Raw genomic sequence first — 72,089 nt, 5'->3', positions numbered from 1 at the left:
AGGACTCCATAGAACCAAAGACCTGCGGGGGCAGTCGCAGTGAGGCTCCTACTGCTGACTTTTCCTTAAGCTTCGGCATCACGGACACTGAGAACAACCAGGACAGGCTCAGCATGCATCAGGTGTATGTCGCCATCTTGGATCTAAATCACTCCTATGATGGGTCTCATGCCTACTATCCTTTATAGAATACTAATGCAGCAGTGCAAATACATGCATATAATTTAGGAAGAACTACTTACAACAGTTATAACGCTGCCGTAAACACTCACACACAGATTTCTAAAAAAATAAATGTAACTTAAAGTTTTCTATAAGTTATGCATGTAACAGTACACTCCATTCATACTCCCCTGGATTCTATAAAGGTCATCAAAATCTGTGTGCCAAATTTTAGTTGCGCTCCTAAAATGCACACACAACATAATTACTTAATGAGCCAATTAGCACCAATTACTGGCATTAATTGGCAATTATTTGAATGCATGCATGCTTCTGCCTATGGGCTATTCTACATAGTTATGTGCTGAAATTGTCTTGTGCAAACACAAAATGGGGCATGGTTGGGTCAGGGGTACTCCCATAATTTAGTCACAATGTTATAGAATTCAGGAATTGTGCACTCAACTTGTGTGCCAGGATTTACACCAGTTTTCACTTGGTTTTATATCATGTGCCTAAAGTTGGTGGTTGCAGGAATCGGTACTAAATGCTATTCTATAAAGGGTACTTGGCATGGAGCATCCTTCATTAAATGCAATTTCAGTGCAGATCTTTCCGGCGCCTAAATTTCAGCACCATTTACTAAATCCGGCCACTATGCCTAGACTATGCCCTTGTGTACACCCACCTTCAACTATACACCACTGTGTTTAGGTGCCATCTTATAGAAAAATGCATAGGTAGAATATAGATTTTATACACATATGTACACAAATATACAGTTATTTGACAGCATTCTTTTTATTTATGTGTGTTCTTGGTGCCTAAATGCTGGCACTGTCTTCATAGAATTACTTACATAGGAGACAACTTTCAAAGCCATAAGAATAAGTAATAAAGCATTTCACTTATTGAAATCAGAAACTTTTAATATTGCCCAACCCATCTATGGGTGAAGGTATGCATATTGCTCAACAAATCAAGTACTTCTGTTGTGCATTACTCATTGGCGAGTTATTTGTATAACTTTCAAAAGTTGGCATTATTTGATTTCCTGAGTCCTTGAGGTATTACTTTAAAGACATTTTTAATTATCTGTTTGCCTTTCAAGCTGCTAAATTTTGGAAACTTATACCAGTTAATTTACAATTTATAACTAACTATATTATGTTTAAGAAAGGCTTAAAGACATTGTTGTTTCAGATATATGTGACTAAGAAATAATTGATTGCAGTTGCCTTTATTATCTATTTTTCTTTTAAGAAACTATTTAGGTGCAAGTACGTCTTGTAATCAAACCATGTTACCCCCTAGTCTATTGTGCTCTATAATCTTGCTGTAATCTGCTTTCAACTATTTATATGGGAACAGCAGGCTATAAGTGAATTAACTATAACTGTAAGAGGTGGTCCTGGGTGCAAAGTGAGACTGAATTTGGAACATGTTTAAATTTGCCAGTTTTCAACAGAAAAACTAACCACAGAGAAAGTAAGCATGCATTTCAAGATCATTTTTTCTTTTGATAATAATGAAAACAAAACTATCCACATAGTTTGTATTCATTATTGCTGCAAACCCTGCTGGTTAAAATTACCCACAGGGATTCCACACACTGATTTTTGGCCCCAAATTGTTGCTGTCATTATTCATTTTCTCTCTGGATCTCTTTATCTGACACTTTCCCTCATTTTCTCATCTCACTTTAATACAGCTCTATGGGAAGTGGCTAATCTAATACATCAACACTTTCATTATCTCATTTTCTCTTTCTCTTACATGAAATTATCAAGGGGAATGAACGGAACATTCTATGCCATCAGGACAGAGGATATAATTGAGATTCTCATGGGAAAAGGCTACTGGGCATATGAGTTGGCCAATGAGAGAGAATACTTTGGTGGCATGGATGCATGAAAACATGTAGGGCCTAATTTAATATGGTTTTGCAGTTACCATATAGTAATTGCCAAAATTAACCTGTAGAAAACTTTGTGTTAATTGTTGGGGACATTCCCATCATTTTGCTATGCAGTTAATGGAGAGAAACATTTTTTACTATATGCTAACTGCAGGGCAGGTAATACAGGGGCTCTTTTACTAAGCCGCGTAAGCATTTATGCATGCTCAATGTACGCCAAAATGGAGTTACCGCATGGCTACCACGTGGCTCTTGTGGTAATTTCATTTTTGCCATGTGTCCGATACATGCAGTTGAAAAATAATTTTTATTTTCTGCCACGCGTATCGGACACACGCCAAGTGGCCCGGTTACCACGTGAGACTTTACCGCTAGGTCAATGGCTGGCGGTAAGGTCTCAGACACACAACTAATTTTATTTTGATGCATACAGTATCTATTTTCGGCAAAAATTTTGAAAAGGCCTTTTTTACAGGTGCGCTGAAAAATGATTCTGCATGTGCACAAAACCCATGCCTACACTACTGCAGGTCATTATTTAGCGCACCTTAGTAAAAGGACCGCACAGTACAGTTAGTTACACCTGTTGAGATGCCATAATGCGATATAGTTAACTGCAGACTTAGTTCTGTTTCTGTGAGCCTGACGTCCTGCACATACAACTTGCAAGACGTCAGACTAGAACGAAGCCTTGCGCGAGATTGGGAAGAAGAGGACCTTGGCTCGGCTGTCGGGGGTTGGTCTCTGCCAGCAAAGGTAGGCGACGGCGGGTTGACGACGGGAGGGGGTCGAGAGGGTCATCGGCAGGGGGGTCCAGGGGCAAATCTACGGGCGTCCAGGCCCCTGTGGCTACGCCACTGCCTGGAACTACTGCTAGCCCAACACCTCAAGTGTTCACCATCGCTGGTGCTATGGAAAATAATTCTGTAATTTCTAGTATGGGAAAGGAGAAATGAGACTTGATATACTGCCTTTCTGATGTTTTTGCAACTACATTCAAAGCGATTTACATATATTCAGGTACTTATTTTGTACCAGGGGCAATGGAGGGTTAAGTGACTTGCCCAGAGTCACAAGGAGCTGCAGTGGGAATTGGAACTCAGTTCCCCAGGATCAAAGTCCACTGCACTAACCACTAGGCAACTCCTCCACTAGGCACTAACCTGGTGGTAATCAGGCAGCTCCGTAAGTTCACCGGTTACCGCCAGGTTACCACAGAAGCCCTTACCGCCACCTCAATGGCTGGTGGTAAGTGCTCCCCCTGCAAGGTATACAGTAAAAATAATCTTACCATATGGCCATGTCTTTAGATGCTTTTTATCCACTGTGGTAAAAGAAGCCCTGATGTGTGGCAAAAACTGCCCCACTGCTACTACAAGATCCTTTTCACCGCAGCATGGTAAAAAGACCCCTTAGATGGTTAAGTGCTGAATTTTGGTACTTAACTGAATAAGTGTCAACTCTGCTCCCAGACCTCTCACAAAATAGCCGGATTTCACTTTAGTGGTCATATTCAGTGGTACTAGCTGGTTAAATGCCACTGAATATCAGCAGATAACCCCACATATGCCATTTAACTAGCCAGGAGCCATTTCTGGTCACTTAAATCACTTTGAATATCAACCCCAAAATGTTTTAAATAGTTTTAAGGTTAATATAGCAATCTAAACTTGACTGACACATTATGATGAAATTATGTCATTTTCTGAGCAAATACAGTTTCACAACTACTTCTACCTTTAATACACTGTGAAATTATAAAAATTAACTGGACAAATGGATAAAACAAATCAGGGTTAAAATATATTGTTGAGAGTAAATGATAGAGAACATATGATAAATGGTTCTTCTTTCACAAAGTGATTACAGGCATATGATCTATAATATTTTTCAGAAAAATAATAGCTACTTGACAGCATGTCTGCTGATAGAAAAATAATTATAGTTGTTATTGACAGTGATTATAATAGCTTTGCCAAGCTACATTCATACTATGTCTTCTGTTAAAGCAAAAATGTATTTATTTTTGAGCTAGTTTGCCTCTGGCTTCTCACTGACATTTTGCATGTATTAGACGCAGTAAAAATAAACATTAACAGCCATAGGTATGGATTGTTACATTAGATAAAGAACAGTATGTACTAAAATAGGTCATATATATTTAAGCATAGGGAAAATTTTATAACTTGGTACCTCAATTTAAGTGCCCCAATGTTGAACACTGAGCACCAATTCTGTAACACCATCTGGGTGTCAAGATGCCATTATAAAATACTAGCGTAAGTCGACATTGGTGCACAAAATGTAGGCTCCAGTACCATGTCTATGGCAAACATAACTGTTGGTGTCTATGGGTTCCTTTTACCAAGCTTAGGTAGGAAAGCCAGTGCTAGGCAGACTTCTATGGTCTGTGCCCTGATTGAGGCTGAATAGATTGGATGGGCTGTAGTGAAGCTATTCTTATTCTGGGGCTTTGACAACAACTTCAGAAATTTCAGAACAAGGCCAGTGCCGGGCAGACTTTTACAGTCTGTGCATTAAAAATGGTAAGGATAAATCAAGATCAGGTATACATATGATGTATCACTTCATACCATATGAATGAGTTTATCTTATTGGGCAGGCTGGATGGACCATACAGGTCTTTATCTGCTGTCATCTACTATATTACTATGTTACAGTACAGTCTATGATTTTGCCATGTACTGCCCCATCCTCCTATGTATCTGAAACCTTCTTCTTTACACCAAACTTTGAGCCACTTACTGAATTCCTCTGTTTTACGTAGTTTTCTCTCCCACACGTAGGAATAACTTCAGAAAAAACTGCAGTCTGAACCAAATACTTCAGTCCCTCCCTAAGCTTACGGAATGCTCTCTATGCTCTAAACTTGTTATTGTTGGCCAGGTCATTTGTTCCCATGTGGATTACAATATCAGAATTAGAATTTTTATTCTCCTTTCAGATCAAGTTCAGTATTTGGTCAGTACTTCTTGTAGTTGAGGAACCAGGAAGGCACTTCACTAGGTTGGGTCCTTTGAACTGTGTTCCTAAATTAATGCCTCTGATAATGGAGTCTGTCATTGTTTTGGGGATGTCTCTTGGATTGTATTACGTTCTTTGTCTCTGGTTCCACATCAGCACTTCTTTTCTGAGTATCATAATGTTCCAGTGCAGCAAAGGAATTATATAAGGGCAATGGTTGGGAAGGTAAATGCCTCTGTGTTACAGGTTGTAATCTACCAGAATCTATTATGACCCATCTATTTCTCTGATGCTTTAATCTCTTTGGCAGTGCTGGTGGTAAATTGGCTCAGAATTGAGTAATCCTGGATGCTTCCTTCTTGAGGTTGTTGGTTTCATCTTTCATAGCAGATATTTGAAGACAGATGGGGCAAGCTCTAAGGTTCCAGATTGTTTGCCTTAAGACTAAAGTCCATCAGGTATTCCATTGAATGAAGGTCATGTTGATGTGATTCACAAGTGTGAAAATGTGAACTGTGTTAAGGGATTCAAATGAGGAGGATTAACCCATATATGGTTTATTGCAGACAAATGTCTCTGGATGTTGCTATATAGAGAGAGTTAACCTAGGGGTGGGTAGGAGAAAGGTGGGTAGGGTGGAACTGTAAATTCAGGATGAAGACAGAGATGTAGTAACTTAGAGACCAGCATCCCTGGGGTATAAGCGAAATAAATTAATTTTTGGTCTTTTTTTAGATAAAGATAAATCCAGTAGATAGGAGATATTAAGAGAAGAAAACACAGGTAAAAGTATATTGCAATCTGAATCAAACCAGACAATTTGAAAATTCTCTGCTAGCTTTCTAGTATGCACAAATCCAAGTAAAGGTTTTCTTTTGGTAAATCCTGAACAAGGCTCTACAGACACGCTCTTAATGGCACAAAGACTATGAGTCACCAGATACAACTGAACCAAATTGATTAGCTGAAATCACAGGTAGCTGTACAATGGAATGAATACAAAACAGTTCTGATAAAAATAGCATCTTTAAAACAAATTGCAGCATAAAAAGCAAAAGAGCAATTATAAGTTATCAGAACTTAGTCAGGAAGGAAGTAAGGAAGCAGTTAGTCAGTCAGGAAACCCATCCATATCCCACCTATGCTCCTCCAATGGGCAAGGGGGGAAGCTGCCATGGGCCCCTTCACAGAGCCCCAGCCACCCCCTTGCCCATTGGTCATTTTATCCTCAAGTCTGTTATCTCTCTGCCTCCTGAGTGAGTCTTGCATCTTTCCCTCTCCCCTTTGCCCGTTCTCTCCTGTCCACATGGCCCTCAGTACTGCCCTGAAAAGTCTTCCCTGTCACCAGAGATGAATATAGTGAGCCTTCTACTGGCATCAAGGCCTCTTCTCAAGTGTGTCCCACCTACTCTGGTGCAAATTCCTGTTTTCCACATAGGTGGAACATGTCTGAGGAAAGGCTCCAATGCTGACGCTGGCTGACTGTGGTAATTGCCAGTGCAGAGAAGACTTCAGAGCAATACTGAGGACCATGTGCATGGAAAAGAGGGGGCAGAAGGGAAAGGGAAAGATGTAAGACTTGAGTGCAGGGAGAGGGTGGAGAAGAGAGAATGAGGCTGGATTTGAGAAGGAAGAGATACTGGACCATGGGAGAAATCCATGGAGGTAATATTTTTTTTGTTACATTTGTACCCCGCGCTTTCCCACTCATGGCAGGCTCAATGCTGCTTACATGGGGCAATGGAGGGTTAAGTGACTTGCCCAGAGTCACAAGGAGCTGCCTGTGCCTGAAGTGGGAATCAAACTCAGTTCCTCAGTTCCCCAGGACCAATGTCCACCACCCTAACCACTAGGCCACTCCTCCACTAAATGCTGAATAAGAGAGGAGATGGGGACACAGATGGGATAATTCTGGAAAAGGGAGATATTGGGGGCACAGAGGTAATGCTGAAGAAGAACAGAAATTGGGACACAGAGTGATGTTGGGAAAAGGGAAAGATGGGGACATTAGGAGGGCAGATGCCAGAAAAATGGGAGATGGGAAGACTGGGAAGGCAGGTGCTGGAAAAGGGGGGAGATGGGAACACAGAAAAGGCAGATGCTGAACTTGGGATAGGATAGGGACAGAGACACAGAAGAGAGACGGTGGACAGGACAAATAGGGGTGCAGAGGGAAGAAGAATGGTGCATGTGGAGAGATAATAAATGTCAAATGGCCAGGAGACCCTGCAAAGACATAAGAAACAGAGCAAAACAGAAAAAAGACAGCAGGACCAAACAAATGGAAAAATATATTGTTTAAACAACAAAGGTAGAAAAAGGTATTTTATTTTGAATGTCATATTAATTGAAATATGACAGTTTGTGAAAATGCACATCTCTGATATCTTGCATTTGAGTTACTATTTCTCTATTTTCTGTATATGCAGAGTCTGACTTCTTGAGGTTCCAGTTCAATTTCTTGCCTTCATCCCTCTATTACTGATGTGTACTCCCTTGTTTCATATTTGTTGAAGGTCTGTCTGTATTTTGTGCTTGTGACCAAGGTACAGTATTTTTCTAGCATGTAGGTGGTCTACTGGAGTTCCAAGGCCTGGTGTTGCCTATTCATTGATTAGTTTGTTCTTCTTTGAGTCCTGGGAGTTAGTACTGTTATTGGTAACTGAGTGTATATCTGCACAACTTTGTGCATAGTGTTTTGTGGTGGAGGGTTTGTGTGTTGGTCTTATTGAGATTACATAAAAACATTAATATAATTTTAGTTTGTTATAATATCAGATGAGATTTTAGAACATGTTGCAGGATCTGTGTTCAGGTGGTTGTGTTATATAGCAGACTTTTGTCTGATCAGGTTTAAATTATGAGACACTGCTTCTTGAGAGGTTTTTAAATATTTTTGAATTGTTTCCATAGATGTGTATGTGATTTAGTGTTGGTAAGTGCTTGAAATAAAATGCATATCATGTCATGATACAGAAATACATTTACTTGTCAATAAAAAAGCCTGCAACCCTTTCTTAGGCCTCAGTCCCATTACCACTGTGCCAAATGTATACCCCAAATGTGCCAAGAGTAAAATCTCACTTATTGGCCTTCAATATCGCTTTTTGGGATGGGTCACCCTTGGCACCTCTGTGCTCTGGTCCAGTATGTTTCCTCCCCTATCTTTTCCTGCTCCAGCAATTTTCATTCTCTCATCCACCCCATATCCCCCCCTTTCAAGCATTACTTCCGTTTCCCCATCTTCCCCCTTTTTCAGCATTACCCCCTCTGTTTCACATCTCCCTTCTTTTCCCAGCATTACCTCTGTGTCCCAACTTCTCCCTTTTCCAGCATTACCCCCTCACCGTATTACCATCTCCACCCTTTTCCAGTATTACCTCAATGTTCCCATCTTCACCTTTTTCCAGCATTACCTCCATGTTCCCTTCTCCACCTTTTCCCAGTATTATCCTCATCAATCCCACTGTTTCCAGCCAGGGGCGTAGCTATGTGGGGCCACGGGGGCATGGGCCCCCCAGATTTGGCCCTGGCCCCCGCCGCCGACCCTTTTGACCCCCCCTTCCCGCCGCCATCAACCCTCCCCCGCCGCTGGTCATGGCCAGGAGTGTGGTAGTGGCATTCCAAAATACTGTGTGAGGAGTTATAGAATACCGCTATTCCCGTGACTAAATGACAAGAGTTGGGTGACGGAATTTATACCAGGTTTCAGCTGGTACAAATACCGGTGCCTGAATTTTGGCGAGGGAATGGGCATTAAGCAGTATTCTATAATGAACGCTCAACTCAGAATGCTCTTTATAGAATAGCACTCTGCGACGTATTTTTTCTCATGCCCAAATCTGGGTGCCATTTACTGAATTTGATCCATAATGTGCAGTTACATGTATAAATGCTAGGTGCTTAGCTCATAAATGTTAGGATGGCATACACGTGAGCAGGACTGCTGTAACCACCTATAAGGCCCTGGGTATAATTTTATTGCTGCCCTCCCCCCCCCCAGGGCTAGTGGCACAACTTCCTTAGCTCCCTGCCAGCCAAGCTGCTTCCTGCTGAAACAAATGTGGCATCAACATGCGGAACCACTGTCTAGGTCATGCTACTGATGACTCTGCTGGTTCTGCATCTTAATGTCGGGAAGTTTACGTTAGAAGAGACAGGATTGGCAGAGACATCAGCTATGCAGCCTAGGCAGCAGCTACAACCCATTAATGCTTATTTATTTCTTTGCTGGAAGCATGGGCGTAGTCAGACTTCGGCGGGAGGGGGATCCAGAGCCAGAGGTGAGGGGGCACATTTTAGCCCCCCCCCCCCCCGCGCCGCCACCACCACTTTTGACCCTCCCCACCGGTGCAGCCGACCCTCCCCTTTAGACATACTTAACTGGCAGAAATCCCAAGGCCTGGCCAGCTAAAGAAATTTGGAGCTGAACTCATTCATTTTGAGCATATCCAGTTCTCATATGTGAAGTGAGCATAAATGAGAACCAAGCATGTTTACAATGCCAGCATTATAGACTCAATTTGCTGCTGCTGAATAGCATGGTTAAATGACAGCACTGCTCCAAATTTCTTCAGTTGGTGGGGCTTTTGGAGATCCCACCAGCTAGTTGTCTGATTTGCCTGGCTGTTGGGTGAGCCTAAGGGCAAAGTGGATGGACCTAGGCCAGACCATGCATTTTCATTATGCATGCCTTTAAGCAACCAAATGGACAAACGGCAGGTTTGAGCCTACCTAATATGTGGAGAAGAGGGAAGGCAAACAAACCAGATTCACTTTGAAAGGAAGAGAAAGCAGAGGTGCATGGCTCCTTTAAATTGCTAGGGGTCTGGCATCACCATTTTGAAAGATTTGATTTGAGGCTGAGAAGTCAGAGAAGTGTTTGGGGGAGTCAAGGGGATGTTTGGAGGTGGGGGATCAGTGGAATGTGGTGGAAATGACAGCGGTGGCTGGAGGAGCATTCAGGGAGAAAAGATGACCATCCTGGGGGAGTCAATGGGGGCCACCCTAGAAGTCTGCTGGGTCCTATATTGGCTTGCAGGCCTCACATTGAAAAACAATGGGTTAGGGCAGAGACGCGTTGCAGTGTGGTGCTCAAGCATTGTTACAGCAAAGTGAGACTCATAAAAATCTCTAAGGCTATCTGTATGGGTGTCAGTTACACAAACTGAGCAGTAAGTAGTGCCCTGCAGAAAAAGGGTGGGAGAATAAAATATACAAAGCAGGACAAAAAGGTACAGGGCAGGCTGGTGATCCATCATTGTCATTGAAAAATTAGTTGAAAACCTTCTTAGACTCTGTGGCTTCAGAGAGCCTGCTAGTGCAGTGTTCTTCAATGCAAGGCTCAGAGGCCAATGGCAGCCCCTAGAGACCTCTAGGGCAGCTCCATCCTCATTCTGATTTTTTCCTTTTTTTAATTTTTTTATTTATAACTTTTCAATAGTTATATCATGATATTATACATCAAAATGTATGAGAATTTTAAAATAAATTTAAGCATTCTAATACAATGAAACACTCCTTATTATTTTGTCCACAATGGGAGGGTCCAGGAATAGGAAACAAAATTTTTAAAGAACTTAACAATTTCTTATCACATATAGACTGGAAGGATGTCAGGGTCTTGCAGCCTAGACAGTACAATTAACTGGGAGATGCCACCTCAGGGACATCCTGCATACTCTCCTTAGCTATAATGAAATCACGTAGTTTCATAGGACAGAAAAAAAGGTAATTCACTCCATTTAAAGAAATCATACATCTGCATGGGTATCGAAGAATAAAAGTACCTCCCAGGGAAAGGATTCTTGGTTTAAATACCAATAATTCCCTTCTCCTGGCCTGAGTTTACTTGGCTAAATCTGGAAAGATTCGAATTTTCCCACCCATGAAAATAGCATTCATTTTTCTGAAATAAGAACGCAAAATTAAATTTTTGTCCATCTCCAATGCAAACGTGACAAGTAAAGTTGCTCGATCTGAAATTTCAGATCGTTCTAGAAAATCAGTTAAATTGTCTCGTGGAGTTTCTGGAACTGTTGTCACAGGTGTAGGCTTTTTAAGATATTGCATTCTAGTCACTAAAGGGTGACTTTCTACAGGAATGTCCAGAACGTCCAGAAAATATTTTTTTAAGAGTTCTGTTGGTAATATGAATGGTGAAATCGGAAAACTCAATATCCTGAGATTAGCCCTCTTATACTGATTTTCTATATATTCCATCTTTCGTGCTTGGATTTTATTTTCTTTTATGACCGTCACCACTGTAGTTTGCATTGATTTAAGGTTAAAATCAAAAGTTTGCATTTCAACTTGGTGAGTTTCAACTCTAGTGGCTAACTGATCAGTTTTTTTTTCATTTAATTGTCTTAATTCAGTCTGGGTATAATTAAATATGCATTGGAAGGATGCATTTACCCCTTGTATGGCTTCCCAGATCGTGTCCATTGTGACAATTGCTGGTTTTTTCCACACCACCTCCTAACCCATAGAACATCTCTTTTGGGTTAAGGCTAGGGGCAAATATCCCCTTTCCACTGTAACAATACCTGGAGTTAAAGCAAAGGCTGGACCTCCTATCGCCGACGACAGGTCCACCCACTTCGGACGCCTGTTCAGTCGACCCATGTCTCAGCTCCCGCTTTCCTACCGGGTTGTGGCGGGGTCAGAACCTGTCGGAGGGCTCAGAGTTACTCCCTCTGCACTGTGTTCCGTTGGTGGTAGTACGGAAGCTCTAGAGGCAAGATCCCTCGATCCCAGTGGTCGGATACCAAAGTTTTCTAACGTGGGTTGCTGACATGGCGGGACCCAAAACTGTGCTCGAGGAGGTAGGAGCCACAGTTTTTCCTTTTCTCTTCCCCATTTCTTAGGGGAGCGCTCCGTGGCACAAATCCAAGTCAGAAAATCTCCGGAGCTCACGCACACACGTCCAGTCTGGAAGCCATCTTGAATCCCTCATTCTGATTTTTTCATGCTATTTTCTGCCTCTCTACCCAAGCTCATGAAAGAAAGGGGAAATGGATGGTAGGAACAGCCTCATTCTTGAAGGACAAGGTAATTCTCAATAGATGAGGTAATACATTTGGGAATGCACACTTCCTTGAGGATGCCACCAATGAAAAGCTTGAAGATGGTCTGAAGGGATGGAAGTCATGGCACACACTGGTCAGCAGTGTTGTGGTACCATATAGGAAGTTATTTGGTGGCTGTCTTTCAGCTCATTTGGATTCAGGGTGACCTTGACTTAAAAATTAAAGAAGACCACTGTGCTAGTAAATACTCAGTGAGAAAGAAAAGAAACTCAAAGATGATGGGACAGGCAAATTATGTGCCTGCCTTTGCTTGTCATCTACTAATGCTTATCATTTCTAAAGCACTGCCAGAAATATGCAGCACTGGGCAGAGGTAATTTCTGTTCTGCCGAACTTAACTTCTTGAATAATCAAATTACAAATAGCTAGGAGGAATATACATGTAAATGATAAAGCAAACAGAGGAAGAAACTCAACTAATAGCCATGATAGGTCTAGAGAGGATGGACTCCAGTCTCCAGAAGTCTATTAGTCAAGCTGAAGAGAAATATCTTTAAGAGATGAGCACCAATAGCTGCAGCTGGCAGTTAAACTGAAAGAGCAGCTGTCTGCTTCCATCCCCATAGAGGACAAAGGAAGGCAGTGGGAACAGGAGAGGAGCAGCAGGTAAAGCCAACAGAATAGAGTAGGAGGTGTACATCCCATTCCCTCTAATGGAATATATTAATCAGTTTTTGGCAGATACTGATTATGAACAATCCTCATGTTAGCAATTTCAAGCAGAAGCATTAAGGATTAGATTTTATACATCACACCTAAAAAATTGGTGCTGCAACCAAAAAAAAAACCAACTAGGCATAATCTATAAAGTATGCCTAAAGTTAGGCGTACTTTATAGAATATACCTAAATTTCCATATGGTTTATAGTATATGCCGAGCACCCATCCGTGTGACTACACTTAGTTGCGGGCAGTTACACCAAGTAAAACTTGGTATAAATGCCAACGCCTAAATTAGGCATGGACCGTGTGTATTCTATAACAGTATGCATAGATTTTAGAAATGTCCATGACCCGCCCATGACCATGCCTACGCATCACGTTACAGAATACGCTTATACAGTTATGCATGTAAATTCTAATTAATACCAATTAGGGTTAATAATTGCTTGTTAATTGGCAACTATCAGCACTGATTGGCTTGTTAAAAGTAATTAAGTAGCACATGGAAATCCAGAATATGACCGGATTTGTGTGCGCAACTTAAGTGGTCCTATATAGAATCCAGGGGTAAATACTGAAAGTGACTTACCTGAAGACAGTTTGGAAAATGTATTGCTGAGCAGATAGGAAGTAACACTGCTAGGGCCAAGAGCACCTCATAGGTAAAGCAGATAGTAGAGAATGCGAAGGATTCTCTTGGCCTTTCATCTTCTGCTCTGCCTTCAGCTTATATTTCAGCAACAATTGTAGCAGCAGTAGCAGAAGCCCCTGAGGAAGCATTGAAAAGTCTCTAAAACACCAGAGATGGGGAGGCATTATGAAGTGCATCAGGATCCATTGAATGCAGAGTAAATGTACTGTAGAAACACAATTAGTGTAGGAAAGCTAATAGGAAAACTTTCAAAAAGTGTCTTAAACAACACTTTTTTGACCTACATTCAAGGGGGATGGGGGTGCTGATAGCAGCTGGGGACTCTATTTAGCAGTGAAAGTAGCAGTGGCAAGAAAGACAGAAAAAGGGACATCCATTTCCCCAGTGTCTTCTCCCTTTGAGGTAGTAGAAAAGCAGCCCTGATGTCCATCTAAACAAGTCACTATGAAGGAAATGTTGCAGAGTTCAGCACCATTGTCCTGGGGCAAAAATCAGGCAGTATCGAAGGTAGTGACCCGATGCATCAGGAAAATGATTGCCCTGAATGACCAAGCCCTGAAGGTAGTTGAGAACATAGGGCTCAAGAGATTACTACATCTTTTAGCACCAGTTGCCAAGTAAGTTTAAGTTTAACAATAGTTGATATACTGCCTTTACTGGCACACAGACTAAAGCAGTCTACAGTAAAATTTAAAACAGTAAAATAGAAAAGGAACTACAAATTCAACAGAGATAATAAGGAAAGGAAATGGACTGAAAATACATAAGAGAGAAATCTAGGAACTAGTGCAACCTACAGTCTTCAACCAGTCCTCAAAGGCCCATTGAAATAAATACATTTCAAAGTGACCTTAAAAGTCTTAATAAACATTTCAGTATGCAGCACTAACAGATTATTCCACAATGATAGTGCTAAGAAAAAGAAAGCCCTGTGCCATGTTGATTCTGAATGAGCAACAGATGGAGAAGGCAGTACTAAACGATCACAAAGCACATGATGGAACATAAAGAATTACTGCAGGCGCCAAGTAATCAGGAGTACCTTCATGAAGAGCTTTAAAATGCTAATAAATAATCTTAAATTGCCAATGGCAGGAGACAATAAGCCATGTAGATGTATCAGTGAAGGCCGAATACAATCAAACTTACATGCCTGAGAAAAAAAAAAGCATGCCACTATATTTGCAAAGTTTGGAGGTTTTCAGTGAGTGAGTGAGAGAGGGATACCAGATTAAACCATATTACAATAATCCATTTGGAAAACAAAAATGCATGCAGTACAGTATGCATAGTGCCATCTTCAAAATAGCTATTAATAGCCCAAAGCTTACATAGCACAAAAGTAACCTGACTTAATCACATTAGAGATTTGGGCTCAGAAAGAGAGCTCCGAGTCAATGATGACTCATAAGTATATGAAATAATCAACAGACTGAATAAAAGAGTTTAATAGGAAAGGGCACAAAGAAGGATAATTCATTTGTCCTGTGATCCACAAGGGTTAGAAGATAAGGTTTGCCTTTTTGTGGATGGTACCAAGATTTGTAATAGAGAGGACGTCCCAAAGGGAATGGAAAACATGAAAAAGGATCTGCAAAAGTTAGAAGAATGGTCTAATGTTTAGTAATTAAAATTCAATTCCATAAATTATATGAATAATAAAGAAACAAAATTATAGTAAATATTTAGTGCAATGTGGTCAATTCACCAGTGTAATCACCTATAATGTGAAGAAAATTAAACCTGAATTTGGAACCATTGTAGCACTCAGTCTGTCTTTGCCTGAGGAGTTGGAAGGAGTTGGGAGCTCATAGATAAGACTTTTTCTAATTTATTTCTGGTTATCCCTACCTTAGAGCGGTGGTTTTGGGCAACCCTCCCCCCAATCCTAGTCTGTCACTGCATTTATATTATACCAAAAAAAAACACCCCTGTTTTTATCTGCTCAGCTTGTGATCTGATAACTGTGTTTCCTAACTGCTTATTGGCTATTTCTAATTTCTAATTGATATCTGTAATCTAAGTACTAGATTTTAAAACTGCTTATTCACTATTTGTATTTGATATCTGATAATCTGAGAACTAGATTTAAAAACTGGTTTAAATCTGTATTAGATCTTTTTTTTCCTGTTTCCATAGTGTGTAGAGCCCCCCCCCTCCCCCACCTGGTTTTGTTGTAAGCAATTTGTAAAGCATAGGTGTGGATAAGCTTCTGCTGGTGAGAGCGGAAGATTCCACTCAGTCTGTCTCTGCCTGAGGAGTTGGAAGGAACTCACAGATAAGACTTTTTCTAATTTATTTCTGATTATCCCTACCTTAGAGCTGTGGTTTTGGGCATTTCTGGTGTATTTCAATACAGCTCTAGAGATAGGTTACAGCAAACACATTTCACAGGTCTTAAGCTTAAGCCCACCCACCCTGCCCCTCAACCCACCCACTCCAAGACTGTCACTTCCTAAATAGCTTTCCTTTTTTTTTAATTTGTTATTTATCATTCTCAAAATAATACATTCACATACAGTAAATGTGGAAAAATAGGCAAATATTCCAAAAGACAATTTAAATCTCCATTACATATTCATGGATTTAAGAAAAATTAAACAAGATTATTTAGTCCACTAAACGTTGATCAAGATACAAGGAAATGTTATGAAATATTCAAATATTCAAAATGCATATTTGGAGGACAGGGTCTCAAGCTCAGTCAGCGGTTTCGGCTCCCTACTGCTGGTTCCAAGACTTGAACGTCCCCGCTTTCTTTAGCCATTACTAAATGCTTCAATTTTTCTGGGTCAAAGAATACATAATGAACATTATTAAATGAAACTAAGCATCGGCATGCAAATTTCAATTTAAAAGTACCACCCAATGAAAGTATCCGAGACCTAAGTCCCAGAAACTCTCTCCTGTTTCTGGGTTGCCTAGCTAATGTCCGGAAAAACCTGTATCTTTGCTCCATAGAATTGAGCTGCAATGTATCTGAAGTACAGTCTTAATACATTGTTTCTACCGGTTTCAAATGTGAAAGAAACCAGGAGAGTAGTGCGTTCTGTAATATTCTCTAAAGATGATTCAAGAAATTGAGTCAAGTTTACTTCTGGAGCTGCCCCTACAATTGGTTTAGCTCCTGTTATATAGTATGCTCTCACAATCAGAGGAAAAGCTTCTTTGGGAATCCCCAATATATCAAAAAAGTACTTTCGGAGCATTTCCATGGGTGGCAGCAAAGGATTTTTTGGAAAGTTTAAAAACCTTAATGTTGTTATGCCTAAGTTGATTGTCTTGGAATTCTACCTTCCTTTGCAGCTGTCCTTTATCCATAGCTATATTACCAACAAGAGTTTGTAGCTTTTTTATTTCAAGGGAATTTAACTCACTTTTCTCTTCTTGTTCCTTTGCCTTCGATTCCGTTGAATGTTGTCGTGCTTTAATATCCTTTACCTCAGTGTTCAGTGAAAGCGAAACTTGTTGCAGGGACAAGTTCATCGTCTGGATCGCATCCCAGAGGACCTCAAGGGTAACTGTTCCCTTCTCCACTACTGCCAACTCTAGACTTCTGTCTCGCTGCACCCTACGCCTGGAATAAACTTCCTGAGCCCCTACGTCTTGCCCCATCCTTGGCCACCTTTAAATCTAGACTGAAAGCCCACCTCTTTAACATTGCTTTTGACTCGTAACCACTTGTAACCACTCGCCTCCACCTACCCTCCTCTCCTCCTTCCTGTACACATTAATTGATTTGATTTGCTTACTTTATTTCTTGTCTATTAGATTGTAAGCTGTTTGAGCAGGGACTGTCTTTCTTCTGTGTTTGTGCAGTGCTGCGTACGCCTTGTAGCGCTATGGAAATGCTAGATGGTAGTAGTAGTGGTAGTAAGAAGGAGGAGCCATCCTTTTTTTTTTATCATGGTCCTTTTAGCAGATGACGTTTAATATGAGCAAGTGCAAAGTGATGCATATGGGAAAGAGGAACCCGAACTATAGCTACGTGATACAAGGTTCCACATATTGGAGTCACCAATCAGGAAAAGGATCTAAGTGTCATCGTTTTCAAATCCAAACTTAAAGCCCACCTCTTTACCACTGCTTTTGACTCCTAACCACTGCTCACTTGCCCTGTCCTTTTATCCTTACCTCTTTATTCCCCCTTAATTGTTCTGTCTGTCTGCCTGTCTTATCTAGATTGTAAGCTCTTTGAGCAGGGACTGTCTTTTTTGTGTATGGTGTACAGCGCTGCGTATGCCTTGTAGCGCTATAGAAATGATAAGTAGTAGTAGTAGTAGTAACTGTTGGGGGTCTAATAATCTCGCCGGGACTCACAGGTAAAGACGACAGAATTGGTGAGGGCGCTGGATCCATTCTCCCCGCCCCCGACTCTAATGTTTTTCCGTCCGGCGTGGAAGAACCTGCAGGGCCGCTACCTGCCTCTAAACCTTCCACTTGAGGCTTACTTGCAGGCTCTCTTTCTTCACCTGGTCTCGGTGGCGCTAACATGGGGGCAGACTCAAAGATGCCTCTTCCACGCCAAGGTCCCCAGCAAGTTGTTGGCCTGGGGACCCAACCAGGACCGAAGCCGGAGATCCCAGCGCACGAAGCCCGAAGGCTTCTAACGTCGGCTGCCGAGAAGTTGAAGCATTCACAGGGCTAGGAATGGCTTTAGCCCCTATCTTTCCCTTCTGCTTAACCATTTTGCAGGCAAGCTAAAGGGAGACGCTACGGAAGATCAGTTGAAGACTCAGAGCTTCATGCTGCAGCTCCTTCTACGGATGCCATCTTGATCCCTCCTCTAAATAGCTTTCCTAAATACACTACTTGTCACAAATTAACTCCATCCTAATTACAACTGTCTCTGAAAAGTAAACCCTTTATTATCACAGTAATCCCCAGTCTTCTGCTCACCATCACGGGCTTACTGTTCTAGATTAAAAAAAAGCTCTGAGTCTTCAACTGATCTTCCGTAGCGTCTCCCTTTAGCTTGCCTGCAAAATGGTTAAGCAGAAGAGAAAGATAGGGGCTAAAGCCATTCCTAGCCCTGTGAATGCTTCAACATCTCGGCAACCGACGTTAGAAGCCTTCGGGCTTCGTGCACTGGGATCTCCGGCTTCGGTCCTGGTTGGGTCCCCAGGCCAACAACTTGCTGGGGACCTTGGCGTGGAAGAGGTGTCTTTGAGTCCGCCCCCCATGTTAGCGCCGCCAAGACCAGGTGAAGAAAGAGAGCCTGCAAGTAAGCCTCAAGTGGAAGGTTTAGAGGCAGGTAGCGGCCCTGCAGGTTCTTCCACGCCAGACGGAACAACATTAGAGTCGGGGGCGGGGAAAATGGATCCGGCGCCCTCACCAATTCTGGCTTCTTTACCTGTGAGTCCCGGCGAGATTATTAGACCCCCAACAGTTACTACTACTACGGAAGATCAGTTGAAGACTCAGAGCTTCATGCTGCAGCTCCTTCTACGGATGCCATCTTGATCCCTCCTCTAAATAGCTTTCCTAAATACACTACTTGTCACAAATTAACTCCATCCTAATTACAACTGTCTCTGAAAAGTAAACCCTTCATTATCACAGTAATCCCCAGTCTTCTGCTCACCATCACGGGCTTACTGTTCTAGATTAAAAAAAAAAAAAAGACTCTGTTAACATATCCATTGGTTGCTATTTTCATTATTTCATATATTCATATAGGATACCATTTTACCTTCTCTTCCTTAAACTTGTTCATCAAGCTTCTCTAACTGTTGGCAGTACCATATTGGCAGAATAATCAAAAATCATTATTAATCAGCTATACCCATAGATCTACCCTCTTTCCTTTCCTGCCTAGCTCTGATAGAGGATAGTCTTTTCTAACTGCTTCTAGTCCTGTAGCATTCTAACTTTGTGGAAAGGTTCTGCCAGTCCTAGTTATATTCTAGTGGAAATTGAAAGTTAAATCAACTGAAAATTCTTTGATCAGACTGTATCAGTTCTGGTCATACCTAGAGAACTTTTTTGATACTGCACTTGGATGACTCACTGGGACTTATAGTCCCACCCACCCCAGGGTTTTCCAGTCATATATAGACAAGCCAAAGCTCATTAACTCTACTCCTCAGTCACACACAGACAATTTTGCAGACTGTTAACCCCATCATAGTACAACAACAAATCGAGATGACTTTTATTCTCTGTAAAACTTGTGGTGCTTTAGTTTCAAGGCCAATCATCTAGAGACTTAAGGCTTGTCCTATCTGTCTGCAGCTTGCTAGTTTAAAACAGGAGCTCAGTAAAGTAAAGCAGGAATTGGATGCACTTAAAGCAGCTTCTAGGACTGCACAAAATCATACTGCACAGAATCATACCAAATTCTCACTACTGCCTCAAAGGATAAAACCACCTAAGACTACATGGTTCACGGTAGGCTCAGGCAGACTTCTTTATGTGACACAGAAGCATCCGCCCTCACAAGTGTTGCACCTACAGAATTCTTTTGCTCCATTACAGCACTGTGATGTTCCTGAAAATAGAACTGAGGTGGAAGAAAAAGCAATGAAGGTGGAACAAAAAGATATGAAGGTACCCAAAGAGAAAAGACACCCCTAAATCACTAATGTTGAAACTCATACCAGGAAACTGTTGCTACTAGGGGATTCCATTATCAGAGGCATTAACATTGAAACACAGCTCAAGGGGCCATGCAAAGTGAAATGCCTTCCAGGCTCTTCAGCTTCCAGGAGTACCAAGCAAATAATCTCTATAATTAGAGAAGAAACTAGGGAGTCAAACACTGATGTTGTTATCCACCTGGGAACAAATGGCTTGTCCAGTAATTCCCCACTTGCCACGCAGAGAGCCTTCCAAAACCCACCCAAAACCCAGTGTACCCACATGTAGGTGCCCCCTTTCATCCCTAAGGGCTATGGTAGTGGTGTAGAGTTGTGGGTAGTGGGGGGTTTTTTTTTTTGGGGGGGGGGGGTTTTGGGGGGGGGCTCAACACACAAGGTAAGGCAGCTATGCAGCTGGGAACAATTTGTGATGTCCACTGCAGTGCTCCCTAGGATGCCCGGTTGGTGTCCTGGCATGTGAGGGGGACCAGTGCCCTATGAATGCTGGCTCCTCCCATGACCAAAAGCCTTGAATTTGGTCGTTTTTGAGATGGGCATCCTCGGTTTGCATTATAGGCGAAAACCAAGGCCGCCCATCTCTAAGATTGGCGATCTCAACATTTCGGTCGACCTAAATGCTGAGATTTGGTCGGCCCTGACCGTATTATCAAAACGAAAGATGGACGCCCATCTTGTTTCGATAATACGGGATGCCTCGCTCTTTCGCCGGGGCGCCCGTAAAGATGGGCACCCTTAAAGTTGGGTGCCCAGTTCGATTATGCCCCTCCACGTTACTCATGTTAACCATAAAATCAACTAAATAAATTAGCCAAATATTGACATTTCATCAATCACCAATGCATTCATGTAAAAATGAATAAATACACTACAAAGTGCAACTGTACATACATATATACAATTATGTGTGATAGTAAATTATGTCCCAGTGATCTCAGTTATCTTGCAGTAAACCCAATTCTCAATCAAAAAAAATTGTGAAATGTCTATATATGTCCACACCATCAAACCCGACATGGGTAACAAATGAACACCAGTTAACTTATCTGATGCAGGCTAGCATGATTGATAGAATTGTAGCAACGTGCAAACTGTCCCAATCTAGTAAAGCAATAAAGTATTCACAAATGAGAAAATCATAAATTTATAAATGCCTTGACTCAAACTCAGATTGATGGTTCTGACTCTATTACATTGGTTACAATAGATGTTAAGGATTTATATACACCAATGCCACAGGATTAGGCAGTTGTGGTTTCTCATCAATGTTTGTCTCAAGCATCTTTATCAGGGGACAAGTTATCATTTTTGACACATATAATTGAACTAGTGGTGTCTCAAAATTACTTTACCTTTGAACAGCGATTTGTTTTCTACAGGTAAAAGGAGTGTCCATGGGTGCTACTATATCACCCTCCTAAGCCAGTGGTTCTCAACCAGGTCCTCAAGACGCACCTAGCCTGTCAGGTTTTTAGTATAGCTGCAATGAATATACATGAGATAGATTTGCATAAATGGAGGCAATATATGCAAATTTATCCCCTGCTTATTCATTGTGGATATCCTAAAAAAAACTACCAATGTTTAAGCACCAAGAACACACAGAAAATAGCAGAATATTGGAATATATACACATATATGTGCACGTACATACATAAATGGCAATATTCTGGTCATGTGCTATTCTATAAAATGGTGTATTGGTAGTTGAGAGAAAGATATACAAGAATAAATTTAAATCCCTCAAATATGCTTCTGCTGTTCAACCTTGCAATTTTTTGAATATTGAGAAGGATGGTTATGTTTATAACTGCAAAATCTCTGCAATAATAACATATTTTTTCTTCATGCCAAGGAGATAACATGCATTTTGAAACAAATGAAAATACATTTTTATATCCTGGTACAGTTTAGTGCAACTGCTTTCTGAAAGGAGTGATAATTAAGAAAATGGTTACATTTATATCCTTAACAAGTTACAGCAATTAAACAATAGGCTTTACAAGTAAGCAGTCAGATCCATTGCCATTTAGACTTTACCAATATACTCAAAGGTCCTACATAAGCATTATTAATCAATGTCTACATGTGTGTTTATAGGTTGGTTAATTTACATTAATCATAACTCTTAAACTAGCCTAATACCTAAAATCTAATACCTTGTACTACAAATTAATATCTCTGCTCCCTCAAGCGTGTCCTAATATTAAACTCTGGCAGTCTTACTCTCCAACATACAATGTTTCTGGATTTTTTTTTTTAAATCCACCACTAAGCCAATCTCCTGCATCCACAATATTCAGAGTGGTTCAGTTTCTCTACCATCTCTACCATATTTTCTCCACTGGAACCACTGTTTAAATATTATCCGCATATAAAAGGGTATCAAATCCAAAGGAGCAGTTCACCTCAGCACGTCCTCTCCCAGAAAAATACCTGCAAAACACATAGACATAATACTTTTAGATATAATAAAGACAATGTCTACAAGTTAATTACCTAGGTAAGTGGAGGAGTGGCCTAGTGTTTAGGGCAGTGGACCTTGATCCTGGAGAACAGGGTTCAATTTTCCCCATTGCCCCAGGTACAAATAAGTACCTGTATATACTATCAGGCTTATTTTCAAAAGGGATCGCCGGCCATCTTCCGACACAAATCGGGAGATCGCCGGCGATCTCCTGATCCCGGCCAAATCAGTATTATCGAAAACCGATTTTGGCCAGCTTCAACTGATGTTTCGTCGCGGCGCCGGCCAACCTTCAAGGGGGCGTGTTGGTAGGGTAGCGAAGGCAGAACGGGGGGCGGGATGGGGGCGTGGGTATGAGATAGCCGGCTTCGCCTTATAATGGAAAAAAGAGGCCGGCTCGAACGAGCATTTCGCCAGCCGGACTTGGTCCATTTATTTTTAGGACCAAATCTGGAAAAAGTGCCCCAACTGACCAGATGACCACTGGAGGGAAGCGGGGATCACCTCCACTTACTTCCCCAGTGGTCACAAACCCCCTCCCACCCAAAAAAAATCTTTTTTTGCCAGCCTGAAATGTCATGCCCAGCTCCTTGACAGCAGTATGCAGGTCCCTGGGGCAGTTTTTAGTGGGTGCAGTGCACTTCAGGCAGGTGGACCCAGGCCCATCCCCCCTACCTGTTACACTTGTGGTGGTTAATGTAGAGCCCTCCAACCCCCCCCCCCCCAAAAAAAAACCCACTATACCCATATGTAGGTGCCCATTCACCTCTTAGGGCTATGGTAATGGTGGCATGTGAGGGGGGCCAGTGCACTACAAATGCTGGCTCCTTCCATGCCCAAATGCCTTGCGTTTCACCGGGTTTGAGATGGCTGGGCCCGGTTTCCATTATGGCTGAAAACCGAAGCCGGCCATCTCATATAAACACGGCGATTCGCCGACGATCCTGTTGTAAACCTGGTGAGCGATTTGGCCGGCGCCAAGCATATTTTAAAAATACGCTTGGTTCCGCCTGCTTACAGCGCTGGCCCTGAAGATGGTCGGCCATCGATTTCGCCGGCGCCGTTCGATTATGTCCCTCTATGTAAACCACTTTGAATTTAGATGCAAAAAACACAGAAAAGTGGTATATCAAATCCCTTTCCCCCTTCTTATAATGCTGCAGTAGAGCATTGTAATGCGTTAATCCGGCACTATAGCTGGCCTACCGCTGGAGCTGGAAGTAGTGCCACCCCCAGTGTGCACCATTTCTGGCATGACATAAAGTTGTTGGGTTTTTTTGCACTGGGGGCTTACCTGGGAGTAATCGGGCAGTGACACACCTATATAGGTGGCAGTAAGGGCTTCCCCCTGAAAATGGATGTGCAGCAAGTGTGCACTTACCAGCCATTTCCTTTTTTCAGCCTTTTACCCACTGCAGTAAGAGATGCTGTGGTGCACAGCAAATCCATATTCCGACACTGCTGCAGAGCTCCTTTTACCGCAGCTTGGTAAAAGGGGTCCTAAATTAGTTATTTGAAAATTGTTTACTCTCCTTGCATGCCATAGCATGTACTAATGGTTCTTTTAATTTATATTGCTGTCAGGTCCTATTGTTTGCATTAATTTTTCTTTGTCGTGTCCTCCCCCATCAGACTCTGCCACTCTAGATGAATAGCTAATCTGCTAAATGGTTGAACCAGCCCTTCACATAAATATTAGACTACTGTTTCTTATGGCCTTCATTAACCCAATGTTGGGTTAGAAAACCTTACAGTTTACTTATTCTGCAGCAGAGTCCAAAGCCAAACTCTTTGCAGGATTGGAGGAGTAGCATAATGGTTAGTGTAGTGGGCTGAGAACCTGAAGAACTTGGTTTGATTTCCAGTGCAGCTCCTTGTGACTGTCATGGATACGGCCATGCCCTGGTCCTATACTTACCTCTCCTCCCAGTGACCAGGCCCTATGGCTGCTGTGGACTGCTTTTTCCCTGTTTCCCAATCGTATTCCAGAAATCATTCCAATCCTGTTCTGATGTTCCAGCATTCCAGCCTTACTCTGGTGTTCCTATAGCCAAGCCTCGCTTTGGTGTTCCTGCTACCAAGCTTCATTCTTGGTTGTGACATCATCAGTAAAGGCCTTTATAAACAGCTTGGAACTTTTATACCTTGCCTTTGCAACAGAGGTCTTCCGATGAGTTCTCGTCTGTGTGTGGCTGTTACACTTCCAGCCTGCTCCTGCTTTGTCTCCGGTCTCTAATCTTGCTTCTGCTTCAGCTCTGCTTATCTTTTACTACAGTCCCTTCCCTGCTTATATTCTGTCCTGCCTACTACAGCCCTGCTTCATCTTTAACTTTAGTTTCTACCCTGCTTGTATTCTGTTCTGCTTGTTTTAGCTCTGCCTGTCTTCAGCTTCAGTTCCAGTCCTGCTTGTTCCAGTCCTGCCTGTCTTCAGCATTAATTCCAGTCCTTCCTGCTTGCTCCAGTCCTGCCTGTCTTCAGATTCAGTTCCAGTCCTGCTTGTTCTGGTCTTGCCTGACTTCAGCTTCGGTTACAGCTCTGCCTGTTCCAGTCCAGCATGAACCAGCCCTATCTGTATCCAGGCTCGATCCTTGTTTTGGTGGTTCGCCTGCTGCTGCCAGTCACCGGCAGTGGCCCAAGGGCTCACTACTCCTGACTATGTCACAGTGACCCTGGGCAAGTCACTTAACCCTCACATAACATAATTGATTAACAAGCCAATCAGTGAAACTAATTGGCTTTAATTAGAATTTATGTGCAACTGAGAAGTTCTGAGAGAAAATGACATTTCTCTGGTAAGTGAACACTATTTTGCTTTGTGCTTTGGGAACTTAAAGATTGAGGTTTAAAGGAGGAATTGTAGATTAGAGATAGGGAAAATAAAAATATAGAAAGCAAATTTTATCAACTAATCTCCATAGTCTTTTCCACTTAGTTTTAAAAACTTGTACCACAGCATTAACAGATAGAATCTAGCAGGCACTGCAGGATCTAGTTTAATCTTGAATCAAATAGATTGAAAATTCTGCAGAAAACAAAACACTTATTGGAATCACTGTGGATTGAAATTACATGTGTAAAGGGGAAAAGGATAGTGATAGGAGTGTACTACACTCCGCCTGGCCAGGGTGAACAAACGGATGCAGAAAAGTTAAAGGAAATTAGGGGCGCAAACAAACTGGGCAACACAATAATAATGGGTGATTTCAATTACCCTGATATTGACTGGGTAAATGTAACATCGGGGCATGCTAGGGAGGTAAAATTCCTTGATGAAATCAAGGACAGCTTTATGGAGCAGCTGGTACAGGAACTGACAAGAGAAGGAAAAATTCTAGACCTAGTCCTTAGTGGAGCGCATGATCTGGTGCAGGAGGTAACAGTGATCATAATATGATTGGATTTGATATTAACTTTGAAGTAAGTATACATAGGAAATCAAATACGTTAGCATTAGGAGACTATCCGCCTTATAATCGAACGAGAAAAAACGCCCAAGTTCCGACCTAAATCGGGAGATGGACGTTTATCTCACAAAAACGAATAACGTGGTATTATCGAAAGCCGAACTTGGACGTTTTCAACTGCACTGCATCGCAGAAGCGTACAAAGTTGACAAGGGCGTGTCAGAGGCGTGGTGAAGGCGGGACTGGGACATGGTTAGCACCCGAACAGAGATGAGCGCCTTTCGCCGATAATGGAAAAAAAAGTATGCGTTTGTAGCTAGAATTTAGGGCACTTTTCCTGGACCCTGTTTTTTCATGAATAAGGCCCCCGAAAGTGCCCTAAATGACCAGATTACCACCAGAGGGAACTGGGGATGACCTCCCCTGACTCCCCCAGTGGTCACTAACTCCCTCCCACCACAAAAAATGATGTTTCACAACTTTTTATTTTCACCCTCAAATGTCATACCCACCTCCCTGGCAGCAGTATGCAGGTCCCTGGAGCAGTTGTTAGGGGGTGCAGTGGACTTCAGGCAGGTGGACCCAGGCCCATCCCCCCCTACCTGTTACAATTGTGCTGCTTAATGCTTAGTCGTCCAACCCCCCCCCCAAACCCACTGTACCCACATGTAGGTGCCCCCCTTCACCCCTTAGGGCTATAGTAATGGTGTAGACTTGTGGACAGTGGGTTTTGAGGGGGATTTGGGGGGCTCAACACACAAGGGAAGGGTGCTATGCACCTGGAAGCTCTTTTACCTTTTTTTGTTTTTGTAAAAGTGCCCCCTAGGGTGCCCGGTTGGTATCCTGGCATGTGAGGGAGACCAGTGCACTACGAATCCTGGCCCCTCCCACGAAGAAATGCCTTGGATTTATTCGTTTTTGAGCTGGGCGCTTTCATTTTCCATTATCGCTGAAAAACAAAAATGTCCAGCTCACAAATTGTCGAATAAAACATGGACGTCTATTTTTTGCGAAAATACGGTTTGGTCCGCCCCTTCACGGACCCGTTCTCGGAGATAAACGCCCATGGAGATAGACGTTTTCGTTCGATTATGCCCCTCTATGATAACATGAGAAGAACGGTGAAGAAAAAAACTTAGATGAGCGGCTGCAAGGGTGTTGATGCTGTTCAAAAACACTGTCCTGGAAACCTAGGCCAAATATATTCCGCGTATTAAAAAAGGAGGACAGAAGACCAAACGACAGCCGGCATGGTTAAAAAGTGAGGTGAAGAAAGCTATTCGAGCTAAAAAAAAATCCTTCAGAAAATGGGAGAAGGAACTGACTGAAAATAATAAGAAACAGCATAAGAAATGTCAAGTCAAATGCAAAACACTGATAAGGAAGGCTAAGAGGGACTTCAAAAAAAAGCTTGCGTTGGAGGCAAAAACATATAGTAAAAATTTATTTTAGGTATTTTAAAAGCAGGAAGCCGGCAAATAAATCGGTTGGACCGCTAGATGACCGAGGAGTAAAAGGGGTGATCAGGGAAGACAAAGCCGTAGCGGAGAGATTAAATGAATTCTTTGCCTCGGTCTTCACTGAGAAAGATTTGGGTGGGATACCGGTGCCAGAAATGGTATTCGAAGCTGACGAGTCAGAGAAACTTAATGAATTCTCCTGTAAATCTGGAGGATGTAATGGGACAGTTCTACAAATTAAGAGTAGCAAATCTGGACTGGATGGTGGTATTCATCCCAGAGAACTGATAGAACCGGAAAATGAGCTTCCGGAGCTATTGTTAGTAATATGTAATTTATCCTTAAAATTGAGCATGGAAGATTGGAGGGTGGCCAATGTAACGCCGATTTTTAAAAAAGGTTCCAGAGGAGATCTGGGAAATTATAGGCAGGTGAGTTTGATGTCGGTGCCAGGCAAAATGGTAGAGACTATTATAAAGAACAAAATTACAGAGCATATTCAAAAGCATGGATTAATGAGACAAACAGCGGCATAATCGAAAGAGAAGGACGCCTATCTTCTGACACAAATCGGGAGATGGGCGTCCTTCTTTCAGGGTCACCCATGTTGGCATAAACGAAAGCCAATTTTGGGCATTGTCAACTGCTTTCCGTCACTGGGATGACCAAAGTTCACGGGGGGGGGGGGGGGGGTGTCGGCAGTGTACTGAAGGCAGGACGGGGCGTGGTTAACAGGTGGGCGTCCTCGGCCAATAATGGAAAAAAGAAGGGCGTCCCTGACGAGCATTTGGCCGACTTTACTTGGTCCAATTTTTTTCACGACCAAGCCTCGAAAAGCTGCCAGAACTGACCAGATGACCACCGGAGGGAATCGAAGATGACCTCACCTTACTCCCCCAGTGGTCACCAACCCCAAAAAACGTTTTTGTAAACATTTTTTGCCAGCCTCTATGCCAGCCTCAAATGTCATACCCAGCTCCCTGACAGCAGTATGCAGGTCCCTTGATCAGTTTTTAGTGGATACTGCAGTGCACTTCAAGCAGGCGGACCCAGGCCCATCCCCCCTACCTGTTACACTTGTGGTGGTAAATGGGAGCCCTCCAAAACCCACCTGAAACCCACTTTACCCACATCTAGGTGCCCCCCTTTATCCTTTAAGGGCAATGGTAGTGTTGTACAGTTGTGGGTAGTGGGTTTTGGGGGGGGGGAGGTTGGAAGGCTCAGATCCCAAGGTAAGGGAGCTATGCACCTGGGAGCAATTTGTGAAGTCCACTGCAGTGCCCCCTAAGATGCCCGGTTGGTGTCCTGGCATGTGAGGGGGATCAGTGCACTACGAATGCTGGCTCCTTCCACGACCAAATGGCTTGGATTTGGTCGTTTTTTTGAGATGGGCGTCCTCGGTTTCCATTATCGGCGAAAACCAAGGTCGCCCATCTCTAAGGACGACCTACATGTTGAGATTTGGGCATCCCCGACCGTATTATCGAAATGAAAGATGAACGCCCATCTTGTTCTGATAATACGGGATGCCCCGCCCCTTCGTGGGGACGTCCTCAGAGATGGACGCCCTTAGAGATGGGCGTCCCCATTTGAAAATACCCCTCAAAGTCAACATGGATTTTGTGGAGGGAAATCTTGCCTCATCAATCTACTACATTTCTTTGAAGGGGTGAACAAACATGGATAATTTATTTATTTATTTGTAACGCTTATACCCCACACTTTCCCGCTTATTAGCCAGTTCAGTGCGGCTTACATAGTATTTCAGGTTTACAAAGTAACATAGAATGGATACAGCTGTAATATAGTGAATAAAGAGGTGGTCAAATGGATGTGGGTAAGTTAGTTGAGCAAGGTAGGAGGATGGTAAAGGTAGGTAGGGAGTGGGAGGAGGGTGTGTATTGGGAATAGTGTGATGTTTAGTAAGGAAGAGTGTATAGTGAGGGGTTGGAAGAGAGATGGACTTAAAAAGGATAAATGGGGGAGAGTATTCCAGGTCCGGATAAAGGTGACCCGGTTGTTATTGTGTATCTGGATTTTCAGAAGGTGTTTGACAAAGTACCTCATGAAAGACTCCAGAGGGAATTGGAGAGTCATGGGACAGGAGGTACTGTCCGATTGCGAATTAAAAACTGGTTACAAGATAGAAAACAGAGAGTAGGGTTAAATGGTCAGTATTCTCAATGGAGAAGGGTAGCTAGTGGGGTTCCCCAGGGGTCTGTGCTGGAACCGCTGCTTTTTAACATATATATAAATGACCTAGAGATGGGAGTAACTAGTGAGGTAATTAAATTTGCTGATGACACAAAGTTATTCAAAGTCGTTAAATCGCAGGAGGATTGTGAAAAATTACAAGAGGACCTTACGAGACTGGGAGACTGGGCATCTAAATGACAGATGACGTTTAATGTGAGAAAGTGCAAAGTGATGCATGTGGGAAAGAGGAACCCGAATTATAGCTACGTAATGCAAGGTTCCACGTTAGGAGTCACAGACCAAGGAAGGGATCTAGGTGTCGTCGTTGATATGTTGAAACCTTCTGCTCAGTGTGCTGCAGTGGCTAAGAAAGCAAATAGAATGTTAGGTATTATTAGGAAAGGAATGGAAAACAAAAATGAGGATGTTATAATGCCTTTGTATTGCTCCATGGTGCGACCGCACCTCGAATATTGTGTTCAATTCTGGTCGCCACAACTCAAAAAAGATATAGTGGAATTAGAAAAGGTACAGAGAAGGACGACGAAAATGATAAAGGGGATGGGACAACTTCCCTATGAGGAAAGGCTAAAGTGGCTAGGGCTCTTCAACTTGGAGAAAAGGTGGCTGAGGGGAGATATGATAGATGTCTATAAAATAATGAGTGGAGTTGAACGTGTAGATGTGAAGCGTCTGTTTATGCTTTTCAAAAATACTAGGGGGTATGCGATGAAGCTATAATGTAGTAAATTTAATACGAATCGGAGAAAATCTTTGTTCACTCAGCATGTAATTAAACTCTGGAATTTGTTGCCAGAGAATGTGGTTAGCTTAGCGGAGTTTAAAAAAGGTTTGGGCGGCTTCCTAAAGAAATAGTCCATAGGCTATTATTAAATGGACTTGGTGAAAATCCACCATTTTTGGGGTAAGCAGTATAAAATATTTTGAACTTTTTTGGGATCTTGCCAGGTATTTGTGACCTGGATTGGCCACTGTTGGAAACAGGATGCTGGGCTTGATGGACCTTTGGTCTTTCCCAGTATGGCAATACTTATGTACTTATAACTTTCTAGACATATTCTATAACATAGTATGCATAAATTCTAATGTGCGCAGCTGAAAAGGGGGCATGGAATAAGTGGGTTGTGGGAATTTCAAAAACTTTGCACACTATTATGGAATACACCTGATCTGTGCCTGTTAGGAGCAGGTATGTAGGCCTAGCTTTTGTTGCATTAATGGCACATGCGCGTATTCTATAAACTATGCCTAACTTTAGGCGTAGTTTATAGAATCAATCTAAGCGCATGTTTTTTTGGTGCCAATTTTTAAGGCACCATTTATAGAATTTGGCCTTATATGTAAACCACTTTGGTTGTACCCACAGAAAGGCAGTATATCAAATCCACGATCCTTTACATGTAAGTATGTCCAGGAACATCAGTTGTTATCCAACCCTAGAGCAGCTTCTGATACCAAGGGGACCTGTAATGGTGAGTTTAGAAGTGCCATTGCCCTCTGTATGAAATTTGTAGTTTAGTAGAATGACAGGGCAGAGAAGAGGGCTGCAACTCTGGATGCACCTGCAAAATAGCCAGGATCTGCACATGGTAGAAGGAATAGCAGAAAAGAGATACTGTTCCTTTAATTGTAATTTAGTTTGTCACTTACATTATATGCTATTCACTCTAGACTCTTAAGTCCAATTACAGCAGCTTACAACATAAAAACAGGAGCTTCTGACCCAATGTCTTTACTGATTTTTTTTTAATTCTCTTTATTGTTGAGCAGAACGCATTATTGCAAAACAACTTGTACATAATTGAAGAACAGTAATTGGGTTGGCAACTATACAACAAGTCAGCTAAGGCCAGGAAGTATATAAAGAGTAGGTAATGTGAGACCAAATAGTCTAACAATTCTATCTCAACCTTTCTGCCACAAGGCTTATGGCACTGGGTAGAGGAAAGCTCATCATCCCTTAAACACTGGCAACTCCTTATGACACAAATGGCACAACGGGGACAGACTTTTCTTTACTGATTTAAGCATCAGCTACAAGGTGACACATAAATCCATTGGATACAAACCACATAACCCAGTCCCCATCCAACCCAAATCAGTACCTGCCCACTTCAATCAAATCTAACGTCTCCAACTTCCCTCTCCTGCCCACAGTAAAATTATTACCACCTACCCATAGGTCTTTAAATTCCTCTGAAAATCCTAAATGACCATCTGCTTCCCTTGCATTTGATGTGTATTTCAAAGGGTCATAATCACCACAGACAACATACTCTCTATTGTATTGACATATTACAACTTCTTACTGGGTGTGCTAGATATCTTGCCTGACTAAACTGAAGTGTCTGTGCTGGTTGACATCCTGCTTTAAAAGCAGCTTTACATTGAAAAATTGCTGTTTTTAACACCAAAAAAATTGTTTAATTTCTCACCTAATTGTACTCAAGAGTAAAATTGCAGGATTAATTGGAGATAGGTTTCTATTGTTCTCCCAACAGGTTAAAATATCACAAAACCACTCCCATAATGGAAGCAATATAGCTTTGGTAAAGAACCTTCCAGACATATTTCAATCTGAGGCAGGAGTACATATATTAAGGTTTGAAGGCTACCATTTCCAAAAAATGCATCCGGTTCCATGTGAAAGATCCCATGTGTAGTTCTAATGTGTAGATAGGGGTACAGGAAAGAGATTTGTCAGGAATAAGAAACATTTTGGTGAAAATCAAGCGTAGTCCCATAGAGGAAAGCTTAACCAGAATGGCAATATCATTCAGAAAAAAGAGTTTGGTCATAGGCGCCTGTTATAAGACAGCAGGATGGATCAGCTGTTTCTATAGAAATGCTAAATAGTAGTAGTAGTAGTTCTCCCGTGAGTCCCACTGCTCTGGGGGGTTTAAATAGCAGCAGCTGCAGTGAAAACCTCTCTAGCCTTGTGTATAACCAGTTGTAATTTGATTACCTTACTGCTGGGAGAGCAGAGCAGGGGGGTTGGCTGGAGGTGTCCTGGGTTGCCAGGGAGATATTTAACTAGGATGAATTCCTGCACATGAGCACTTCATACCAAAGAGACTTGCACTGACCCCTGAAATTTTAAAAGTGCTAAAAATAAGTTTTAAAAGTATTTGCTTTAAATCTAATTGCAGAATTTAGGAAGTGTAATTGGTATGCTATGTACTCAAATTTGCTCAAGCCATATGCAAATTAGTCCATTTTTGGGAGGTTCTCATTTTCATATTTATGGGTAAAAATTGTTTGAAATGTTTACAGCCTTAATGTTAGGGCATGGCTCTGATCAAAAATGTGAAGTTTGATCCAAAAACGAAGGGTTTAGCTAGTGTTTTTGACTAAAAATTCCCATTAGAGTGTCTGTATGTTAATCTGCATTCAAATAGAGCTCTCTGATTGGATGAGCAGCTCCTGTTAGAAAATCTGCCCAGGAACAGAGAGGAGAGGAGAGAATCAATGGGTGGGTGGGTGTGGATGGCTAGAGGGGGGCAGGGGAGAGGAGAGAATCAATGGGTGGGTATGGATGGCTGGGGGGGGCAGGGGAGCGAAGAGAATCGCTGGGTGGGTGTGGATGGCTGGAGGGGGGGCAGGGGAGAGGAGAGTTGCTAAACATGGATGGAGGAGAGGGAAGGGAGAGAGAAGAAATGCTGGACATGGATGGAGAGGAGGGAAGAGTGAGGAAGGAGATGAGATGAGGGAAAAGGAAGAGAGAAAAACTGCACATGGATGAAGAAAATAGGCAGAAGTTGGATCCACTGGACAGTCAAGTCTGCGGAGGACCCAGCTTTTACTTACGGATGTAGGACAAGAAATGAAGAAGAAAGGCAGAAAGTAAAGAAATAAATGGAAAGGAAGCCCTGGAAATGGAGTTAAGGGGACAGATAGCAGCAGAATCGGATACTGGGCCAGCATGATCAGAAAAACAAAGTCACAAAACAAAGGTAGAAAAGATCATTTTATTTTCATTATAGTGTTTGGAATATGTCCACTTTGAGAATCAGATGCTCAACATGAAATGTTTTATCCCACATTAAACATGAATTATGATGTTTTGTGGCTCTACATGAGAATTTTGATATTATGATCCTTGTTTCATATTGTTGACGGTCTGCATTTTCCGTTTGGGTGGTATATTGGTGTATTAGGTTCTGCCCAGTGTAATATTTATGGTACAGTAAGGTTGTGAGTGTGTTTTTGCACAAAGTTGTGCATAATGTTTTGCAGTTGAGCGATTGTGGTTAGTATATGCTTTGAGCAACCACTTTATTCTTTGACATATGATACATATCTAATATCTAAATTTAATAAAAGGTATTAATTGTTACTTTTATTTTTATTTATTTATTTTTTCTGTGTGTTATCAGACAATTATGTATTTAAGCTCCACCCCTAACTCCGCCCCTTTAGCCTCCCCAAACAGTTGGGCCACCGACCACCTATGAGTTTGGTTTTAAAAGTAGATCTTGGAGGAAAACCAGTAGTCACTCAGAAGTGCATGTTTCAGAGTGTGAAAATAAGGGCTTTAGAACAAATTGATAAGATAATTTGATGAGAGGGCTGAGGTGGATTGGGATTGTGATTGATGCATCAAGCTAAATCGTTTATATTGACATTAATGTGAATAAGTTTAATTTTTGTGTCACTCTTTCTACTTTGTTCCATATGGTGAGGCACTTTGAAGGAAAGTGAGTTTAAGCCAAGCACCCCAATTTGTTGGGGTTTTGAGAAAAGGTGTGGAGTTTTAGGACCAGTATTGTATCTGGTCTTTTTGTCCACACAGCTCATTTTCTGATGATTATACTGGTTCAGCTATTCAGAGCATGCCTAGGGTGTTTTTTTTTAATGGGCTATGGACACTGAAGTCTACATACTTCTCAGTTATCTGAAGGGTTACACTTAGCTCTCAGTCTACTTCAGTGTTTCCCAAGTCCAGTCCTAGAGTACCCCTTGCCAGGCAGGATATCCATAATGAATATACATGAACTTGATTTGCATATACTGTTTCCATTTCATGCAAGAGGTACTCCAGGACTGGACTTGGGAAACACTGAACTAGACTGAGAGCTAAGTGTAACCCTTCAAATAGTTGAGCAGTATGCAGACTTCAGTGTCCATAGCCTAGTCTAGTGTCTAGTTTATAGCAGATTTTGAATATTCCCATAGCGATTTGGCAAATGCATTAGGTTACAGTCTTTTGAAAATACTTGGGTAATTGTGAATGTGCAACATGGATGTCCCATTCCCTGCATAGAGATCCTATGAAAAAAGATGAAGCTTCACAGGACCAACAAGTAGCAATCAATAGTCCTAATCATTATTAACAACCAAAATATATGTATAAACTGCCAGTAAGACATGGAACCCTCCACCCCGAAAAAAATTATGTCATGGCAACAACCTTCATTGATAAAAATGTAATCAGAACAAGCTGCCATGGCAAGCTCTCCAATGACTGCAACTTACTGGAAGTTTATAATTGTTCTGTACTCTATACTGTAAATACTATATAAAGAATCAGCCAAGTAGAGATATTCAGGGGCATTTTCGAAAGAGAAGGGTGCCCATCTTGCGACACAAATCGGGAGATGGGTGTCCTTCTCTCAGGGTCGCATAAGTCGGCATAATCAAAAGCTGATTTTGAGCATCCTCAACTGCTTTCCATCGCAGGGATGACCAAAGTTCCCGGTGGCGTGTCATCAGCATACTGAAGGCGGGACGGGGGCGTGCTTAAGAGATGGGTGTCCTCGGCCGATAATGGAAAAAACAAGGACGTCCCTGACGAGCATTTGGCCAACTTTACTTGGTCCTTTGTTTTCACGACCAAGCCTCAAAAAGGTGCCCGAACTGACCAGATGACCACCGGAGGGAATTGGGGATGACCTCCCCTTACTCCCCCAGTGGTCACCAACCCCCTCCCACCCCCCCAAAAAATTAAAAAAAACATTTTTCCAGCCTCTATGCCAGTCTCAAATGTCATACCCAGCTCCATGACAGTAGTATGCAGGTCCCTGGAGCAGTTTTAGTGGGTGCAGTGCACTTCAGACAGGTGGACCCAGGCCATCCCCCCAACCTGTTACACTTGTGGTGGTAAATGTGAGACCTCCAAAACCCACGCAAAACCCACTGTACCCACATCTAGATGCCACCCTTCATCCCTAAGGGCTATGGTAGTGGTGTACAGTTGTGGGGAGTGGGGTTTTTTTTGGGGGGGGGGGTTGTGGGGCTCAGCACCCAAGGTAAGGGAGCTATGCACCTGGAAGCAATTTGTGAAGTCCACAGCAGTGCCCCCTAGGGTGCCCGGTTGGTGTCCTGGCATATCAGGGGGACCAGTGCACTACGAATGCTGGCTCCTCCCACGACCAAATGGCTTGGATTTGGTCATTTTTGAGATGGGCGTCCTCGGTTTCCATGACCAGCGAAAACCGAGGTCGCCCATCTCAAATGTCGACCATATCAACATTTAGGTCGACCATCTCTTAGGTCGACCTAAATGTGGAGATTTGGGCGTCCCTAACCATATTATCGAAACGAAAGATGGACGCCCATCTTGTTTCGATAATACAGGATGCCCCACCCCTTCCCGTGGACGTCCATAGAGATGGGTGCCCTTAGAGATGGTCATCTGAGTTCGAGTATGCCCCTCATTGTCATATTGCCTCTCCACCTACTTAGGACCAAATGCTATTAATGGCGCTGAAAAATCAGCACCGATAAAAATATGCTAAATGCTATTCTATAAATGGCGCTCAAAGTTAGGTGCCATTTAGCGCTTAGCACTGGGACCCACACATAACTTTAGGTGTGAAGACTTACATCAACTAAACCCTGCTGTAAATCCCCATGCCTAAATTAGGGGCAGATCCCTCTTATAACAGCACACATAAATTGCAGGAATGCCCCTGATTCACCCATGACTCTCCCATAGTCACACCCTCTTTTTTAGCTGCTTGTAAAATTTACATACAGATCCTGGAACCTAAAAATGTTCATGTACATTTTAATTAATGCCAATTAGAGCTGATATCAGGTCCCAATCATCAGCACTAATTGGCTCATTATTCAAATTGTGTGTACAAACTGGGCTTGCACCCAAATTTACACATGCAATTCTGAGCGCCATATATAGAATTTGGGGGTTGATGTATGTTTGTAAAAATTAAGTAATGATCCCTTTTACCAAGTCTTTATTTATTTATTTTAGGAAAGTTATAAAGATAACGAAAATGTAGTTGAACAATGAAAGGATACTACAAAAGGCAAGACACAAAGCTAAATTTCTGAAGATAAAATACAAGAAATGTATGTGTTGGCATTTAAATGTAGCAACCCTGTTCTTGACAGCTAATTCTGTTTTTCTGCCATCTGAATGTCATATCATAAATGTAATGGTTCACTGATAACATGTCATTCCATTGTGCAAAGGATAGCTGATTGCTATGCATAAACTCTGTATCTTTTTTTCACAATACATTTAAAGAAGCTCAAGTTACTGGTTAGATTTTCAGTATAATCAGTTAATGAAGCATTTATAAATAATAGCAAAAAGGAATCCATTGTAGAATGCTCAGCTGCATGAGGACAGTTTTGTAGCTTCTTTTACATAGGACTGAAAGATAATAAAACTTGTTGGTTTGGAACAAAATTTGTGAGACAATCCGCCTCATAATCAAAAGTGAAAGATACCCATATTTCGACCCGAATCGGGAGATAGGCGTCTTTCTCCCGTGGGCACCCAAATCGGTATAATCGAAAGCCGATTTTGGTCGTCTTCAACTGCAATCTGTCGCGGAAATGGCCAAAGTTGATGGGGGCATGTCGGAGGTGTGGTGAAGGCGGGACTGGGGTATGGTTATTGGCCAAGGAGAGATGGGCGTCCTCGGCCGATAATCGAAAAAAGAAAGGTGTTTTTAGCGCAAATTTGGGTCACCTTTTTTGGACCCTGTTTTTCACGAAAAAGTCCCCAAAAGGTGCCCTAAATGACCAGATGACCACCGGAGGGAATCGGGGATGACCACCCCTGACTCCCCCAGTGGTCACTAACTCCCTCCCACAAACAAAAAAACACTTTACAAAGTTTTTTTTCCCAGCCTCTATGCCAGCCTCAAATGCCGTACCCACCTCCATGACAGTAGGCTCTACTCCCATGGTGCTTTTCCCCCTGTTGACTGGGTCAGAGTGTGCCCTGTTGTGTTTCCGGTAGTCCATGCAGCAGTGGCCATTTTTGTAAGCCAGTTTTAGCTCCCTTTCATGTGTTACCTACGTTACTGAAAGTGGTCATTGTACACCATTCTGCCAGCTCTGACCTACTGCTAATCTCAGTACCAGGGAGACTCTTTGCCAGTGGGGCACAACCTGTGATCTGCAGTTAACTGTGAGTAAACATGCTTATTCAAATAAAGGACGTTTTCAGCTAGATTAATCTTCAGGTGTGAACTGCTGTGCCAAGGTTATACAGCAGCAACAAGTCCTGTCCCTGGAACACTTTTAGTGGGTACTGCAGTGCACTTCAGGCAGGCAGACACAGTCCCATCCCCCCACCCGTAACACTTGTGGTGGTAAATGGGAGGCCTCTAAAACCCACTGTACCCACATGCACTTGCCCCCTTCACCCCTAAGAGCTATGACACTGTCGTACAATTGTCCCTCCCACGACCAAATGGCTTGGATTGGGACGTTTCTGAGCTGGGCGTTTTTAGTTTCCATTATCGCAAAAAAAAAAAAAAAGAAACGCACATCTCAGAAAGGACCAAGTTCATGGCATTTGGTCCGTACAAAACCCATATTTTCAAAACAAAGGATGGACGCCCATCTTTTTCAAAAATACGGTTCAAACCGCCCCTTCATATTCCCGTTCGCGGACATAGACGCCCATGGAGATGGGCGTTCGCGTTCGATTATGCCCCTCCACACACTACCACAACAGTGGCAAACTGTGAGTCGGTCCATCCAGGCACTCATTTTCAGGGGTGTACAGTCCAAACATTTTTATTTTGCCAAGTTTCCCCTGTTGTTTATAGGCTTTCTGGTTTTGTTTATAGGCTTTCTGGTTTTTTCATTTCAGGGTTAATGTTTTTAATAGTGTATGTTTTTGCTCCCTAATGCACATTATTGTTCGTATTGCATACACTAATTCATGCTTTTATTACATCTCGCTTAGATTATTGTAACACTATATACTGGTCTGCCACAGTTTCAGTTACGTCATCTTACTCAGCAATCCGTATGCTCTTTAAAGCAAAGTGATGTGATCCAGTCAAGCCGTTGTTTGTCAAACTACACTGCTTGCCTATAGCATATCATATTTGGTTTAAAAATCTTCTCACTCATGTCATTGCACACAGGCAGCCCATCCTACATTGCTTCTCTGGTCATCCCTTATACCCTGTCTCATATACTTTGATTCCTTGATTCTAACCGTTTGGTACTACCATCTCGTAAACATGCATATCACGAATGTACTCAAAACTCTGCCTTTTCTTTTTGGCCCCTAGTCTCTGGAATAGTCTACACCCTGACATCAGGTCTGAACTCTTGCTAGACAGATTGGAGACAGAATTGAAGACCTACTATTTCCAGATGGCATTTGGGACTATTTCTACCTAACCTCCCCCCCCCCACACACACACACATTTACACGTGCACACCTTTTACAAAGCCACACTTGCGACTGCTGAGAGAAAATGACAACATAGCCCATAAGTGCTGATCTTGCGAGTATTAATTGAATCATTCCTCTCTTCTCTCCCTCCTATTCTTTTCCTTGTTTCCTATTAGTATATATGGATGTATTCTCTCCTATTTTTAACTGGAGATCTGATTCTTATGATTTTATGTGGAATTTTATGTATTATTTAACTCTTCGACCTTCTTTTTAGAAAAGGTGGTATATCAGGTTTTAAAATAAACATATGCACAGTTCATGACAAAGGAAAAAAATGGGAGCCTGATATTCAAAAGGGAATATTCAAACACTGTGGCAGTTATCTGGATATTTCCCTTAGCTGTGGCTAGTCAGGAATATTCAGAAGCATTATCTGGTTATCTGAATATCCTTGCAGACCAGCTCAGCAATCCAGATAGGGAGGTATTCTATAACAGTTCACCTATATATAGGTGCAAAGGTACTTCCTTTAGGTGCTCTGATATAAAGCAGTGAGAGTCTGTTCTATAATGACATCTGGGTACCCAGATACCGTTACAGAATAATAGCGTCATCTTTCACTGGTATGCCTAAAGGTTAGGTGTTCAGTTAAACCAGACATAGATCTGGTGTAACTACGGGTGCCTCAGGGGCCCTTTTACTAAAGGGTTGCCATGCGACAATGGGCTTGTTGCGTGGCAACCCAGAACTACCGCCATCCCAATGCAACTGCCGGCAGTAGTTCTGCCTCCAGCGCATGCCATTTCCGGTGCTGCTGGACTTTTAAAAATATATATACCGCAGTGCTGCGTGCTGTCCGGTTACCACCAGGGTAGCGTGGGAGCCTTTATCACCACCTCAATGGATGGTGGTAAGCGCTCCTCCCCACATGGCCACGCTGTAAGTGCAAGCTTACCGCATGGCCATGTGTATTTTTGGGCTTTTTCCCCGCTGCGGTAAAAAGTGCCCTGGCATACAGCAAAAATGGTTGCTGCCACTACTACAGGGCCTTTTTTACTACAGCTTGGCAAAAGGGTCCCTCAATGCAACAAAGGTGCACATAAACTACAGGGGCCACGTCTATGAATGCCTTGTAATTGAATTGCCTTTAGATTCTATAAAGGAAAGTAGATGCCTTTATAGAATATGGGTATAACTGGGTCTAAATGTGTCTATATTCTAATTGTCAAACCCTTACACTAGCCATAAAGTTTGCAAAGCATGTGTACCTCAGCACTGGATATATGCACAGAAATGATGGTATTCTATAAGTTACACATATAAATGGACACACCCACCCAGATTCTGTTCATCTGTATATGCCCACCTGTAAAATACACACTATTGCAGATATATGTGCATTTACAGAATAGCATGTAGGCATATATCCAGTACTGGACTTAAAGCGAGATATAAATATGCAAAATAAATACTGTCACATATTCTTGTATCTGAGCTTTTACATACATAACTGCTGGGTAAATGTTAGGAGCTACTATCTAGAGTTACTTCCATAGTGCTAGGTTGGAGCACGGGCAGTCCTCAAAGTTAGCTTTTAGTGACAATATTTAGGGTCCCTTTTACTAAGCGGCGGTAAGCACTAACATGTGCATACCATGTGCTAAAAGGCACCACCCTGGGACACAGTTGGGCAACCCATGATAGTTCTGGGATTGGATGCACTCCTCATGTGTGAAAAAAATGGCTTTTTTTTTTTTTTAGCATGGGTGACATGTTTGAAGGTGGAGTGTGTGCTCTGTGCTAATCAGGTAGCATGAGTAAATTGCCGCATGCTGCCCAATCAGTGTAGGGTTAGTGTGTGAAGCTTTACCACCTAGTAAATAGGTGTCATTAAGGCCTCACACACTAATGGCCATGTGGTAATTGGGAAATTAACATGTGGCCATCAGTAGGGAAATAGAAATTGTGGTCATTTTATAGACACACTAAAAGTGGCCTCAGTGCTCAGGAAATCTCCGTACTGCTGATACAGCAGGCCACTTTCTAGCACAGCTTAGACTGCTGACAGGATGACTATTTAGATAAAGCTAGAATAACAACCTTAGGGTTCCTTTTACTAAGGTGTGCCAAAAAGTGACCTGCCTGGTGTAGACGTGTGTATTGGACGCACACAGGTTCATTTTCCAGCGCACCTGCAAAACAGGCCTTTTTTTGGCCAAAAATGGACATGCGGCAAAGTGAAAATTGGTGTGTGTCCATTTTGGGCCTGAGACCATACTGCCACCCATTGACTTGGCGGTAAGGTCTCACGCGTTAACCGGGTGGTAATTGTCAGTGTGCGTACAATGCTGACTACCATCCAGTTAGCGCTGTGTGCCAGAAAATTACCAGGGCACCTACTGGACACACACACAAAATGAAATTACTACCTGAGCCCTGTGGTAGTTCCAAATTGGCGTTCATTGGGCACCCGTAGGCGCCTATGTAGCTTAGTAAAAGGGCTCCTTGTTGTCTTAATTTTATCTAGTTGGGTATCCAAATAATGATCTGAATATTGCCTCTGAGTGGATAGCACCTGCTCCACTCACCTCCTGGATAGTAGTGTTGAATATTGTGGATTTTATTTAAATGCTACGGCAGAGCATTTAAAACTGAATGTGGTGTTCAAATATTGACCCAGGTGTTCTTTCATGTTGATTTGGTCTTAATATTATATGAAGTGACATGTCATTCCAAATCAATGCATATCCATACTGTCAACACTCATATCTGTCTTCCAAACACAGCCAATGAAAGTATAAGAATGCAAGAACAGTTTACGAAGTAGCCATCTTTATTCTAAGAACATTAATTTCAATAGGAGGCTGTTGCATTTGGGATGTGAGAAAGTAGGAATTTATGGAGATGAAGGGTTGCATTTTCCTCCATGTGACATTACTGCTCATATGTTTAACATTTCTACAAACTGTAATTGTTGTGTCTTGTTAGGTATATAATATGTATTAGCCTATATACATTATATATATACAGGTTTTCACAAGAGCATTAGTTTAGCTTCAATGTGACAGAACAGTCTTAAAGCTTTTGGAATTTATTTTTCAGCTACCAGATTCTTGCAAGTGCACTAGGGATAAATGTTATCCATCATGTTAATGTGATTTACTGTGAAACCAATAATACATTATTACCTGGAGTTGCTATAGACACCTCTGGCTTGATTTCATAAAATATTGGCCATAGAAACATGTCAGTAAGAGCCGTGCTGTATACATTTATGAAAAATAAGTGTTTCTGCAGGAAAAGGATCACTGAAAAATACCCTTATAGTTTTACCCTTATAGTTTCTGAAACTGTGATTATTCTGAAAGCAGAAGAAATCAAGTTCAAGTTTCTGTTTATTTGATTAACCACTTAAAAAAACAAATCAGAGTAATAAATAAAATAAAAAAAGTAGATATGAAAAGAGCTCCAATAAATGATATGCAAGAAAGCACAAGTAAATAGAAAATTACTGTGTCTGCTAAATCTTAAAGAACCAATAAAAAGCTGCCTGATATCTTAGCTGTTCTTTTATTGGTTGCTATTTCCTCTAACCAAAGAGTTAACCTAGCAAAAAAAAAAAAGACAAATGATTCTTTTTTGTGTAAGGAGCATTTCATTGGAGGACTGACCTGTCTGTCTGTTTCTCTGTCCAAACCTATGCATGAAGAACGGTAGGAGGAGGTACAATAAGGAACTGGCAGGCCATATCAAGAAATGCAGGAAGTAAATATCTGTTCATCATGCCACAGAAATCCCAAACCCTTTGCACAAGATGTTGCTAGCAGGCCATGGCAATAGTGTAGATCTTAATCCCAGTAGCTTGTTTCCAGCAGTAGCCAATCCAGGTCAGAAGTACTTGGCAAGATTCCAAAAGAGTTAAAATAGATTTTATGCTGCTTATTCAAGGAATAAGCAATGGATTTTCCCAAGTTCATCTCAATAATGGTTTCTGGACTTTTTGGAACTTGTCCAAACCTTTTCTAAACCTGGCTAAGCTATCTGCTTTTGTCACATTTTCTTAAAATGAATTTTAATTACACATTGAGGGGTCCTTTGGCCTGCACTGGTGTAGGTGTGTGTTTTGGACGCTCACAGATCCATTTTTCAGTGCACCAGTAAAAAATCCCTTTTTTAAATTTTAGCCGAAAATGGACGTGCAGCTAAATGAAAATTGGCACGCGTCCATTTTGGGTCTGAGACCTTACTGCCACCCATTGATTTAGACTCACGTATTAACTGGGCGATAATGATCTACGGTCATATAATGCCTTTTATCACCCTTCCCTGTACCTTTTCTAATTCTCTACTTCTTTTGACATGTGGTGACCAGAATTGCATACAATATTTGAGATGCAGTTGCACCATAGAGTGATAGAAAGGCATTATAATGTTTTCAGTTTGGTTATCCATTCCTTTCCTGGTAGGGACCCAACCCCAGCTGGCAGAAGTAGAAAGAAAAGCTATGGCTATGGTGAAAATGCTGCAGTGTAAATTGTATTATTGGAGTGCAAAGCTAAAATGAGGAGGGAGGAAGATAATATGAAAGGAGGAGAGGGGATGATGAAGGGGATAGAGTGTGAGAGGGAGGGAAGCAGAGAGGAAAAATAGTATGAGGAAGGAAGGGATGGAGAAGAGTGAGAGGAGAGAGGGGAGAGAAGAACTTATATGGGAAAGGGGATAGAAGTGAAGTGAAGTGAACAGAATGCAGAGGGAAGAGGGAGGCACTGGATAAAGAGAGAGATAATGTTAGGGAGGGGAATGCTGGGGAAGGGAGAGGGCACAGGGGTGGAAAGTTGAGGAGATTAGTTTATGAAGGGAAGAGAAGGTTGAGTGGGGGCAGAGGACAAGAGTGAATGCTTATATTGCAAGAGGCTCACACAGATTCTATTCCACCCTTCCCCAAATGCACAGAGATACACCCATACAACATATATTGAGATTATTACATAGGTTGCGGAATTTGCTTTCATCTGTAAATTTTCAGTCAGTTTTGCAAGTTGTGGTTTTTCCACATTTTATTTATTGTAATATGCTATTGTTTGGTTTGCCTGGATATATCTTGCGGACTCTCCAGGTTGCTCAAAAAGCGATGGTGTGAGTGCTTGTAGGTAAATCAATTAGGGAGCTAATTTAGCATTATTTTGCTGGTTACAAGTTGTGTATAGAATTGAATTTAAGGTACTCACCTTGATTTTTAAAGCATTGAGTAATACAGGTTCTCCTTGCCTGGCATCAGCTTTGACAAGGTACAGGCCTACTCATTCTTTAAGGTCTAAGAATAAGTGTTTGCTTGGTGTCCCATTAATGACGCAATGAGAGTGTGAAGTTGAGCCCACAAATATAATGGGAGATCCTCTGACGAAGCCAGTCAGGTGAAACGGGTGCCTGTCAAGTTCTTCTTAAACATAAGTGATGAGTTTTTTACGGTTTTAAAGTTAATGCTAAGATAGAATGACAAATTGAAGAGGTGTTAAGATATTTTTGAAAAATACAAAAAAACAATAAAATAATAAGAAAGACTGTATAAAATAAAGAATGGGTATTAATAGGTTTTTTTGGACCAATGATTGAATGTGGGCTCTTGATTTAAACAAAGCCATGTAAATTATGTGGTATTATTATCATGTAGCATTTTCTGAGGTCCTTTTTCCTATTTAAAAACAAAACATTCTTTGGTGGGTACTGGACGTTTTTGAAAGTTCTTCATTGTTTATAATTAATAACGACTAAGCTACAAAAAAGTGCCCTAAATGACCAGATGACCACTAGAGGAATAAGGAATACCACCCTTTTTCTCTCAGTGGTCACTGATCCCCCCTGTCACCCCCCAAAGATGTGATTGATGCAGTACATCGCAAAATCAAAGCAGCAATAATGAGCCAGTAGCTGTTCCTTAAAATCTTTTTAATAAATCAAAGCAACCTTATAATAAGTGGAAATGCTAAGTCCAAAATACTTTAATATTAGTCTATCAGCCCAACATGTTTCGGCACCTAATGCCTGCTTCAGGGACAGAATTTCAAAATGTAATTTGGACAAACACTCCACCTAGTAGCTGCCTATAGTCCTTATTTGCACTCAAAGGAATTTTTAGCCCCTGATTTAAGGCTTCTTTTACTAAGCCACGATAGTGGTTCTCGCGTGGCAAATGAGGAAAGCCCATTCAATTCCTATGGGCTTCCTCTATTTGCCGTTTGGGAACTGGTAGTGTGGCTTTATAAAAGTAGCCCTCAGAGCTCAAAACAGGTTCCCAAAGGTCAAGAAACACTGAGTCATTTAGGAGGGTTGTCAAGGAGATAAGTAACAGGAGGTTAGTGAGTGCAGAGTGTAGAAATGTGGAGCAGATGAAAGATAAATGGGAATAGTAACATGGGAAATGTGAGAGGTAGGGAATGAGAGAAGGAGATGGAAAGTTGATAAGTAGATTAAAAGTGAAAAGGAGTAGAGTAAGAGGGTGAAATTTAAGTGGACATAGAGGTAGAAAAGAAAAAAAATAGAAGAGAAAGCTTTAAGTGAAAGGTAAATATGTCTGAGAGAGGTGTAGTAAGACAGAAGGAGAGATAATAAATAACAAATTAGCAGAAGACAGGAAAGCAGAAAAGTATAATTGGGACAAAAGTGAAGTAAACATAAAATGCCCAAACAAATAAAAGTAGAAAAAAGTGTTTTATTTTTAATTTATTAACTGAGGTATGCTAGCTTGGGGAATGTGCATCACAGATGTCTTTGTATTATGTTCAGTACAAAAGGAAATTCATTTGTTTTTGTTTCTCTAATATTGCAGTATATGCTGAGCTTAACTTCTTGGGGTTCCGAGTTCAATTTTTGTCATCATATTTCTGTCTCTAATATGGGATTTCTTGTCCTGTATTTGGTGATAGTCTGTCTGTGACTAATGTGTGATATTTGTTTGCATTTTGCTATTTTAGGGCCCAGTATAATATGTGTAGTACTGCCTATTCATTGGTTATGCCTATGAAATGCATAATTTGCTCAAAATTCTGTGTAATTTGCTCAGAATTCTGTACTTGCCTTGCAGAATTCTGCACTGGGAACAGAAGACAAAAACATTGTCAGGTTTCTGATCCCCCTCCCATCGCAGCACACACCCACAGACTGCTCATACAAAATCTTTCCTCCCCCACCTGGCCTCCCTGTGCTCTGGACCATGTGTCATAAGGAAGAATCAAGCGGCTGTGTATCAGACCAGTTCCTCTTCCTCTGCTGGCCTGGGCCCAACTACTGTATAGTGTCCCACATTGTTCAAATAAGAACTCCGGAGAAGCATCTGGGGTTTCTCCCTGCTGGAGTTCAGGATTACTAGCCTTTAACAGGGCTTTGCAACCCCCAGTCCCAGGGATCCCACTCAAGGGCCACCTCTGCTCATCTTGACCCTAGGCACCAATAGTGCCCCCGCAGGCCCTAATAGTGCCCCCGCAGGCCCTTTTCTTCTGCCCTAAGCTCTTCCAAAAGCTTATTTGCTTTGAACCTGCTCTGAAGGGCTGCTGCTTCTTCTCGTTCTGCCTTGGCTCTAAAGGTACCCTCCCTGCTTAGGTTCAGACTTTCCAGCTCTTAATAAGATTCTGTAACCACCAATAGCAGGATTCCCCCACTAGATGACTAGCTCTTATTCCCACCAGAACCATCAGAGACAGTTCAGCATAAGGTAACTATCTTCCATAGGCAATCCTCTCTTTCAGTGAATTCCCTAAGTGCCACCAATTTGCCTCTCCTCTAAGCTAATGGAGAGCAGGTTTTTATTTCCCTTATTCTGATTAAGCTCTTTCCATACAGTACGTATGCATAGTCCATCCTACAGGCTTTATTTATTTCAGTGAATTAATTTCCTTGAATTGTGTAGGCATGCTCCCATTAACTTGTTTGTTAGCCTCCATTTGCATGTGGGAAGTTGTGGGACCCATCCTCCCTCCTGCAACCTGTGACAAATTTCAATCAGCTACCTTCCTGTGTAGTTGTTTTCTAAGGCAAGCAAACTGACAGTTATAAACTCAGAAAGAATTAAATAGTTTATGTTTTTAAAAGCACTTCAACCAGATTTTCTCTCTCCCTTTCCTCTCATCAAAACCCACCTCACAGGGGATTTCACATAGGTACTGTATAGGAATCTGTAGTGGTCTGTGTTTTCCAGTTGGAAGAGTCTGTCACTGTCACGATTGTGGCTATTTTCCATGTCTGTGCTCACTTTGCCCCCTGGTGGCTGGACCCTGTGGTTGCTATAGACTGTTTTCTTGCTGTTTCCCAAGCATGTTTCAGAAGTCATTCCAGTCCGGTTTGGATCTTCCTGCTTGCCAAACTTGCTTAGGTTGTTTGGAACTAAGCAGCACCCTTACCTGTGGCCTCACTTGTAATTGCCTTTATTATGCACCTGGCCCTTTCAGCTGGGCCTTTGCAACTCCAAAGTGGAGGAGTGGCCTAGTGGTTAGGGTGGTGGACTTTGGTCCTGAGGAACTGAGTTCAATTCCCGGCACAGGCAGCTCCTTGTGACTCTGGGCAAGTCACTTAACCCTCCATTGCCCTATGTAAGCCGCATTGAGCCTGCCATGAGTGGGAAAGCGCGGGGTACAAATGTAACAATAATAATAAAGGTCTTCAGGTCAGTTTGTATTTCTGCCTTGCCTTGTTTCTAGTTGGTGTGCCTGTGGCACTTCTGTTTGTTCTTGTCTAGAGTTCTGTTGTGTGTTTGTGTGACCTTGTGGCTACCTGTTAGCCTGTTAGCTTTCTGCCTTAGTTCTGTTGTTCGTCTGTGTGGCCTGCCTTGAGTTCTGCCTCCATCTTGCCCATTACCTTTAGTTCTTGTCCTGTCTGGGCTTAGTCCTGTGTTTGTATTCAGCTTCAGTCCTCCCCTTTACCTTTAGTTCCAGCCCTGCCTGTGTATCTTTAACCCTGTCTCTGCCAAGCTTGTCTGTATATCCTGAGCCCTGCTTCTGCCAAGCTTGTATGTATACCATGGCCCTGTTTCTGTCTAGCCTGTCTGTGAGTCTTTCACCCTTGTTTTAGTCAAGCTTGTTTCAGAATCCTATACCCTGTGTGAGAATCCTGAGTCCTGAATCCTGTTTTAGTCAAGCTTGTTTAGTATCCAGTGTCTGGTGTGAGAATCCGGTTGTTCCAGTCAGTCTGGTCCAGCATTTTTTGTCTACCAGCTCCATCCTGTAAGTCCTGCAGGCCGCCCGCACCTAGGGGCTCAACCTCTGGGGAACGGTGGTCAGTGCAGGTGAAGTCCGGTTGCTCCAGTCCTGTTATTCCAGTCAAGTTTATTCCAGCATTTGGTTCTGGTCCAGCCAAGCCAAGTCTATTCCAGCATTTGGTTCCAGTCCAGCCAAGCCAAGTCTATTCCAGATTCCAGCTCCATCCTTGCTCGTTTGTCCAGTTCTGGTTGGGGGATTTTGCCTGCTGCTGCCACTCCTTGACAGTAGCCCAAGGGCTCACGTTATTCCAGTGTCCGAGAGCCTAAGACCGTGACACTATCACTGACTTGACACTAGAATTTGTATATTGAGCTGTAGAGTGATAAATTCTATTTCTGCTCTGTACCTCTTGTTGGGAGAGTCTTATCGGTTGATTTTGGAATGCTCAGTGAATAAATCATTATACTGTATATTCTCTGTGAGTACCTAAGTACTTGTGCTCCTCAACCCAGGCCTCGGAGTTGTGCATCTCGGTTCTGGCAGCCACCAGCACCAGAGGGCTCAACCCTGGTGGAATGAATGAGATATTTTTCTTTGTGTGTGTGATTTGACTCCAATAGGCTGTTCCACTTTGATTTTATGTACATATAATATAATATATAAATATAATATTATTAAAGTTGATTCTGAAGCAATGGGTATCAGGGCTGATGATACTTTTATGAAGTGAACTACTGGCATTGTCCTATTCACTTTCAATCTTAATATCTGTCTGAAAAGAGCATCGGTCTTCTTCATTAACATAGAACCTGACATAGCACAACTTCACTGCAAGGCTAGTGGAACCGCTCTTACAGCAATTGGATTAAATTCAAATTCTGATTCTTTTCTAATTGTCCGTATGTATCTATTTCTATTGCAAAGTCAGTTTCTGCATAAACCTTCATAATCTTGTCGTTTTGTACTCTGAATTTCATAATGTCATTTGCTTTTGCTGGAGTTTGGCAACACTAGTCCCACAGATGACATGGATGGGCAAAAGCCATATTGTCTTTATCTGCCTTCATTTTTTTAATGTTTCAATGATCAAATGCATTTAAGCAGCATCAGTTTTGTTGAACAGATGGAATATATCCTTTTCACTCCTGGACTTTTCTCTGAAGAGAGCCACTTCTTTGATAATGGAGCCACTCTAGGTTTGGGATCTTTTGATATATGTACTACTGCCACCAAGATATATATATCCTATATAATAATTTGCACCTCCAACGTTCCATGTCTGGCTGCCTGGGTTCGTAACATCTCCTGACTTCATCCAGCCTCCAGCATTCCATTCCCCCTCACTGTCCCACCCTCGTGTCAAGACGTAATGACATCAGAGGGCGGAACAGTGAGAGGAAAGGGAAAGCTGGAGGCGAGCTGACGTCAGGAGGGGATGTTATGAATGGAAGCCAGCGCCAGCCAGCCAGAGAATGTTCAGGTACAAATCGAGGGGAGGAGAGAATTGCGGGACATTGAGGGGAGGGAGTGGAGGGCAGAGCAGGGCAGAGGAGAATTGCTGGACATGGAGTGGAAGGCAGGAGAGAGAGAAAAAAAAAGCTTACATGACAGCCTTCCTAGGGCCCGTTTCATTATTGAGGAAACGGCCATGGTTAAGCTAGTATGTATATATATATATATATATATATATATATATATATATATATATTTGTACTGCTGGGTTTACTACTGCCACCACTATCAGAAATGATGGAAATTACATGGAAACAATGCTGTTAATCATCATAGCTGCACCTGTTTCAAACAGCTTGTGAACACTATGGCATAGAAGACTGAGGTGCTGACTTATGATATATGAACACTGAACAATTTGTGAATAATAGAAGTTTGTACAGATAATATATCAGGATCTGAGCACTGTGTTATTTTTTCTGGATAATGGGAGTTTCCACTTACTAGATTTTGAGATAAAAGGTGTTCTATTCTCAATTTGCCTCCAAAATACTATTACTCATTTAGAACTTGCCCATCTTTTTAAAAATGATTAACCTTTTATGTATTTATGTATTTATTTATTTATTTATTTATCACATTTGTATCCCACCTTTTCCCACTGATTGCAGGCTCAAAGTGGCTTACAATAATATTGTAGTAAGTTACATTGCAAGAAGAACAATTTTTACAAGTTGAGCATAAGAGAAATAACAGTTGAACAGTGATGGGTATTGAAGAAGGATATAATTAACAATTAATCAGTAGTAAATATGAAGATAAGGTGTAATTAGTCTATTTGATCATATAATAGTAAGGGATAATTCTGATTATGTTGAATCTGGGGAATAAGCCTTCTTAAACAATACTATTTTCAGTGATTTCTTAAAGTTTAGGTAGTTCTGGGTAGTTTTTGTTAATTTGGGTAAGGCGTTCCACAGTTGAGTGCCAATGTAAGTGAAGTTTGAGGCGATTCAGAAAACCAGCCTTCTGCCAGCATCAGGGCCTCTCCTCGGGTGTGTCCCGCCTCCTCAATGCAACTTCCTGTCTTCCGCAGAGGTGGGACGCGTCTGAGGGAGAGGCCCTTATGCTGGCAGAAGGCGGGCTATGTGAATCGCCGGTGTCAGAGGGAAAACGCCTCAGGGCTTTAAAAACGAGCGACCATGCGGATGTGTGAGAGCGGGCGGAACAGACAGGACTCAGCGTAGGTGTATGACTCACGCGGTAGGGGGGAGGAGGCAGAGAAAGCCATTGGCACTGCAGGCATTTGGCGCTTAGGAGCCATCTCTTCTAAAAATCTGTTTGGGGGAGCGAAAGCTTCCCCTGCGCCCCACCTAACTAAGCCACTGATTATGTTTACTGAAACGGCCAAGCCATGAATCATGCAGTGTAGTAGACCTGCCACTGGAAGAAGCAGAGAAGGACCAGCCTGAGCCATGTATGAACAACAACACCATGGCAGTGGCGTACCGAGGGCGTGGTGGTGGGGGTGGACCACCTCGGGTGCAGCTCTTGAGGGGGTGCTGCCATGGATGTCTTCTTCTCCCCCTGACTGGTACGGTGCTGCCGTCTTTACCCCCCCCCCCCCCCCGGTGCGGTGTGGCGCGGCATGGGTGTCCTTCCACCCTGTTCCCTGACTAGTGCAGTATCACTCTTCCCCTTCTCGCTCCACGCCTGCCCCACTCTGCACGTCTTTAAACTTCGAGGCTTCTGGCAGTAGCATCAGCAATGTAAGTGCTGCCTTTGGCCAGCCACGGAAGCCTTCTCTGTACAGCATCCCACCTACGCGGGAAGCTGTAGAGAGGGTGCTTCCGGAGCAGGCAGAAGGCAGCACTTTCATCGCTGAGACACTGCTGGCAGGCCTGGAAACTTGGAGGCATCAAACATGCAGGAGCAGAGCTGGCATGGACTGAGGAGGGGAAGAAACAATACCGCACTAGTCCGGGGGGGGGGGGGGAAGCAATGTAAGCCAGACCAAAGGGAATGGGGGGTGGAGAGAGGAGGATGTGATGCCACATCTAACGGGCACTACGCCGCTACACCATGGAAAGGAGGGAGAGAAAAGAGAGTGCAAAGATGGAGGTGAGAAGAAAATAGTACACGGAAGAAGAGGATACAAGAGAAGAAAAGGATGGGGAGGAGAGAGAGAAAGGAAATTGGACAGAATGAAAAGGGGGGGAGGGAAGGAATTCTTCTTATATGCTCTCAAACACACATACACACACACTATCTGCTATCCCACTTTTCTTAATCCCCATATCCCCCTTTTTCACTTATTCCCCCTACACACATTCCCCCTGCACATACCCCTCCCCTCCACAATTCATGCCCCTCTCATTCTCCCCAACAATCCCTTCCTTCTCACCCCTAAATATGGATATTCTTTCCACAGATCCTCCTCCACATATCCCCCATAACTCTACAAACAATTGCATAATCCACCTTCCAAGACATCCTTTCATACCTCACATACACATAACTATTCTCTTCCAATAGGTAAAAGTGTGCTGATCACAGCTTCACAAATCATAAACCGCTGTTGCAAGCCTGAGACATACTCTCCCCACCTCGTCTACCATAAAGACATGTCTGAATTTGAAAGAAGGAAGGAGAAATGTGCCATTTTGTCACATTTTTAGTGGGGGGCCCTTTACTAAGCTGTTGTAAAAGGGGGCCCCGTGCTAGCAGCAGCAGGAGGCAGTTTTGTCTTATGCCAGGGTCCCATTTACCACAGCGGGTGAAAATTTGGAAAAATGAAATGGCCGTTGGGTAAGTTTGCACCTACTATGCAGCCATTTCTGAGAAATCACTTACCACTACCCATTGAGGTGGCAGTAAGGTTTCCTGCACTAACCCGACAGTAACCAGGCAGCAATGGCACTACCTGATTACCACCAGGTAACTCCCTGTGGTAATATTTTTCCTAATAACCACTATCACCGGAAACGGCGTGTGTTAGGGCGGAACTACCGCTGGCACCCGCGTTGATCTGGCAGTAGTTCCGGATTGGTGTGCAGCAAGCCCGTTGCTGCACGCCAACCCTTTAGTAAAAGGGCCCCTAAAGGTGTACACTTTTCAATTTCTTATCACTATCATTATTTTAAAAGTGTACCTAATAAGTACATAAGTACATAAGTAATGCCATACTGGGAAAAGACCAAAGGACTAGAGGGCATGAGTTGAAGCTACAGTGTGGTAAATTTAAAACGAATCGGAGAAAATTTTTCTTCACCCAACGTGTAATTAGACTCTGGAATTCGTTGCCGGAGAACGTGGTACGGGCAGTTACCTTGACGGAGTTTAAAAAGGGGTTAGATAGATTCCTAAAGGACAAGTCCATAGACTGCTATTAAATGGACTTGGAAAAATTCCGCATTTTTAGGTATAACTTGTCTGGAATGTTTTTACATTTGGGGAGCGTGCCAGGTGCCCTTGACCTGGATTGGCCACTGTCGGTGACAGGATGCTGGGCTAGATGGACCTTTGGTCTTTCCCAGTATGGCACTACTTATGTACTTATGTACTTATGAGCCCAGTATCCTGTCCTCGACAGCGGCCAATCCAGGTCAAGGGCACCTGGCAAGCTACCCAAATGTACAAACATTTTATACAAGTTATTCCCGAAATTGTGGATTTTTCCCAAGTCCATTTAGTAGCGGTCTATGGACTTGTCCTTTAGGAAACCGTCCAACCCCTTTTTAAACTACGTTCTCAGCAACAAATTCCAGAGTTTAATTATGCGGTGGGTGAAGAAAAATGTTCTCCTATTTGTTTTAAATGTACTACACTGTAGTTTCATTGCATGCCCCCTACTCCTAGTATTTTTGGAAAGCGTGAACAGACGCTTCACATCCACCTGTTCCACTCCACTCATTATTTTATATACCTCTATCATGTCTCCCCTCAGCCATTTCTTCTCCAAGCTGAAAAGCCCTAGCCTCCTTAGTCTTTCTTCATAGGGAAGTCGTTGCATCCCCGCTATCATTTTGGTTGCCCTTCGCTGCACCTTTTCCAGTTCTACTATATCTTTCTTGAGATGTGGCGACCAGAATTGAACACAATACTCAAGGTGCGGCCGCACCATGGAGCGATACAACGGCATTATAACATCCTCACATCTGTTCTCCATACCTTTCCTAATATCACCCAACATTCTATTCGCTTTCCTAGCCGCAGCAGCACACTGAGCAGAAGGTTTTTTCAAAAAGAATCAGAGTGCCTTACAAAAAATAAAATCCTTAACATTCAATAAAAAGTTTCAAAATTACGAAGATATAATAAAATATTTGAAACAGTTAAGCCTATTTTAAAGCACAATTAGATTTATACTTTTAAAAATCTTCTAAAATTGCTACATCAAACAGTGCTGTAGAAATGTGGGAAATTTTAATCAACCAATTAAAAAACTTCAAATGAGTACCTTTACCTCTCAAGATGCATCATTCACAAAAATAATAAAATACATAAATAATAATAATACAAAACTTTTATATGGGTAATCCAGCTCTCAAGCTTACTGACTTCATTCCAGGCACAGCCTCTGCCCCATCTAATGTTGCTTCTAGTTCTGGGGCAGGGGACCGGCAGAGCTGACAGCAGCATGCCTGCCCCATGCACCCATTTGCTGGGAGGAAAGGTCAGGTGATGGACTTCGGGGGGGAGATACACACTCGGGCAGGGGGGGAGGGCGCAAAGGCAACCTGCCCCAGGTGGCAAACAAGGGGTCCTTTTACAAAGCTGCCATTTTTGCCACACACCAGGCCCTTTTTACTGCAGCAGGTAAAAAGCCCGTAAAAAGACATGGCCATGTGGTAAGATTATTCTGCCTGATTACCGCCGGGTTAACACAGCACTAGAAATTATGGAACTATTTTTCATTGTGCTGGAAATAGCACAAGCTCAAGGCAGAACTATTGCTGGCAGCCACGTGGTATTAGTTCTGGGTTGCTATGCGGCAATCCTTTAGTAAAAGGGCCCCCGAGTGCATGCTAATCATTAGCATGCACTAAATCTGTTAGGGCCCCTTTTACAAAGGAGCACTGGCGTTTTTAGTGCACACTAAAAATAAGCGTTCACTATGGGCATCTCTAGCGTTTAGCATGCACTAATCATTAGCGCATGCTAAAAATGCTAGCACACCATTGTGAAAGACCCCCCTTAGAGCACTTTAGTGAAAGGACCCCTCTCTGTCTTCCAAAATTTGGTGCTCACACTTTTTGCCAAAATCAGTCAACTTTGATATCTCCATTTTATCCTTGGAAAGGTATAAATGGTTAATCGAGTCTATGAGAAATACAGAAGTATCCAGGGACAAGTGCACCTTAAAAATAGTTTAATAGTGTCACTGATCAAACAACAAAAAACCTAAATATGAGGTCACCCCTACCATAAATGAGTAAGAGTTATAGGATTCTCACATCCTCTCAAACAAGAGGGAAGAAATTTGAATCCCTATTATGAATTCTCAGTGGGGATAAAACAACCCAAACATCAATTTTAACTGTTCTATTGAGCAAAGAAAGAGGCGCAGATCTAAAATGAACATATTCTTAAGTTGGCTTCCAAAAGGACTTTATGGGGCCCATTTACTAAGCTGTGATGGTTCACATATGTGCACATTTTTGGAAAAGAGTGTGCACTTTTTCTTAAAGGATATTATGCTCTCATTGCAAATAGTGCACAATATTTGCAAAGACTGTATACTATTATCGGCAAAAGAAATAACACAAATGTCGTGATTTTTTTTCCTGAGCACCACAAGCACAGAAGAGCAATCCTCCATGAATATAGTACAGCAAACACACAACAGTGGAGGAGATCAAACAAAGGGCCCTTACAACAATGATGTCCAAAAAGGTATTTTATTGAAATCTTCACAAATGACTCGAAACGACTCGTGTTTCAGCCAAAATGGCATGCCTCAGGGATCTAAATAGTGAATTGTGCAGTAATGATACCTCACCAAACACTCATAGGTCAAACCCGACAAGCAGCTTCTATAGCGATCTAGCTATTCCGCCAACACTTCAGCATCGGAAGAAATCACTCCGCTCTGTAGCAAAACATTTTTGTTAATGACATGAGATGACATGGGATATATCATTGATTTTCCCACGTCATTGCAAATGACTGCCCATCTCTAACAATTATACCATATGCTTTTTTTGATTTTGTTCCTAATACATACCTAATTTTCAGTCACATCAGCAGCTTTACGAGGATCATAAAAGAGACTTTGTGTGTGTGTGAGTGTGTATGTATTCAAATTTTACCATAATATATGCAAGCAATTATAGGGTCCTTTCCCTAAGTTCCTAAACAAAATCCTGATTTTTCCTTGGAGGGGTTGTGTCTGGAGGTAGAGGGTAGATGTGGAAATGCGAATCAGTTACCATAGCTAACTGATTACACTGGTCTACAAAAAAAACTTTTTTCTGTAACAAGAACAAAACATACATTTTCTGGAAGATAATTCTTCCCTGAATCCAGATCTCATTTCAGAATTTCTGTATCAGCCTCAGTTTTCATGTGATAATGGTTTTTGTAAATGCTTGTGTCGGCGTATGTAGCTATTATATGTATCTGGCAAAATGACACGCTTCTGCTACAAGAGTTCCAAAAAAACTGTGTCAGTTCACAAAGAAATCAAAGATATAAGCAACATAAGAGTAAAAGACCAGTAAAAGATCATTACAAAAGACCATGTCACCTTCCTTGGAGAACTATTCAGAAAAAATAGCATGTCCGTCACGAAAAACACTCACTTTCGTATCGCAAGAAAGAAGATTCCATCATTTTAATCTCGAACCTAAAAGCTCAGCCTGTTGCTTCGACAAATTTAAATCACAAACAAGATCGTTGAGATCCCCTTGTGTCAAAAAGTGGGGCACATTTGATTCACAGAGGTCCTGAAATGATGGGTCGGTATGCATATCCCCTTCTCTGTCTTCTGCATGTTTGTCACTGTATTCATCTTCACTCACTATCAAATTCTCAGGAGGCACTGGTACTGGCAATTCTTCACTGTGACATACAGGTCTTATAGCAGATGGTAAGTTAGGATATTGCACAGTTTTCCTTGTTTTCGAGGTGGTTCCTGCTATTTTTGTCAGACAGAAATAACAGTCTGTTGTGTGATCCGTTGGTTCCCTCCAAATCATGGGAACAGCAAAGGGCATGCGACGTCTTCCTTTTAACCAGCCTGTCAGGAGTGTAACACACATCAAACAGCAAATGTGGGGAGCCCATTTGCGGTCCTGTTCACCAACCTTACATCCGAAATATAGTTCGTAGCACTTTTTTACAAGAGAATTAAGTTTTCGTTTTTGCGATTTCAGAGTAAACTCTCCACAGATATAACAAAAAGAATTTGGGCTATTTGCACAGGTACGAGGCATTTCTTCTGAAATGACATAAAACACAAACCTTCACAAACGTAGAACTAAAAGCAGTCACTTCCAACAGCAATTGTTGACTGAACTCTCAATGCTGAGATACAGGTGGCAACTGACGCAACAGAACGTGTTTGAACATGTTCGAGCATGACTCATGGGCAATGTTGCCAAACCTTCCTTCTTTCCTGGTGGTGGCTTTCTAAACTAAGGGTTTTGTATTATAATTCCTAGTATATTTCAATTGTTTTTCCAACAATTACAACTGCTGAATTAAATTAATCCACAGCAGCAGGGCCGCTGAGAAACTTGGCCGGGCCCGGGACAAGGCCGCTTTGCCCCCGCCGCAGCTCCAAGGTCGCCGCTCCCCTCCCCCCTTCGAGGTCGCCGCTGCTGCTGCTGCTCCCCTGAGGGCGGGATACAGGGAGGGAAAAAGACCCGAAGGGAGGAGTTCCGCCTCACAGGGAGGTGAGAGGGAGAGTCACACCGCGCGGTGATTTAAATACAGGGGGCCGGCCCGGTGGCAGACGGTCAGAGGGCGGGTGGCACCAGGCCCCCCTTGAAGGCCCGGGCCCTGGGGATTTTGTCCCCCCGCCCCCCCTCTCGGCGGCCCTGCACAGCAGGGTACCAAAATGCAGCGTTTTCAAGAATTTTTATAAAAAGGGTAGCGTGTCACAAGAAACCTGAGCCCGATAGGCAAAAACTGATTTCATTTTCGAATTCAGCACCCGTGACTTAGCTAAGAACACCATTCACATTCTTTGTAACAAAAATGCCGTTTACCAGTGTTATCATGGAATTAGTTCATGAGCCCTTATCGCCTACAAAATGGGTGGCAGTAAGTGGTCACATGCTAATTTTTGTTAATGGCAACATAAGTGTGTGGCCATTAATTGAGAAAATAGAAAATCGGCCATTTTCTTGCTACGGTAAAAATGGCCTCAGCACATGGGAAAAACCCGCATAAGGGCTTGCAAAGGCCTCTTATTATCTATCTCAGCTTAGTAAAAGCTTGGTATACCATTTAATAACTTTTTGGTTGTGTATATAATCCGCACCAAATTGTTGGAAGGTCAAAGGAAGTCAGATATGTGTTTGATTTTCACCATAGGCATATAAGTGCATACAGTTCAATGCACACACATTTCAGAAAGTAGAAAACATTAACTCACTGTGGAAATCCTAGTAGTAATTTTGAATCACTTAGGGGTCCTTTTACTAAGGTGTGCCAAAAAAATGGCCTGTGCTGGTGTAGACCCGTGTTTTGGTCATGCACAGGTACATTTTTCAGCGCACCTGCAAAAAAGGTCTCTTCTTTTTGGCCAAAAATGGACGTGCAACAAAATTAAAATTGGTGCGTGTCCATTTTGGGCCTGAGACCTCACTGCCACCCATTGACCTAGTGGTAAGGTCTCACGCATTAACCAGGTGGTATTGGTCTATATGCATACAATGCCGATTATCACCCAGTTACCGCCATGCACTGGAAAATTTCCTGCTTGTGTAGTGGAACCTCGTAAAAAATGAAATTACTGTCCAGGCGGTAGCTGAGCAGTAGTTCAAAATTACATATGTAGGATGCGCGTAGGCACCACCGCAGCTTAGTAAAAGGGCCCCTGAGAAAATAACACAATACATTAGTAACCTTTCTAAGACAAAAGGGCCTTTTACTAAGCTGCGGTAAACTCTAATGAGGGCTTACCGCAGGTTTTAAACCACTAGCGCGATCATATTCAGGCATCTAGTGGTAGTTTCAGGATCGGCACAACTTCCCATGTGCTAAAAAACAGAATTTATTTTTTGCGCTGGGGCATGTCTGGGGGGCACAGAGTAGGTGTGTTATGTGCTAATTGGTTAATGCAGTTACATTAGCACACACTAACGGATTAGCACAGGATTAGTGCATGGGCCCTTAACACTTAGAAAATTGGTGTCGTTAAGTGCTCACATACTAATGACCATGCACTAATGAGGAAATTAATGTGTGGCCATTAATATGGATAATGGGGCCATTTTACTGCCACACTTACCCCCCCCCCCTCCGTTTACTAAGCTGCACCGCAATGCCGACATAGCCCATTCAAAGTGAATGGGCTGCATCAGCATTAGTGCATGACAGCTTCTAGTGCGGCTTAATAAACAGGGGGGGGTAAAAGTGGCCTCAATGAGTGGTCTCAACTTAGCTCAGCTTAGTAAAAGGGCCCCAAAGGATTTTGTTAATTTCTCTGCAGGTGTCCAAAATCATTTCTGTTCTATTTTTAGAAACAGATGGGCAAACAAAAGTTTGGGTAAAAAAAATATATCTGAAAAGTGCCAAAATTATTGAAATAAGATAATGGAATAGAAGAGAGAAGATGATGCTTGTTCATGAGAAACAATGACGATCTGTCCTCTGCTCTGTTGTGAGTTCAGCATAAGGATAGGACATTATCTGCCTTTCTTAAAGGATGGACATACAGACCACATAGGCAATTTTACTTACATAAGAAACCAATAATATTTTGCTCATTTGTAATTCGGTGTGTTAGAATTATATTTGAAATATTTCTAACCATACAGTTCACAATATATTTCAGTCTGTGGAAATCTTTGACTAGTCTTTTGTGAAATGATGGATTTTCTCCTTTTGAATGCCCAAGTTCTAGTCCCTTAAGAAACATATTCCATTCAACTGCTGAATTAGACAATTTATTTTGAACCCTGGCAGCCCTTTATGATAAATAGCAGAGTCTAGTAAGGCAGATCTGATGATACCATTAATGTATAATAAAAGCATGTTCACAGAAACACTCTCGCATGAGTTAAAGATGACTTCGTAATGTATTCTAAGAGCAAACTCTCTTTTTTTATAGTTAAGCATTTTCTTTCTATGATAAAATGTACTCTTTTTCTCATTACCTAGAAGATACACGTATTCCCTAAGGATTTAAAGATTTCAAATCTCCTTTCTGGCAGGTCTCATAAATGCTCTGCAGTTCAACCATAGTTTTAATCTGGATTCACTTTCATAATTCATTTCCCTTTATTTATAAGGTGTAATATATTGCATCACCAAAGTAAATAAAATGCTATTGCTGTAGCTCATAACCCCTTTTCAAGGATAAAATACTTTGAGCAAACATAAACAAGGGATAATAGTCTCTGGGGATGCAGCGAGTTATATATTTTGAGTTGAGTACTCTAATGTAATTTCAATATAGTTACTGGTTACACCAGCCAGTTTCAATGTTCATAGATCTATATTTTTATTGAGTGCTAATACCAAAATATATGTTTATATTATATACTTAACTCAAGCAAAAGAAGTAGTTTATTCAATAGCATCAAATGTTATACAAGCACTGTAAAATTGTCTAAAATCATTTAATGTGCATACCATAAGTGCTTGACTTTGGCTTCATCACATCACTGTTACTATTCCAAAAACAAAAAATTGCAAAACAACTCTGGTATATTACTTTTCTACCTTATTTTTTGGACTCCAAATGAGTTATACATTAAATATTATATATATGCTGGTTGTAACATCTCTCAGGTCCCTATTTTTATTTTGTGAATAACTTTATATAATTTCTTATAAATTTACAGATTGTTGCCTGCATAAGATATACAAATTTTCAGTGCTAGTTTAAACACTGAAAACCTACTCTTTGGTGCAGGTGGTTTTGCCACACAATTTACATGTATACTTCTTGTCATCTAAAAGTACACCGTCCAGTAGAGATGGGCTGTCAATTGTAATGACATAGGAAATGTTAACTACATACATACATATCAGGGCTCGACAAATCCTAGGTGCCAGGTCACCACAACACCTAGAAATTACACATTGGCACCTGGGATTTAATTCCCCTCTGAATATTTTGTCTTTGTAACACTACCTAGCATCTGTTATGCTTCTGCACTGCGATTCGGCTCTGTATATGGTTGCCATATTTGCTCCCCCAAAAAAGAGGACACATGCTCCGTCCCCACCATGCCCCACTCTGCCCTTTGTCACATACCACTCCTCCCATTTCACACCCCCACCCCACCCTCATCACACCCCCTAAAGGTTTCTTATCCTCCCCTCCCTTTACTGTACTGCCTTGGTGGTCTACTGACCTCTTTGGGGCAGGAAAGAGCCCCTTCTTTCCTGCCCGGAGTGGCAGCAGACTGTCTTGCTGCTCAAAATGGCTGCCGAGAGTGACCTTGCAAGACTTCTGAGGAAGTCTCGCGAGGCTGCCGCTTGAACTCTTGGTGGTCATTTTGAATCAGCACCGGGACCGGAGGCAGCAAGAGACAGTCTGCGTCCTGTCTCCTGATGTAACCTCCTGTTTCCTTGTAGGCAGAATACAACAGATACAGCCTGTATTAATCATTGCCATCACAGCCACTGCACCTGAGAACAACACAGGCACTGCTGACACCAACCGGTACCTACTTTATAAAAGTCTGCTCCCCCTGATATCAAAACCTGGCTATGCCTCTGAGTGAAGGGTGAGGGGAGAGTTGAGAGAGAAACTGGCTAAAGGCTGAGGGCAGATATGTGCAAGCAAGAGATTGGTTGAAGGTTGGGGGGATGAGAGAGACAGGGTGAAGGCTGAGGACAGGTATAAGCAAGTGAGAGATTGGGTGAAGGTTGGGGGTGGGTATGTGCGAGTAAGAGACTGGGTGAAGGCTGGAAGGATTGAGAGAGTCTGTGTAAAGACTGGTGGGCAGGTATATGTGAGTGAGAGACTCAGTGAAGTCCATGAGGAGGGGGGGCATGTGTGAGTGGCAGAGACTGGTGGGTACCCAGGTTTTGGTGACATGTGAAACAGGAGAAAATTTAAAGATAGATGACCACTCTCAAGTGTTATGGATTATCCTGGACTCTAAACCGATGTTTGACAAGTAAATCAGTGCCCTGAACAACAAGTTCTTTTTTAGACTCAGGCAACTGCAGATGATCAGATCCTCAATACAACATATTAACTTTAGAATCTTAGTTCAGGCAATTCTTCGTCCACAGTGGGGCTACTGTAATTCACCATATTGTGATATTTCAAGCAAACTGCAAAAACAGTTACAATTATTACAGAATACGGCCACAAGGCTGATTTATGGAAGATGATGTTTCGATAGTGTCTCACCATTAATGAAGAATCTTTAAATCAATGAATGGGTTGAATTCAGAGGTCCTCTGAGATTTATTAGTGATATCTTCTTCTGGGTATATTCTTTCTTTCCATCGTACTTTACAAATAGGTTATCCTACCTTAAAAAAAATTTATGCTTCAAGTCTATCTATGAACATTCCTTCCCATTCCAAGGAGCAAGGCTCTGGAACATGCTTCCCTTCGAAATGAAACATATACCATCATATTTTACATTAAGATAGGTTCTGAAAACTTATTTATATGAACTGTGATGTGGATGTTAAATCATTGATTGTATGCTTAGTAACAGTTTGTTAACTGCTGTGAATTCCTTGCTGGAGAAATGGTGATATACAAAACACGCTCCTAAGTTCATTAGCCTTAACCCCCCCCCCCCCCCTCAGATTTTTAATTACTTTAGGGGCCCTTTTACTAAGACACGTAAGCATCTACACATTCCCAACGTGCACCAAAATGGAGTTACCGCCTGGCTACCGCATTGCTCTTGCGCTAATTTCATTTTTAGCACACATCCAATACACGCCTCTGAAAAATGTATTTTTGGGCATGCGTATCAGATGCGCACCCAGTGACATTTGACGCACATAGGGCATTACCGCCCTGTTACCGCGTGAGACTTTACTGCTAGGTCAATGGCTGGAAGTAAGGTCTCAGACCCAAAATGGACACGCGCCAATTTTGATTTTGCTGCATGTCCATTTTCGGTAAATGTTAATAAGGCATTTTTTGCAGGCACACTGAAAAAATTAATTTATTTATTTATGGTTTGCTTATATCCCACATTTTCCCACACATGCAGGCACAACATGGCTTACAAAAAGTTAAATAAAATCACAAAATAGGAAACTTAGAAAAGTATACAAGGATCTGCACGCACTCAAAAGATGCGCCTACACTACTGCAGGCCATTTTTCAGCACACCTTAGTAAAAGGACCCATAGTTTTTGATTTTCATTTCCGTTTCCATTTTTATTTTTCATTTCCCCCTATTTTGAATAAAAGCATTGGACATAGAATAAAATCATTGAATATACTTCTGAAGCAAGTTTACTTCTTACATATATTATTAATCCAAGATTTTGTGAAAATTTGTCAAGGCCTACCCTATGTAATTGTTGTTACCAAATGAAAATGAGCAGGAAAAAAAACACATTTTATGGAAGATATTCAAATGATTTAACTGGGCAGGAGAGATTCCTAGCCAGTTAAATCACTTGTACAGGACCATCTGTTGAAATTCATCAGCACTTAACCTGTTAATGCTGCTGAATATCTTTACTAATTGCTAAACAGAAAAAAACCATCTATTTTGTGGGCTGTCCGGGGGGGCAGGGGGCGGAGTTGGTACTTATGCAATTAATGCTGATATTCAGCACTTAACCATCTAAGTTAACCGGACAAATTGGACCATATAAAACACAGTCCTATCTTTCTCCAGTATCACTAAGGGCCCTCTTTAGCCATGTTGTAGGTGTGCTAACTTTTTAGCGCACTAATATTAAAGACACCTATTATATTCCTATGGGTGTATCTAGCATTAGCGCATACTAATTTTTAGTGCATGCTAAAATGTTTGCACGCCTACAGTGTGACATGGTAAACAGGGCTCTAAGCTGGTTAAGGGGATCTTTTACTAAGCCACGGTAATGTTTTTAGCTCACGGTATAAATCAGCTGGTGGTAAATACCAAGACACTCATTATATTCTTATGTCGGATATCACCCAAAATCTTCTCACTTGTGTCAGACCCCCCCCCCCCCCCCCCCACACACACACACACACACTGTAAACAGTCACTTAGTGGTAATCCTCTCCCAATGGAGGATCGCTCAGTCGCAACAGAAAGCAAATAGAATGTTAGGTATTTTGGTTTTCCATTCCTTTCCTAATAATGAGGACATTATAATGTCTTTGTATTGCTCCATGATGCGACCGCACCTCAAGTATTGTGTTCAATTCTGGTCACCGCATCTCAAAAAAGATATAGTGGGATTAGAAAAGGTACAGAGAAGGGCGACAAAAATGATAAAGGGGATGGGACAACTTCCCTATGAGGAAAGGCTGAAGCGTCTAGGGCTCTTCAGCTTGGAGAAAAGATGGCTGAGGGGTGATAGGATAGATGTCTATAAAATAATGAGTGGAGTGGAACGGGTAGACGAGAAATACTTGTTTACGCTTTCCAAAAATACTAGGATTAGGGGGCACACAATGAAGCTACAAAGTAGTAAATTTAAAACAAATTGGAGAACCTTTTTCTTCACTCAATGTGTAATTAAACTCTGGAAATCGTTGCCAGAGAAAATAGTAAAAGCAGTTAGCTTAGCGGGGTTTAAAAAAAAGGTTTGGATGGATTCCTAAAGGAAAAGCCCATAAACCATTATTAAAATGGACTTGGGGAAAATCCACTGCTTATTTCTAGAATACACAAATTAGATCAGACACCATATATTTGTTACAATATAAAATTGTTGGCTATTGAAGGCGTCTCATATCCATATGGAAGTCTATGAATGTCAGCTTCCTTAACGGCTAGCAAGCCGGTGCACGGTTATAATCATAGACCACCTCCAGCCAACCAGCAGTGCCCAATGTTACTTGTTTTTAGAAAACCTGAGAATTAAAAGTCTCTCTCATCTATTCATTTATTAACTGTAGCGTTAATGCTCAGGCACATAAATAAATACGAGCACTGCTGTTCACAAAGTAAACATTATAGCAAAAAATTGACATATAATGCAAAAAATTCACTTATCTTGATGGTTCTAAGCAATAAAGGCCATCCTCCAGGGCCCGAACTCATCCAATTACCAAAAAATTTTTTCCTCCAACATACTGATAGCTCCGGTAACGTTGTGAGCCCGCGGTCTACTGCTTTTTCAAGGGCATACACATCTGTAACACGGAGAATAAACATTAATAACAACAACCTAATGAATTTAGCATATCTGTCATATACCTGTAACAACTGGACTAACTTTCACAGTCTCTAGCGTCAGTACACATCAACCCAAAATGGCGCTGGCGTTTGAAATATATCAACTCGAAGCTCCTCCCCTGAAGGACCTACGTAATAGACAGCTGATTAATTAAAAGAAACAGTTCCATTGGAAATGAGCATTGAGGCCATTGGGCTCGATAGTATTTAGACGATAAATCCACTGTGTCTCTTTTTGTAACAATAATCTGTTGATGTTGCCACCCCGAGAGTTCGGAATAATATGATCTATCACCATACATCTGAGTGACTCACAGGCATGTTGGTTACTGATACAATGGTGTACCAGTGGAGCTCCAATGTTCTTAGCAAAAATTCTTGATCTATGCTCAATCATCCTGGCATTAAGTGACCTATTGGATTTACCAATGTATGCTTTGCCGCACGGACATAAAGAAAGAAAGAAAGAAAGAAAGAAAGAAAGAAAGAAATCAGGGCATCACCAATATTGAGAGTCAGTGCCCGAATAACTATTCCGGCAAGTTAGACCACATAAAGAGTAGTCCTAACCTGCCCTAAACTATCCAGATACCGGCACTAAATATTAGTGGTACCAGATAGATAACTTCCAGTGGATATTAAGCACCTGTAGATGGATATGCCTAAGCATTAAATATCCAGGTTTAAGTAAGTAAAAAAAAAAAAACACTGACTGCCGTGAGCTAAATATTGACCAGTTAATGTACCCAGTTTGCTAACATCAAGAGAAATTATACTCCTCTGTCTTCTATAATAAGCTCTCAACTAAATGCTTGTTTTTATTTTCTTTTTACAGATTTTTCCTAATTATGATATAGTGCACTGTTAGAACATTTTTTTGTTTACCACTAATAAAACAAGGCAACAGAGAGTGATTAAAATGAAAACATAAATTAAAGGCAATTTACTAACAGGATAAAAACTATTTTGCTCCATGCCCAAAAATGTCAAGCAGTGTGTGTAAAACTGTATACCTAGTTTTATATGTGAGGAATTTTATTCAAATTAATATTATGGGGTCATTCTAATAAGCTGCTTCAGCTGCTAAGGTGCAGTTTAACATGCTGAAAACAGCTAACACAAGCACACATTAACCTGATTTTGCATTGAATGTCTTTAGTAACCCAAGGTGCTTTAAGGACTTTTGAGGGGATTTTGCCCAAGGGTCTTGGTGATGGGGGCATCATACTTGTTAAAATGTCTTCTTATATGTCATATAAAAATTTAATGGTGGTGATTTATTTGTTGAACCTATGCAATTCTTGGAATTTTTGGTGGCTTGGGAGGGTGGTCCGACTGCGATGGTAGTTCCCTTTGATTAGCACATAATCTGGCTGTCACAGTATAGGATTTCTCTGCCTTGTTGTTAGGGTTTTATTTCTTTTTCTATATTTATATTCCTTGCTTGACTCTAGCAATATTGTGGACTAATGAATGATGTTTATTTCCTCTATTAAGTGTGTTTCTGTATTTCTGTCTTTTCCTGATTTCTTTTTCAAGTGTATGCTTGAACGTTATGTTGAAATTCTAAAATAAAATTAAAAAAAAAAACTATGCCTTTGCATTAAAAATTCCATTGGTGCACAGTAGTCACATGGAATCCCTTTTACAAAGAAGCAGTAAGTCCAATGCAGGCTTACCGCTCGCAACAAAGGAAGTACCTCAGTAGCCTGGCGGTAGTTCCCAACCGCAGCATGCATCATATCCGGCGCTACAAACATATTTTAATTTTTGTAGCACTGATGTGTACCCAGTGGTAATCATGCAGTGCCGTGTGCTGCCTGGTTACCACTGGGTTAGCGCGGGAGCCCTTATTGCCACATCAATTGGTGGCGGTAAGGGCTATCCCCTGAAATACTCATGTGGCAAGTGCTTCACTTGCCGCATGGCCATTTCCTGAAAAAAAGACCCATCTTTTACCTGCTGTGGTAAAAGGGGGCCTCAGCACATGTCAAAAAAATGTGCTGATGCCAGTGCAGGGCCCCTTTTGCTGCAGCTTGGTAAAAGGGGCCCATGGTTAATGAAGGTTTTGGTTAGGAGGTGTTAGTGGAGTGGAGAATGGGCATGGAGTGCTCCATACAGTTAACATGCTGACGTTACTGCATGTTAACCAACTAATTTTCTGTTAAAGTAGAGCCACTTAGCACCTCCTAAATAGGAGGTGCTAAATGGGGCATTTTTGAAAGAATGTTGAAGTTAGAATTGAGATAGTGGCGATAATTGGTCAGCTGGCACCCGGGGCGGATTGCCGCTGCGCACCCCCCCCCCCCCCCCATCGGGTGCAGCGGTGTCTGTCCTCTCCCCGGGGTGCAGCATGACACCTCCTGGTGCATCGACTCCCCCCTGGGTGCATTCTTACCTGCGAGGAGCAGCAGTGCGACTGTCGGTTCCGTTGGTTACCTGCTCCCTCTGCCCCGGAACAGGAAGTAACCTGTTCCGGGGCAAAGGGAGCAGGGAACCAGCCGAGCTGACAGCCACGCAGCTGCTTTCTGCACTCCTCCAGCAGCGTGCACCTGGGGTGGACTGCCCCCACCGCCCCGCCCTCAATACGCCACTGAATTGAGATATCTTGCTCATAAAGTCTAAAAAACAAACATGCAAAACATAAGTTAGCAGAAATAAAAGCATTTGCATTGCTTATAAACATGTACAAATCATTTATTATTATTATTATTATGATTTTCTGACGGGAGAGGCAAGGCTTCAGATGCTCGGTTCTTGAATGCATAGATTTGCTTTGTTTTACGTCATTACCACAACAGGCATGTTTACATACTTTACAGAAAAATTTAGAATCCCGCCCTAGACCTCATCAAATACCCACAGATTTTTTAGTAAAATTGGCGGAGATAGCCCTCACTAAAAATCATTTTGTATACAAAGAAACACTTTTCATGCAAACAAAGGAGTAGCGATGGGCGCTATATTCGCCCCATCAGTGGCCTGTCTGTATATGATAGACTTTGTAACTAACTGGATAGAGTCAAATAACTGGAATCAATGGCTATATGCATGGTATCATTATATCAATGATATATTTATTTTATGGACAGGTTCTGAACAACTCCTATTAGATTTCTTTGATTGGATAAACCATTGTGATACAAATATAGAGTTCACTCTGCAATTTTCAAAACAAAAGATGGATTTCTTAGATGTTCTAATAACACAAGAAGAACGGCATTTTTCAACAGAAGTGTATACAAAGGAAATGGATCGCAATTTGTTACTATACTTTACAAGTAGTCACCCTTTAGCAACAAAACAAGGATTGCCGTTTTCACAATATCTAAGATTCAAAAGAATATGTTCTCAAAAAATACCTTTAAAAAACATTCAAACCACTAAATTAAGATCCAGAGGCCATCAGAAGCACATGTTAAAAACAGCATATACAAGGGCCAAATATAATCAAAGGGACCTTTTGCTTCATCAAGTCAAAAGAACGGATACCGATAGGGAAATATAAACGTGTATTATGCAATACACACAAAGAATGCCAGAATTGACAAAAATATTGAACAAACACTGGAAGATTCTACAAACTCATCAGGCATTTAAAGATCATACTCTGAGGATAGCGTACTCCAGGAAGAAAAATATAGGAGAAATGCTACAAACATGTAAACCGGTGAGGAACATACAACAAATAGCAGCAGGACATCAAAACTGTGGAACATGTAAACTCTGCCCTACTAAGAATTCATGAACCCGACGGATCAGAAAGGATACAGACTACAACAGGAAGCAAACTGTACAAGTACTCACATAGTGTATATACTAATATGCCCTTGCAGAAAAATCTACGTGGGAAAAACCACAAGACCATTAAAACAAAGTCCCAGTGAGCATAGACATAATTTGAAATACCAGAAAACGAAAGCTCCAATAGTAAACCACAGTATAAAACATCAACATCAATTCACAGACTATAAATGTGTAGTCATTGACCAGATAAAACCAACTAATGGGGGGGGGGGGGGGAGATATAGATCGCCAATTGACACAAACAGAGCAAAGATGGATCTTTAAATTGAAATCCTTAAATCCAAAAGGACTCAATAGTAAATAGAAAGGAAAGCATTTTTCTAAAAAAGATAGGATTGCCCTCCAGTTAATGAATATACGGTAATAAAAACTGGAAAAGGAATAGCAAATAAAACAATCCAACTGATTGGCCAGCACGCATTGGCGTCGCTTTAAAAAACATTTGCCAAAATAATTGTAAGAGCAACAAAGGGTAAGAACAAATAATTCTAGCTACAGAGACAGCGGGTTACAATTCAAGTTTCTCATGGTATGTTTTGTTGTTCGCAAGACTTAGCAACCAGGGCCGGTCTTAGCAAGTGCGGGGCCCTATGCAGACCAATTTGACGGGGCCCCACCCTAGCCCCGCCCTACCCTAACTCCGCCCCACCCTAGCTCCGCCCCCACCCTAGCTCCAGGGCCGGCCACCCCTCCCTCCGAGCTCCAAGGCCCCCAGCTCCAGAGCCTGTTGATCCTGCACAGTCAATGCCAACTGAAAACCATGTCTTTTTCACAAACACAGATACACCCTAATCCACTATAGAATAAGTAGTAATATTTAAACTTTCTATTTAGACAAAAATTAAACTGAACCCCCAAGATGCCAGACTCTGCATACAATGCAACACCACAGAAACAGAAACTGTCCCCTAGTACTGTGCAAAATATAAAGACAACAGATGTAAATTTGAAAAAAAAACTAACAAATACCAATCACCACTTTACAAATTAACAAATAGAAATAAAACATAGAAAATAAAATAATACCATTTTATTGGACTAATACATTTAGCTTTCACAGGCCAAAACCTCCGTCCTCAGGTCAATACAGTATAGAGCTGTTACAGTATCCTATCCTGACCTGAGGAAGGGGGCTTTGTTCTCCGAAAGTTTGTCAAAATGTATTAAAATTAGTCCAATAAAAAGATTACCTTATTTACATGTTCTATTATAAACATTTATTAACACATCTACAATACTACTTAATAATAATAAAAATATATATTTTATTTACAGTTTGTCGTCTCTGGTTTCTGCTTTCCTCATCTTCTTTTCACTGTCTTCCTTCCATCCAGCATCTGTCTTCGTTCTTTCTCTGCCATCCAGTGTCTGCCCTCTCTGCTGTCCCCTCCATCCAATGTCTGTCCTCTCTCCCTGCCCCTTCCGTGCACATCTGCCCTCTATCTCTGCCCCTTCCATTCACTGTCTGCCCTTTCTATCCCTTCCATCCACTGTCTGCCCTTTCTCTCTGCCCCTTCAATCCACCATTTGCCCTCCTTCTCACATCCATCCGGGTCTGGCCTCCCTCTCGCTCCCCCTTCCATCCAGGATTTGCCCCTCTCTCTGCCCCTTTTTTTCAGCCCCCAGTTCCAGCCCCACTATCCTACCAGTCCCCCGTTTCAGCCCCAGCCCTTTTCTGCCATCAGTCCCGAGCTTCAGCCCCCAGCCACTCCTCCCTGTCCCCTTTTCAGCCCCCAGTTTCAACCCCAGTCCCCAGCCCTTTCCTCTCACCAGTCCCAAGCTTCAGCCCCAGCCACTTCTCCCTATCTCCTTTTCAGCCCCCAGTACCCACAGTTTCAGCCCCTGCCCCTTTTCAGCCTCCAGTCCCAGTACTAGCCCCCTTATCCCACCTACCCTCCTTTTCAGCCCCCAGTTTCAGCCCCCTTCATCCACATGCCTTGTATTAGAGCCCCCCTTTTCAGCCCCAGAACCATTCTGCCACCTGACCCACGCATGCCCCATTTTCCCACCAGCCCCATGCATGGCCCCCATTTCCCATATGGCCCCTTCTCAAACCCCAGTTCCAGCCCCCTTCTCCCATCTGAGAACCCCCATCCCACACCCTTCTCCCATCTGAGTCCCCCTTACCCCTCCCCCCATCTGAGAACCCCCATCCCACACCCTTCTCCCATCTGAGTTCCCCTTACCCCTCCCCCATCTGAGAACCCCCATCCCACACCCTTCTCCATTTTGAGTCCCCCTTACCCCCTTACCCCAACTGAGAATCCCCATCCTACACCCTTCTCCCATCTGAGTCCCCCTTACCCCTCCCCCCAACTGAGAACCCCCATCCCACACCCTTCTTCTATCTGAGTCCCCTTACCTCCTCCCCCAACTGAGAACCCCCATCCCACACCCTTCTCCCATCTGAGTCCCCCTACCAACTTTGTTCTTCTGCTGCACCCACTAACTTAAAAAAAAAATTGAGAAGCGCCGAGTAGCAGACAGCGCCTCGCGTCTGCCCTGCTAGTAAAAATCTCCTGCACGTCGTTGGGCCGGCGTTCCCGCATTAAGTCCCGCCCTCCTCTGAGGTAATAGGCTATTACCTCAGAGGAGGGCGGGACTTAATGCGGGAAGGCCGGCCCAACGATGTGCAGGAGATTTTTACTAGCAGCAGGGCAGACGCGAGGCGCTGCCTGCTACTCGGCGCTTCTCAATTTTTGTTACAGAAAAGGCAGCGATCGATCGTCAGGGGGGGGGTGGGAGCGGCGGGCGGGGCGACCCAAGGCGTGCCGCGCGGGGCCCCCTTGAGCGCGAGGCCCTATGCGGCCGCCTCGGTCGCCTCGCCCTAAGACCGGCCCTGTTAGCAACATCAGGTATGACTCCCGAGGAAGAACCGAAACGGAGACGCTCTGTTGAGCAAACCGAT

This window comes from Microcaecilia unicolor, chromosome 5, assembly GCF_901765095.1.
Source record: "Microcaecilia unicolor chromosome 5, aMicUni1.1, whole genome shotgun sequence".
NCBI lineage: Eukaryota > Metazoa > Chordata > Amphibia > Gymnophiona > Siphonopidae > Microcaecilia > Microcaecilia unicolor.
Note: the sequence above shows the minus strand (reverse complement) of the source record.